Source organism: Vidua macroura, chromosome 1 (genome assembly GCF_024509145.1).
Source record: "Vidua macroura isolate BioBank_ID:100142 chromosome 1, ASM2450914v1, whole genome shotgun sequence".
NCBI lineage: Eukaryota > Metazoa > Chordata > Aves > Passeriformes > Viduidae > Vidua > Vidua macroura.
This window is the reverse complement of record NC_071571.1, coordinates 114,113,475-114,185,563: the sequence shown is the minus strand read 5'-3', so window position 1 is coordinate 114,185,563 and position 72,089 is coordinate 114,113,475. Positions and strand designations below refer to the sequence as shown.

At 36.9% G+C, this 72,089-nt stretch overlaps 1 protein-coding gene across 4 annotated transcripts; it reads left to right on the top strand.

The window, feature by feature from the left end:
• Positions 1 to 18,527: 18,527 nt before the first annotated feature.
• ST18 (ST18 C2H2C-type zinc finger transcription factor) lies at positions 18,528 to 69,489 on the top strand. Of its 4 annotated transcripts, XM_053977720.1 has the most exons (19): positions 18,534 to 18,717; positions 23,045 to 23,407; positions 23,498 to 23,836; positions 26,642 to 26,776; positions 28,516 to 28,606; positions 30,106 to 30,210; positions 31,335 to 31,540; positions 34,705 to 34,916; positions 43,405 to 43,650; positions 49,278 to 49,393; positions 52,582 to 52,644; positions 53,422 to 53,490; positions 58,563 to 58,625; positions 58,721 to 58,801; positions 59,838 to 60,059; positions 62,101 to 62,189; positions 63,692 to 63,795; positions 66,004 to 66,147; positions 66,963 to 69,489. In XM_053977720.1, exons 1-19 carry the CDS (start codon positions 18,543 to 18,545, stop codon positions 67,101 to 67,103), a joined length of 2,964 nt encoding a protein of 987 aa, XP_053833695.1. In that variant the 5' UTR covers positions 18,534 to 18,542; the 3' UTR covers positions 67,104 to 69,489. The 4 variants fall into 4 exon arrangements, with proteins under 4 accessions (XP_053833686.1, XP_053833695.1, XP_053833704.1 ...); XM_053977711.1 differs by having other exon boundaries at positions 18,528 to 18,717; positions 23,045 to 23,836; XM_053977729.1 differs by lacking the exon at positions 43,405 to 43,650 and having other exon boundaries at positions 23,045 to 23,836.
• Positions 69,490 to 72,089: the final 2,600 nt, after the last annotated feature.

Genomic DNA, 72,089 nt, shown 5'->3' with positions numbered 1-72,089 from the left:
AAATTTCTTATGTAAAGTTTGATAAAACTTTCTTATGTAAAAAGTAAGTGCTACTTTTAGAAAGGAGTTTGCCTCCCTGGACATGGTCAAAATTGCACTGTTGTACAATCTGGTATTTGTCACTGCAGTTCTCCACACCACAAGATGAAATCTTAATCCCTTTGAATTTCAGGGGTTTGCAATAAAATCCATGGATTGAAAGCCTGCCCCTATAATTATGTGTCTGGGCCACATCCAAGACCAGAAGGTGCATATTTCCAGTTTGGGTTTAGATGTAGCCAAAAGTGTAGTGAGAACAGCTGATCTTGAAAGGATTCTCTCATTTCAGTTAGAAAACTTATGACATCAGGTGACTTCTGGGGGGATCTGGGCTTTTTGATTGTTTGGATTTGTTTTTTTTTTTAATGTAAAATACAAATCTGGACAATACATTATCCAAAAAAAAAACTCCTATAAATCTATAATTCACTGTCTCTTCAAGAAAATCTTCTTAGAGAAGTAGCTGATTAACACTTAAAGAAGTGTTGAAGAATTTCAAAGCTGTATATGTAAATGCATTGTCAAGCAAGAAGGTTTCATGTTTTAAGGATGAAGTTGTCAGAAATGCAGGCTCCAACATAGCTATAGAGCTATGGCTCAGTTACAATGAAAATGCAGAGTTCCTGTAGTCACAGCAGCTTTCTGGGACCTTTTGTTTCAGGAGGTGGATGCTGAAAGCAGCACTCATGCTGCATTACTCTTTCTAACCTTATGCCTTCAGCTAACACCTGTAGACCTCATCATTAAACCTTACAGAGTCACTCATAACTATCACTTTATTAAACAAATCTGCATCATTAAAGGTATCTCCTAGGTATTTACTAGATATTCACAGATGGCTTTTTATCTCTTTGACAAGATTAATAAGGCATGATTATTCTTTTTTTTCTATTACTGTCTAGCCTTTGGAAATGTGAAAAAAAAGGATTGGAGTGGGTTTTTTTCTCTCAATGGCAAAAGGTATGAATTAAAGACCTTGTGTTAATATTACAGATGGATGCAGATGGGGAAAATAAAAAGCTGCGCACACGCTCCAAAGGAACCAAGGGTGAGTTAGCAAGCACGCTCCACGACCCTGTGCCCAGAACACCATGAAATATCATAGTTCCTGTGCACAGTCCTTAATGTGCACTGAGAGACTCTGCAGCTTCCTTACGGCTGCTTTTTTTAATCAAGGCAGGACACAGACTGCTGGCATTAAGAGGCACAATGTTATTAGCTATGGTATAAAGAAAAGCCAAAAGAACCCACTGATGCTATTTTATTTATTTTTCAAAGAAAATAAGTGTCACCTTTTTACTATGAAAAAAAACCCTAACAACAACAACAACAAAACCCCAAAAAACTCCCAAAAAAAACAACAAAAAAACTCCACAAAACCAAAAACTCCAAAATTATTTTCTCTACAGTGAGTAGAGTTGACAACATTGAATGGATGCTCTAAAACTGTATATCAAAACTTTATCTCAGCCACCTGAATGTTTTTCTGTCTATTGCCATTAATTATCTATAAAATAGTTGTGTAAATGGTCCAGAGGTAAATTTTCTTTCATCAAAAGCTGCAGGTGTATGTGGCGGAAGATAATCTTGTGGGTTTTTTTGAAGTATTGGTGCTCATGTTTCATTTGCAAAGTTATGACATAGTTGTATTTCCCAGATATTACTCTCTTTTTGTAAGGAACAGATGGAAATGCAGTACAGAGAGATAAACAGGCCCTTAATGATCTCAACATCTGGAAAACATGATTGACTAGCAGTACAGCCCTTCCAGGAAAATAACTTTTTATTTTAATTCATAACACTTTTTGTGACTCTTGATAACAAGTGAAAAATGGATATACTTAAAAATAAATGTCAAAGTTTTGCCTACCAAGTGAACACTTTTGCTTATGACTATTTTCAGAGGCACAAAGCACCCATCATTCACTCTAATTGAATGAGAATTGTTGATTGCAAAGATTGTGCAAAACAGACTACTTGTATTTATTGTCACAACTCACTAATTGGAATTGTTGATATTGTGCCTTCAGGTTCAAGTTATGGTCAGAATGAAAGATTAGAGTGGTTTGGCATTACTTCTCTATTTTCAAATGATCAAAGGGGCAAAAAGTGCTAGACTTCACTCAGGGAAAAACAGAAGTAAAGCATTGAAGTACCGCAGACTGACTGCAGATAAGGGGATAAATACAGACAAACCTTTCTAAAAAACATAATCATTGTCACATCGGGACTTTGATGCAACCCTCAGTGGTGATCATTGAAAAGAATACAAAGGTCATGTATATTTCAAAAGTACCAAACAGAGAACTTGTAAAGCCTCTGAATAGGGAAGTTATTCACACCTCAGCATTAGGGCATGTCTTATCTCTTGGTCAGGACTGTGAGTTAAAAGAGTTTGGCTGGCATAGCAAACTTCAGTTTTAGTTAATAGGGGTTTCATACTCTTTCACTCAAAAGGCTAATAACACAATTTTAAAAGTTATGGGATTTTTTTTCCTCCATGTTTTTATGCATGTACGTACACTCTTATAGCAATTAATATATCAAGAACATTTTCCCCAGAAGTGGAAACAACAAAAGTTGCCTCTGCAATATGAGTAATCCTTAGAGACACCTGTTGGCCCTGTCAGTATGCTGTATACTCCTGTGTGGCCAGGAATTTGTAAACACCAGACTTTACAATTCCTAAACTGATTTTAAATTCTGAAAAATAAGAGATTTTGCATTCTATTTTCAGGAAAAATAAGGGTCTTTGCTTTTATTTTTATTTTTATTATTTTCCTTACTGTTTCCCTGAACATCATACTCCAGGTTTCATGCATCCTAAAATAACTGTGACAATTACACATTCGTTCAGCATTTGTCACTAGTAGCTACAGTCCTGTGGTTAGCATGAAATAACCACCTGTGTTTTGATAGCCACTCCTCTGTCATTACAGATAGGCAGGTGCAAGGCTGCAGAAAGCACAAATCTGGAAGTGTAAACTAATTAATTCTTTCCTGCTTTTATTAACAGTTCAAGTGGACTCTATAGCTCAAGAGCTCAGGTAAGAACTTACTTTGTTTATTTTTTCAGTTTTATTTTCTTATCATATTGAAAAATTTATACCACTGCTACTTCTATAAAATAAAGAATCAAGCAAATGTATTTTGTAAAGCTCTAGGATAGATCTGAAAAAGGATAATTTATGTGGGTTCACTTTTTAGATATACAAAAAAATAAAGCAAAATGTTAGCAATAATTATGCAAGCATAATCAAAAGTAATGTGAAGTGGGCAGGACTCTGGTATGTTGTCTTTATCTTCAGCTTGTGTCAGGGCACACAACAAAATAATTTCTGGTGAATCTCCAGCTCTTCAGTCTTCTTTTTCCTGTAATATGTATTATAGTATTTCAATATCTGAACATCATAAGAGATATTAATATATTTTACTAGAGGGCTTTTATAAAACCGATCTGGCTCATTCTTCCTTAAGTATTTGTTGAGGTTTCATAGTTTATGGAAGTAGCAGGGAGTATTTCTCAAACTTGCAAAGGGTCTCCGTCCACTTAACACTACACAAGGATATTTCAGACTGCAAATATTCTAGTAAAATTTCAACATGACTACTTTAATCTACCTATGCATGCACCAAATCCTAATAACTGATCCAAAAGCTTAGATTAAACTCTGGAAAGATTGACAGATTATTCTGTACCAAATCTTCAAGAAAGAAAATATTTAGAGGTACCTACAAATTCCTAGAGTTATTAATCAGAATTACAATTCACTACAGCTTCAGTGTAAATACTGAAAAAAATTTTGCAGAAAGATCTTTAGAGTTTTTTGTAAATTAACTTATATTCCCTACACTCACTTTTCATCACGTTACTGAGCTGCTTGCTTAATCACAGCAGGCATCCAAAATATGTGCTTGTGGGTTCATCCAGCTAGGGAACAGAAACATCATTGTGTGATTTATTTGATCAACCAAAAATGCCCAATCTCTTAAAATAGGACATGAAATATTTATAGGAAGTTATTTACAGTGAAGACATACAATATTTTAAGGTTTTGTTTTATAATAAAACTGAGGAAATTATAAGCTTCTTATAGCTACTCCATGAACAGAAGTGTAGGCTAACTTTTTGGATAAATTATTCATGGTGAGTCACTCATTCAGCTCTTCTGTGAATCTCATTTTTTGTATGGCTTCAGTTTCCTGAGATTTAGTGCTTCTCCTTTTTTCCTCTGTGCATCGCTAATTTATGCACCAGAAGGATGCATTAATCCGAAGAGGCAGCCATCCAAAAAAAGGGATGGTCCATGTGTTCCTAAGAGAAAAATGTTTGAAAAATAGAGGATGTGCAAGTTTCTGCAACATCAGGGAAGCTGTGATTTATGTATTATCGATTGCTATAGTTTTCCCAAGCAACTTTATTTTTCCCTGTGAAATATGTGCTGCCTTAGGAACTACTGTGACTACTGTGTAGCAGATCACTTTGTCAGAGATGTGGACTACCTCCATAAGGAAACATAAATTAGTTTAAACAGCACAGAAAAGCGTTATCCAGCCCTTGGTATTTATAATTTCTGCTGTACCAAATTCCATAGTGGGTATCTTCACAGTCAAATGACTGGTATACAAGTCAGATGATCAACTTCTGTGGATCTACTTGTCCATGAAAAAGCAGAGGGAGAGAGGCAGGGACTGCTCTTTGGAATTGCAGCCATTGGACTGCATTCCTGTTAGTCATACCCATATTATTGTGGAAAAACTATTGAACATTCCTCAAGAATTAAAGACTGAAATAGTCTGTTTTGTTCCCTGGATACAGATATTGGAACCACTGTCTTTTCTGACCAAGGTTCTAAATGCTGTGTTGGCTGAGAAATTTAAATCCAGGCTTAATTAATTTCCCCTTTTCCCCTGGCTTATCCTATCTGACAAAGCACTTTTGCACTCCTTATTGAGTTTCTGTTACAAAGTGCCTTGGGATACTTCTACATGAAAGATGCTACATAAGCTTACATGCTCGTTTTGTATTATTATTAATTTCATAACATTGATTGGTTCTAGAGCATTTGTTAGCCTTTTCTTATTCTGTAACTTGTGTTTCACAAAAGTAGAGAATAAAATAAATGAAAAGCAAAACAAAGAGTTTCAATCCCCAAATAGATTCAATAAAGCATGAAAATTGTTCTCTTCTAAATTTCAGGCATTGAAATCTTGCTTAATAGAATTCAATGTCAAAAAATCTCTTGATTTCAAGAAAGCCAAGATTTCACTAAGAAAACTGGCTAATGTTATCATTTATCTTCTCCTGAAAAATAAGACCACCTTTCTGAATAAAAAAGTTTATTATTAGAAAAATATTATCTTAAGAGACAAGCTGGGTTTTAGAATTTTTTTTTTCTTAGTAAAATAGCTAAAAATTCTCTTGCACTGCACAGACTTTTCAGGGAACAGACTTTTCTTTCAGGTATACACAACGACTTATGTGTCAAACTTTCACTTATTTCATATAACCATATGTCCTTAGGAATCCCAACTTTCAGTAAAATATAAATAATTTTCTTTATACATAAACACTATTAACATTTCTTTGTAATTAGTACAAATTCATTAGGGTTATTTTAACAGTATCTACTGTATGTACTGTAGTATTGAAGCATAGTAAACTAAACTTAATAAGTCTTTCAAAACAGAACTGTTACTCCTTTAAGTGTTGATCATTTATATGTTAACAACAAGATTTAATTTTTTATTTAGGAACGTACTGCTGTGGTGTTTTCATTGGTAGCTATGCTACCTTAAGAAAAGATGAAGCTTTTTATCACAAGCTAAACATAGCAAGAAACAATGTGTGGTAGAAGTGAGTGCTGAAGCCAGGAGATCTCTGTTCCATACATTCAAGTTTGAATCTGACACCTTTTGGGCATAGAAGCTCTGTTGTATCTATCTTCTGTGAGAAGCAGAGTGAGGAGGTCTTCTCTTAGACAATTTTGTCATGGACCACTGAATGGACCAGGACCTTCAGCTGTGTTCAGGATTAGAATGGAAACCAAAGTAAAGTGAGGAATATTGGAGTGATGTATTCTCATTACTGTGTTTTATTTAACAGATGGGATACAGTACAATGAACCATCTGTAGGTTATGGAGTGGCATCTGGGTCAGACCAAGGAAGAGCAAATTGGATTGATCCAAGCACAGAACTGCAAAAGAATAGATCAGTTTGGCTAAATCCATATCTGAATAGAAGGGGTACCTTTTCTGAGTTAGATACAGATGAAACCAAGTGGTTTGGGCTTCTGTCACTGATGATTAATGTAGAATCCACAAGGTGTTTCAAATCATGGAGAATAGCATTACTGTTTGTTGGGAATAGTTACACTTCCCCTTACTTTCTGCACTGTTGCATCACTTCTTCAAAAGTAAGGACAATTACTTTTTTTATCTGGACCTCTTGTTCCAGGGGTTGCAAAACATTTTAGATATTCAGAGAGGTTGAACTGTTCGTGGTGAATGTACAGAGTTATGAGTATCTTGAATACTTTAGCAAAGAGAGGACTATCAGAGCAGAGCTATCTGGATGTCTCCTTGTTAGAAGTAGTGACTGGACTATTCAACCTTTTGTGGCTGCCTATTGATTAGGAGGGTGAGAAACCAGCACAGCAACCCTGAAAGCAATGGAAAGTCTGTGTTACTAAAATGTATTCTTTAACTTTACCTGTGATGTTTGAAGAGGTACATTAATATACTGTTGCATACAAGTATATGACAACATGCTAAAAAGCACTTAACTAACTGAAGTAGTTATTCCTCATTCTACATTGCTGAATATTTTCCTGGTTTCCTTTAAGAACTATTAAATTACATGTATGCAATTATAACTGAGTTCTGTTTCAGACAGTATTAGAATACAGGTAGAGAGTTTGGTAGATAGAAGGTAATTTGGCCAGTCAGGAAAACCTTATGGCATGAAAGAAAAGGCCCGTTCATGCCTAGCTGCATTTAGAAAGGACTGATTGGCAGCTCTTTTTCTGAACTTCATAAAGTAGGCAGTTTTTTAAGAAATATTTGTGGGAAAAAAAATGCAGTAGTATAGCAGATGACTGGAGAAGGAGGTGAAAGTGATACTCAGATGATGGAAGAACTGAGCACATGAAGCAAAATCACATAAAAAGGCTCCAAGGTGTTCCTCAGTAAGAACTGAGATTATGGTTGATTTGTGTAGCTATCACCTTGACAGTGGTGTTATCCCACAGCACTGCTTAAAAATAAGACAGAGACTGAGAAACCTATTTGTTCCTAGCTGGCATCTGGAAAAACTGTCAGGTTTGTCCTTTGGGCTTGGCTTCTGTTTCCACAGGAGCTGGTCAGAGACTGATTTTCTGGAAACTGCTGTGAAAAAGCATGTTTGACATAATCCTGAATAAGCACATTTGAAAAAGAAACTGAGGTGGACTCTCGCATTTCCTGGTGTCTCATCTGTCTCCCACTGGCAGAAAGTGCAGGACCCTCACAGTTCTTAATGTGCTTTGCTGAAACAAATTGTATCTCTGAATTCAAACAGACTCAGTAGTAAATGTTAAATAAAGATGGTCAGTAGCTATAGCTACTGCCAGACATGTCTGAGCTCCACAGAAAGTCTTTTTTTTTTTTTTTGCAATTCAAGATTGGATGTTGACAGCATACCCTTCCAGTTCTCCTCCCCAGTGCTCCCCATGATGTTAACTGGCTGGGGCAGAGCTATGCCACCTTGGCATTTAAGTATTTCTCCATGTCATATTGGATTAAGCATTCCACCTGAGTCAAAGTTCTGTATCATGCTGTTTCTATTGATAACTGATCTTCAATTAAACAATAGGCATTAATCTCAAGAGTAGCTATTCCCAAGGTCTGCTAACAGAATGAGTTAGAGTATCTGCTGCTTGCTCTTTAGCTTGGTAAAGGAACTTCCTCCCTCTCCTAGCCTTTGTAGAAATTGAAATGGTTATGGGGTGCTGAAAATATTAACCTCTGTCTCTTACTCCATGATTTCTGGTACAAGGAAGTCTGTCATATTATTATGAATCATGATTTCTTAAATTCCCATTTTATCTTGTTCATTTACTATTCTTTTCTGACAACATTGTAAGGTTCCTAAGGAACTTTATCTGATGTTCTAGACCTTACTCTCCTCAAAGAATCTGTTGAAATCTGTGTTTTACACTAAGGAAGAATGGTTTTGTAGTTGATGTTTGATAGAAAACATTGAACAGTCAAACATAAACACAGAACAATCACTATGTGGTGCCATTTACTGCAAGGCAAAGTTAAGTGTTTAGTCACAGTATATTGCCACAGTCATAGTAGTGACAAAAAGGTGTTAGAATTCATCAATCCTTACTATATCCTGTATGTCAATGTAGTTGGTAACTAAAAAAATCAAGCATTAATGAAAATTGTAATGGTAATCAAGTTTATAGTCTGTCATGTCTAAGTTCCTCCCTTGTTTCCTCCTTCATCTCCTAGTCGCCCTCTAATTAGCCATCAAATTGTGAAACCTAGAGAGCTGTCATCCCTCCTCTCCCTTCACTCTGCCTCTCCATCTCATTTCTTTTCCTCCTTTCCTTTTCCTAGAGTTTGAATGAGTTGATGGACCTCAGGCTTTTTAATTTTTTTATAGTACCAGGTGCTTTCATAGCTCAGAACCAAGTTATTCTTTCAGTACTGTTAAACCAGTAACCAAGACAAGAGTTAACAACAAAAAACACAGAAAGAAAGTCAAAATTCAAACATTTCCACTTCAAGCTTTCTTCTTTCAACATTAATGTGAGTGGGTTAAGGCTTGCATAAAATATTTGCAATTTATGTATAGAGAATATCAGAAAATTTTCAGTCTTATTAAAATGTCACTGTTTGAATGTAAAGTAATAAGGTAATAAGAGCCACCATTCTGTTTCAGTAAATGATAACATGGTTCTGGGTGACCACAAGTAATAACTTTTAACATTTTGCAGGTAACCTTGGGGTTTACAGTTCTTTGACTTAAATATTCAGTGAACTGTTCTGAATAACTTCTAAGATGGTTGAAATAAGAACTGTATCTCATAATTCTTTTGAGACAACTGTGGTTGGAGCTGTTAATTATGATTAATAATTTGCTTAATTCCTATACATGTTCAAACCTTTTGATCTATGTACTGTGACCTCTACCTTTTCTTCCTGGAATTATTTAGAACTTTTAGGGACAGCATTTCATTATCAGATTTCTATTTTAGCTTGCTTTAGTTGATACTTTATGTGCATTTGCTTTATAGGTGACTTTTATAGCTCTGTTTAACATCAACAGCATTAGATATATTTCTAGCATATTATAGGACTCTTTTGGTGTCTGCTATGTTGATTTCTAGCCAAAATCCACAATCTCAGTGTCTCTTTTCTCTTTGTTATTATATTGATTGTGGTTGTACATTTTTTTTACTTAAAGCCCCCATTAAATATTAAAGTGGATAATTATAATTTAGTTTCAATTTATGTTTTTCTGGAAGAGGTTTTTTATAATATATGTCAAATTCACATCACTTTATTGTGGCTGCTAGATTGAGATGGTTATTTTCAGGTTTTTTCTACCTGAGACCTAGTTGTATCTTAGAATACTCCCTGCCTTGGACTAAGATTTTTATGCTATTTAATATATTACACGAGTTGTTGTCCTCCCCATCTCAACTGCTGTGCTTATCAGCACATAGTAAATGTTATCTTCTCAAACCTGCACAGAAATTTAGGGTTGCATATGCCTTCATGCCTTCTGCTGCATGACAGAATGCATCAGAACATTACAGCCCCAAATGTTCATTTCCTCTTATGGCAGATCTTTTCCCTGTAGATGACCACAAGCCACACAGAGATGGAAACGCCAGCCCGTAACTTCTGCCTCATATATATCAATCATAAGTTAAATATTATGGGTAGCTGAATTGCTGCCTCTGACTGATGTCAAGGGTTGATTCAGCCAAGCAAAAGTGAGCAGAAACAGACTGTGTACAGCCTGGAGATAGCAAGGAAAGGGAAAGAATGAAGCCATGAGACCTCCTGCTACATTAAAGGGAGGTACTGGCTGCTGACAATGAGTTGCTTACAGTCCCATTCTCTGTTGGCAAACAAAGAAACAAACAAACAAACAAACAAAAACCCAAAAAAACCCCACAAACCAAAAAAAAAAAAAACAAACAAAAAAAAACCACCACCCACAAAGCTGATCTTCTTTGCTTCTTTAACCAGACTGTAGTTACCAATATGCTTTTTATTTAAGCATTTACTGGCTCTAGCAGGCTGACCACTTGTGTGTAAGGCTTTCTGGATGCAAAGGTTGTGTGGATGATCTGTAGATTTGCCTAGAAACTTAATCCATTCTAAGCCAAATTCTTGGCCTGGGTCCCACTGGAATTTATTGACCTACTGAACCTGGACAGATTGAGTGAGTAAATGAAAAAGAGGCTAGGGAGGCTGGATTTGGCCCAGATCTTGGGCATTCATTCATATTACTGACTTTAAGAACTTCTTGAGCTCCACAGAATAATAACTAAATTTTCTCTAAACTAGCTCTTACTAAAAATAACTTACCTGTTAGAAAGGTATACAGCCATACAACTTTAACCATGTTGAATTCTTGATTTATGGAATGGCACTCTGAAGAAATCATCCATTTCATTGAGATAGTATTTCAAATTGAGGGTTTATATGTAATATTTTTCATATGATCTGAATATCCTTATGATCCTACAAGCTTGTTAACTGAAAACAAGAAAATTAGAGACATTAAATCCCTATTGTCATTCTCTGAGTTGCCTTTCCTTTTGTGGAGAATCCTGACAAAATAATAAAATAAGTTAAAAATATGTGTATTTGAAAAGAGAAACAAAAAGCCATTTAATTAACCTCTTGCAGCCTGAAATTTTTGTCCACAGAGGCAGGAGCTTGAGGCATGGGTGAATTTAACCATAACTGCATGTCTTTTTCCTCTGTTACTGCTGACTTACCATTGTTCCATTCTTTTTACGTGTGTCTTTCCATTTGCTCAATCATTTCACAGTCCAGTTGTTCTTTTTGGTCAGGTGGCCTGTAACATTCAGTTTACTGCCTGAAACATCTCCAAGCTCAGTACATAATGACTCAACACCATTACCCACTTCTCCCCAGCCTCTTCTTATGGGGTCTAATAAATCCTCTTTTACCAACAAGGCTATGACAGTTTCTTTGCTTTTCTTCTATGTCTTTTTAAAATAAAATACATCTTTTAATATTTTGCTCTAGCCAGCTTTCAGTTATGATACTATATTTTCTCCACATTATTATCTGTCCAGTCCTGCTCCTTTTTTTCTAGATAAACCTTCCATTTGTGTATATAGAAGACATTTAGTACCCCCAAGTTACTGATCTTATTTTTCTCTATATTAGTGTTCATAAATAAAAATTTCCCTTTTATCTTTTTCCCATCTATATCTCATATCCATTCCTTTCATCTTGGTCCAGCCCTGGACTGAACTTTTCACTACTCTGGCATTTTATAAAAAAGAGCATTGCATAAAACTTCCATAGGTGTAGAAGGTTCTTTAACCCTGGAATGGTTGTTACAGGGCACAGGAACAGTCTCTGTCCCTTTCACAGATATAACTTGTAAGCCAAGTGTGTGGGTTACAAAGGGATGACATCATTTTTTTTTGTGTTGTGTGTGCTGTTTAAAAATGAGAATCAGTCAGATTTTCTTTAATCACCATTGGAGTAAGTCCTCCAAGTTCTAAGTTTCATTGCAACCCATTCTCTTTGTCCAAATGAAGAGCAATTTGTTTTCCAGCATATTTTATTGGTTTATGTTCTTACCATTTTAATGCTGTAAAATGTTGATGGAAGAAAATGCCTTTTACCTGATTAACTCTTTCACACATGTATTTTTGAGGAGTTTCCAGCTGGAATACTTTTCCAGATTTTCCTCATCTCCTAGTCTGAATCAGTAAAACACAATACACTCAGTCATGGAGTCCAAATGTTATAAATTATCTGAAATAATCCTGTAGCTTGGTTAATTCTATAAAATAGAAGAAACCATTAAGGCAAATAACTCTGGCTCCAGATGAGCACCTGGAGCAAATACATGTTCAACTTCTTGTCAGTGATGAAAATTCAATGGTCTTTTGAATGACTCTTTCCAAATAGTCAAAATTCAAAATTTCATCTGTAAAATCTCATATCAGAGTTAATGCATGTCCTTCTTTAATATCTTCACATAAAGCCATAAGTTTTTATTTGCATAATGTTTGGATATTTTTAACAATTGTAAAATTATTTAAAATAGCTAGAAAGAAAACTCTTGTTTTCTGATTTAACTTTGTCTTAGACTGCTAATGAATTATAAACCAAAACTTGATGGCAATTTTCTCAGCTGCCAAAGTCTTACTTCTTGAAGTTCTTCAGGTAGTCGGTGTGTGGCTACCTATAACTTGCAAATCAAACAGTTGTTTCTGGACATTTGCAATTTTCCATGACCTGACAGTTCACAAATCTTGCTTTTACGTATTTTTAGTAGGTAGAATGGTGATTTATTTTATTCCCTTGCTCCAGCATATTCCACTATTCAGGGATAAATTCATGGACATACAAAACCTCTGTGAGCATAGTTTCATATCCCATTGAGTAGAAAGATGTTTGGAATAGGAAAACTATTTGCAGGATGGAACATCAGAACACAGTAGCAATCCTAACATAATGATTTAACATTTTTATTAATCCATACAGCATACAAAAGAAGAGGTACTGAAAGACAAATCCCTCTGGGATTGAGAGTTGAAGGGTACACAAATGGGTTGAAGTCATTACAGCCTTTTCTTAACTGGCATTCTCACTTATGAAAAGCATCTCATCAAGTATCTTTCTTAAAAAAAATATAAAAGGAATGGGTCAAGAAATTCTTCTTTATTACACAAGTAATTTTCTTTATATACGCTTTGAGAGAATTTTCTTCATTTTAAATCCAGCAAATATATGGATTTTAGAGTGGGATAGAGTAAGCAGAATTACTGTTTAGCTGTCATTTTTTCCAAGTGTCTATAAGCCTTGTAAATTTTATATTTTAGTATCCATGACCCAATGCTTTCTTTCTTTTAGAAAACATTCAAATATATATAATTCTTTAACATATATATATATATATATATATATATATATATATAATCCATGTTTAATGTATGTGTCTTAAAGTCTCTTGTATCTACTTTTCTGAAATTCTGAAGCTAGGATTTGATTTTTGTAAACAGTTAGAATTTGTGAATTCTTTCATATTCAGTAAGCAATTTCATGGCATTGAAAACACGATCCTAAACCCCAGCTTTGGAAAAATTCTTGCAGACCCAACGGGTGCTGTGAATTTTCAGACTTTCTGTGGCGACTGACTTGAAACTGTTAATACCATCTTTCTGTTTGTTATCCTGTTTAGAGAAACCTGAGCTGACAACACTTTCACTCTCGCTGAGCTACAAGATTTACAGGCACTCTTCACAAACAATGAGAGTTAATTAAGAAAGTGGAATATAAATCTGTTTTAACCTGAAGAAAAACCACTGAGTCATAGTAACACTTCCCCTTCCTTCCCAACCTCTGTTGTCCATCTGAAGTTACTGTAATTAGCAACACCTGTTTGGGTTTTCAATTGCAGTGATGAGACTACCAGTACTCTTTTTTGAACTCTGACATTACAGCTCCTTTTATAAACCTCTGTTATTGATGGTTGCTGCAAATTATATCAGCAACGCGATTTGAACTGACATGTGATCCATCCTAGGAGTAGATCATCCCCTTTCTGTGTCCAGTGATAGTAAATTCTCCTAATCATCATCAGTTTATGAGGAACTCCACATTTTTCTGTGATTGTAGGTGATCAGATATTTTCACTGCTGTAGCCTAAACCCTAGAAAGCTTTCCTAAACCCTAGGAAACCCCACAAGCAAACACTTGTGCTAAAGAATTAGACAGAATCCAGTTCATCTGTGGTTTAGAGAACAAACTGATATAAAAGAGAGACTAAGATGAGGAGATGTTCAAAATTAACTTCCTCTTAGATACTTCTGATTCTTAAAATTCTTAGAAGAAAGGCCAACCACAACAGGAACTTGTATGTTACTGCCTCATTTTTGAGTGGCAAGTGTCCCTGCATTTTCAAATACCAATTCTTCCCTCCTATAAGGAAAATGTAGTATTTGACTACATTGTCTTAGGGCATCTGGAGGTTTGGGGAAAATAAACTAACCAAGGTCTAAAGCATCTGGCAATATCTTTAACTACAATATGATTAAGGAGCAGTTAGATTTACCTTCTCTGTGTAAATCCTAGTGTGAAGTTAAATGTTTCTCTACAGAAGAATGTTTCTTCTACAGAAGATGCTGTCTCCTATAACTGTAATTCAATAGTTAGGCAAACAGTCAAAACCCGATTCATGCTACAAATTTAAAATTGTTTTCTCCACAACTAAAAATTTCCACTCACTTTTCTTGCACAAACTCACATAAGATATGGGATCCTTACATAATAGAAAAAAATGTGCCTTGATATTCAAAGGCATTTATTTTCTCTCTTGAATCTAAGAAGTGTACATGAGATGTGGTGTGTTCTGGTCTCATTATTTTATATGGCATCCATTACAAGCATTATTAAACACCACTTTTCAGGCTGAATGTACCCCTAGTTTTAGCAACTATGGCAATTCTTTGCTCTGTTTTCATGCTTTGCCAATCTGCAGGCTACTGTGAATAAGAAAAAATCCTCAGAGGTCTGGAAGTCTTGCCAGCAGATTAACTACAACAAATCCTTGCTGGCTACAAAGTGGTTAAAGGTCAGGTTAAAGGCTTGACAAACACATCACTTAGATGAACCAATTACAAAACAAAAACAAAAACAAAAATCCCACCAAAACCCAGAACCCCCCCAAAAAAACCCAAAAATCAACAAAACAAACAAACTAAAAACCCCAAAACAAAAACAAACACAAAAAATCCAAACATGGCCAGTTTTTAAGACAAGTTTTATGTGTTTGGGACTGCTTAAAATGTCTCTCTTTCTTCTGAGACAATTTTTTGTGGTGGAGATCCAATAGGCAGTACTGCCTGTATGCTACCTGTGTCTGCAAGATGTGATCTGAAAAGAAATAAAGGAAAGAGAATGACCCATTGAATTCCCCCAAAATATATTTAGTTATGAAATATCTATGAAAGATTTATCTTGGGACTTTTTTCAGTATATGCAGCCAGGTCCTAAATATAATAGATTTTAACCTCTTGGCTCACACTATGATAATTGATACAAGACAGGTTTTGGTAACTGAACCATTGACTAAAAAATATAATAAAAATTTTGCTCATTCTATATAATACAAACTTGATTTTTTTATCCATAAAATTTAAGCACTGTTAAACTGGGAAAAAAAAACCCAACTATGCATTGGCTTCGGGCTCATAACAAAAAGAGCTTCTCCTGTTTTATGAGCCTTGGATTACCAAATAACCTTGACAGCTGAATCAGTGTTCCATGACAACAAGCAGGCCATTGATAAATAGCAACAAAACTATTAGATGCTGAATTTAAGAGATGAGTAATAGAGAAGCTAAATTATAGGTTTACCACTTGACAAAGTACAGCTTGACAAATCAGTGATAACCTACATGTGAGCCTATGTATGAATGCACACAAGGATAAGAGAGAAATAGAAACTTTTAAAGACAAAGGTGAAATCGGCATGACATGAATGTTACAAAGGCATAAATACATTCTTTTCATAGTACTAGAATTCCTGTTTTTCACTATCAAATCCTTAGCAAACCATGTGTACTTGAAAAAGCTGCCACTTGTGAATTTATTTTTCTGGTTTTATTTAAATTTTTCATTTTAAGCACTGTAAGGTAGAAAAGGGGAGGAATTTCTGATATATTATAGAACTTTAAACTGGTTCCTGCAAACGAATAGATTCCAATTAAAGCTCAAAACCAGCAGTTTAAAGGACCATCAGCAAAAGCAAGAGCTGAAAAAATCTCTGCCTGGAGAAAGGAGAGCAATTTGAATTTTCTAGGAAATAAGTGACAACTCTGTTTGTCAACTTCCTGTAATCAGAATGGTGTCAGGAATGATTTTACTAAAGTTGAATCTTATGTATTTTTAAAAAAAAATTATGGGACCTCTAGAGAAAATCTGGATGGGTGACAGCTCATGTACAGAAAAAGATACAACAAGGATGAGCTAATGCATCAGTCTTTCATAGAGGAGAAATTTTCTAACATGACCAGTGTGCTCCCAGGAAGATCTGTGGGCCTCCTGTCCCAGCTTTGATGCAGCAAAGTTGCTTTTTGTTTTGTTTTGTTTTTTGATTTAATGCTGTAAACTGTGGTGGTTCTGTTAGGTGGGTTTCTTGTGCCCTCACTTCCCAGAGTAGATATGCAGGTGGCAGAGGGCAGCAGTATTCCCACACTGGTTTTGACTGTGTTCTGCTGACATCTCAGTTTGATTCTCTTTTCCAGTTGTGCTGAAAAACCAACTTGTTGATAAGTGTTAGGCCAGTCCACAATGTGGGACATGTAATATTATGTTATTAGAAAAAGACAGTGAGCAATGAATTTACCATATTGTCATGTCCTCCCTTAACTTGAGGTTAGTCAAATCTTGACAATATTCAGACAAATTACAGGATTAAGGCTGAAGAAATGCCATTCGCAAATATGAACTAAGTAACTGTATTTCCTTAGAAACAAATTATGCATATTTTTTGACACTGCATCCACCTCTGATATCTGTTAAATGGGCATTATTTCCAGAGGTACACTGATACTACTGTGATTCTGACCTTTATTATGACATTCATGTTATCCTTTATTCATAAATAGAGAAATAACACAGAAGCCATATTTTATTCAACTACAGCATATGCTGTAGTTGAATCCATATTCCTGGATTCTAGATCCCCCTAGCATTTTAGTCTTCAGAAGATCAAGAATATCTAGTGTTTGAGATGTATATGATGAAATTTTAACATTCCCCCTAAAATGCAGATCTTTGTATTTACATGTCCTTTATGTTTGCAATGAGGTGCTTCATGTTTGCCAAAAAGGTGCTTAGCCAAAAATGGGCTTTGTTTTGGTTTTTTTAATAAAAAGCTCAAGTTAGTCATATGCTTTCATCCAAAACAATCAGAACCTGAGCCAATTTAGTGCACATAAGATACCTTGGAAGGATGAATTTATGCTGTTGAGCTTGTTATATGTGTAACCAATAGGAGTTCTCTTCATACATGGCTTTTTTTTTTGCAAATCTTGCAGCTAAGTCAGTGAGCCAAATGCAAAATCCTACACCTGAGGGCATCGTGCAGATTTGTAATGCACCCTGGGGGTACCTAAGGTGCATAATCCATTGAGTGGATTACACAGATCCATATATAGAGTTTTTTCATCTCTGACAGATATAATATGAGCAGTATTATTTGTACTACAAAAAATTTCTTAGTATAATGTGTGAGAGAGAAAAATAAAATCATGTCAAATCACTTACATGAAAAATTATTAAGAAAAGAGTGTTGAAGTTTCCAGCCTCTCTAGGGAAGTGTCATATGTTGTAACACCTGCATGCCATTGAGATTTGTACAGTGACAAAGGTTTGGCTAAATAACTGTAGAACCAAGTGAATATTCAGATCAATATATGAGTCTATTAGGAGCTGAAAAAAAGTGTATTAAACCTGCTAAAGATCTTCCTCTCTAAATTTCTGCTATTCCTACTCCTGTCAGTCATCTGAAAGTTAGGCATCTGAACTGGGTAAGACCTTTCCCAGGGAACAGCATCCCCTTTTACCACATAGAAATAGCTTCAAGAGATGAATAGCCCTTCACAGGAGCCTTTTTTCATTTCCTTTACAGACACCTGAGTAGAACTTAAACCTCAATTAAATCAAACCAATGCTCAGGACTAATATTGATAGAGGGAAGTGTGTTGCAAAATGTTATCAATGTACAGTGTGTTTCTCACAGGTTTTATGCTGATGAACTCAACACGTGTAATTGGATGTTCATACTGATGTAAGGGTTAAGGACCAAAGGCTCAGGGTTTTGTAATACAACACATGGTATAATTTTCCCTATAGCTGTTTTCCTGGCTTATCAACACAGGCTACAATTTTGTTTATCTTTTCCTTAAGGCTGTTGGGTTATGGATTTTTTTTGGTTTTGTCTTACTCCTCATTCCCCTTCCCCCAAGAAGATTTTGGGATCAGTGAAAAGAAATGGGACTTGCCTGGGGCCTGGACTTTCCGTACTTGAGCTAAAATTAAATATCCGCTGGGCACAATTTGCTGAAACTGCAAGTGATTTAACATTTTGTCAATCCTCGCTTTTATACTTATAATTAAACTACAGGGTGGTGCTATTTTTTTAAACAGTTTGCTCCTCACTTCTCCCATTTTTTCTCTGTCCCTGGCAATTGATCATTGCAGTGCCTACAAATGCTCCATGGCAAAGAAGAGAAAAGCTGAAGATCAGATATCAGGTGTTCCCGTCAACAAAAGGAAGTCCCTGTTAATGAAACCCCGCCACTACAGCCCCAGCTTGGAATGCAAAGAAGAAAATGAAGACAGGACAGAGTTACAGGAAGATATCAGTGTCCTTGAAAGCAGCTCAACTCCAGGTAGTTGCTTGAACTCCACTTGAACTTGAATTCCACAGGAAGGGAGATGATAAAAACCAGTATTTTGAAACAGGATGCAAGACAAGTTTGACTTCTAGGCGAGTTGGAATGGTGCCTTTCTGTCCAGATTTAACCGTCATACTTCCATTTATTTTGTTCAATAGGATGTCCTGGGGTCTGGTAAATGCTTTGCAGATCACACAGAGACAACTACTGCAGCAGGTCGGATATGGAGCAGCATCTGCTTCTCCACTACCTCTGTGAAAGAACAAGCTTAAGCCCACCACCATCCCACACATTTCTGAAGAGTAGATTTTCACTGGAATATATAGAGCTCTTAGGAGGGAAAAATAATGCTTAGCAAAACATTGTTGACTTTAACATTTAGCAAAGCAATTTCATGCGTACGACTGCTGTGTGTGTTCTGTTTAACATGATTATTAGACTCAGCACTTTTATACCTGTTATTCCAACACTGGTAAGCCAAACACATCCAACAATTTATAGCAGCTTCTACAATGTGTATACTGGAAAATATGGACAAGGATGGGGGAACAGAAAGATATAGCTATAGTATGTTTTGATTACTTCTCCTTTCTAATATATTTCTATATATATTCAAGTTGAACAAAAAGTCTCAAAATAAAATGTTTTTCACATATTTAAGTAGTCCTGCCAAAAAAGTTAATCAGACAAGTGAGAAAATATTAGTGGAAGATATCAGGAAGACATTGGCAGTCACCTGCACACAGCAAATGTTAACATAAAAGGAATGTGATCTGGCACTGGGAAATTAGTAATCATAGATAATATGTAAACTGAATGAACTTAAATGTCACTCAGTTGCTGGTTGCTATCAGAATTAAAAGATAATTTATTTTCCACTCATTTTCTTCTTATCAAATGTCTTTGAAGGATAGGGTGGTAGATTATATCATCTAGGGTCCCTTTACCCCAAAAGACTGGACCTAGATGGTTCTTTTAAGGTCCATTACAGCCTGGGCTGTCCTATTATTTTATGATGAACTGAGATTCATTATTTATGTATTTATCCACTCTAAACTGAAATCCCTTAAGACAAAACAAAAGAAATTTTATACATATGATTACTATAAAACACACAGAAGAGGAAGAAGAATGTCCTTCACATTAAAGAGTCAAATCCTGATTCTACCAAAATCAGTGGAGGTCTTTGTGGCATTTCTATAACAGCAAAGTTTTCAGTCATCTGTCACTTGTAAATCTTCTAGGACGAGATTTTTCCACAGGTCTGCATCCCATTGCTGTGAAAGCCTAGAAGGTAGCTCCATCTTCAAACAGAACATTAATTAGCAAGGTGATACACAATGTCTCTGTCTTTTGGGTGATATTTTTAAGAAAAAATAATCAAGGAAAAAAATCCCATACCTCTCAGTGCCTGTTCAGGCTGCCAGGAGTGTTTCTAGCTCCGAACACCAAAAGGGAATCTTGGAATAAGAGTTCCTGTATGGCTCTTATCTTAGGGTTTTGTTATTGCTTGTTTTGACTTTTTTTTTTTTTTTTTTTTTTTTTTTTTTTTAGATATTTGGATTTTAGTTAAATTTTTTGTATTGATTCAGCCTAGTTCCTGACCATCCAGAGTTGCACTCAGTAACATATTTTTTCTTCCCCTTTTTCTGTTCTTGGCACATCTTGAAGAACTCAATGAAGGGAAATTGCTATGATGGGTGTAAAGGTAGACTCTGTGGCACAAACCTAAGTTATTTAACTTATTAGGTTCCCTTTTTTAAAAAGGGCAAGTGTTGGGCCAAATCCATTGATTGAAAAGTAAGGAAACCATGCCCTTCAGTCAAAACAAAAAATTCCACTTGATTTCGAAAAGATTTATTTGATACCAACATGATATATTCCAACCTGCTTGTTCAGTGATAATACAACCTACATCTTTTGCATAAATTTTACCAGCTACAAAACAAATTTCAGTGAAAGCATAAATTTGGTCTGGGTATGTATGTACTTGGGATTTCTTAGTGTAATATTGCTCACTCTATTATGAACTCATGATTCTTTTCAGTTTATCAGTTAATGATTCTGTTCCTGGATTGATGCAACTATAAACTAAGCTGAGTTTTGATTATTTTAAAAGTAAATTTACAGCCTGTAGATGTAAAAAGCAAAGCTGGGACAGCTGAACCATTAAGACTGATGCAACAACAAATTTTTAAAGATTGCTTTAAAATTACTGATTATTTAAGGAACAAAAAAAAAATTTATCATGATCTTACATTATTTTTTATCTTTCACACATAATAATTGAAAAAACCTTTTACCATGGAATATTTTTTTTTGGTTTGTTTTCTTTTGATGGGCAGGAGCTTTCTTTAAAGACAGATCTTGTTACTTTTTGAAATTACCAACTGAGGGGATTCTGTTATTTTCCAAATGGCAGAAGAGCAAATAATGGAAACCCATTTGACTAAAGTTAGTTATAGAGCCAAATCATCATTCTTACTTGCTGAGATGTGAAAAGATGGCACACTTTGTTCAGAATACTGCAATTTGTGTGGTACTAGACCAGCTGCTAAAAAGTTACACGAAGGTTTACAGACACTTCTTTAAATACAACTTTATGCACACAGTGCACAAGGCCACCTCTCCCTGCATGAGTCCAATTTTCTGAAGAAGAATAAGAATTAATCAATATTTTCTTTTAACATATAACAAACAGTTGAACCAAACAATTATGTAAACTGGAAATGACCCAAAATGCTAACAGTTTGGCAGCAGTAAAGTGAAATGCATTGTGGTGCACATGTGCATTTTTGTCCCCCTTTTCCCCTCCACAATAATCTGCACTTAATAGGAATATTTTAAACTATGTAGCTAAGCAACAGAGGTAATTGTTGCTTTCTAGAGCTTTTGTTAGGCACTCTAACACAGCCCAAATATGCATAATTAGGTATAATGTCTATAAATCATTATTGTACACATGTGGGTAGTTAAGTGGATTGAGAGAATAGTTCAATGAATTGGACATATTCACTGAAAATGCTTTTTATTTGTTTTCTGTAGTTCATAATACTTTAAAATTATCATAACCCTTTACACTTTCTCTTAATAGCTCGCTGTGTTATTGAGAGAAACTTCATTTGCATTTTAGGCTATGCTTAATTTATTATTTAAACCTGGAGTTCTGATTCAGGAAAGGACAGACACATCTTATGAAATAGTCTATGCTTGTTTATTCATCCTCCTTTCTAGGAAGTAAAATGTTAAATTTTTCAGTTTATGTTGAATAGATCCCAACAAAAGAATGTACCCTATAATCAGCATTATTGAAGGGGCTAGTGTTGTGACTAAATTCTTCCCTTCATCCAAAAATGCTTTTAGTTACTATGGCAATATTTACTTGATCCTGGCAAAACCAGTGTTGATTTTAGAGAGATAATTACCAGAAAGGAAGATGATGGAGATGTATTTTTGAGTGTCCTTGTCAAAGGAAATGTTTATAAAAAATTAAATGAGATACAAAAGGCATATTGTCTTCCACACTGACAACCTCTCCTGCATGCAGCCTTTATTACCTGCTGGCTGCTGCTTTTCTTCTGAAGAAAGATGTTTATAAAGACAGGATGCATTTCAGTGGTGTCTTTAACAAGTCCTTTATGAGTCTGTATATAACAACCACTTCTGTTTGCCTGTGCATGACCTGATCTATCACTTAGTGTGGCAATTTCAATGGTGACCAGGAGCTTGCCCTTTGTGAAGTATTGAGGATTTTTCCATCAAGGTCTTTCATGGGATCTGGGGTGACACGGAAAGTAATTAGGGTTTATTTTGAGAAAATATTTGGGAATCTTAGATGAAATAAAAGTGAAATAGTTCAGAGGTATTTCAAAATGTGTTTGTGTGCTTGTGTGTATATATATGTGTGTGTGTGTGTGTGTGTGTGTGTGTGTGTATAAGTGCATGCATATTATATAGATTATATGTATATATGTAATATCAATGTATTGAACATTATATTTACATACATGTATATGAGTGTGTGTGCATGTGTGTGTGTTCTAAGAAAATACATGTTTTCACCATCAGTGAGAAATGGGGATATAATTTTTTCTCATATAGTGCTGGAACTATAATATAAAGTATATATCATTTTAGAAGGGTTTTTCATCATGATACAAGTAGTCATTTCAAACAGATCCTTGATGTGAATTCAATCATTTCAGAGTACCTTTCTGAATAAAGAAACAGCAATTGATAAGTCAATATCTTCACATCACTTCTACAAGATACAAAAAATAGTTATTCTTACATATTTCTCTTACCTATTTTTCTCATACAGAGGAGAGTACTACAAAATCATCTGAGGAAACCCCTCATTTGGGTGGGCAAGAAAATTCCAGTCAAAGAAAAGACAACTACTCCAGCTATCAAGATGCCGTGGCCAAATCTTTGATGAACATGGGAAAAATAGCAAAAGATGCACCCAGTCAAACAGCGGCAGAAAATCTAAATGATAGTGGCATTCAATCATTAAAAACAGAAAGTGATGACACTGATGAATGTTACCTGATTAGCTCAGCTGAAGGAAAGGAAAAGACTGCTATCTCTGATCCAAAATACTGTTCATCTGAGGAAAATGAAAGTAACTCTGAAAATATGGACAACGAGTGGGATAGCTCTTCAAATTTCTCGGAAGAAACTAGTGTAAAGCCCCATGTAACTCCGAAATATATTGTAGAGTGTAATAAACCCGGCATCCTGGAAGTCCCAGAAATTAAGCAGGAAGAGGTAGAATATGGTCCTTGTGAAACACTCTGCGACTCAGAGCTAAGAGCATCCCAGGAGCCTCATTCTGATCCTTTCGAGAAGAGAATTCAGAATCTCTTCCCTGAAAGCGAAGAAGACGACAACGAGTGCCTGTCAGAAACCACAGACGTGTCAGTTGAGCTGGACAAAACAAAAGGGAACTTGAGTTTGCTAGAGCAAGCAATCGCTCTGCAGGCAGAGCAAGGGCATGTGTTTCACAGCACCTACAAGGAACTGGATAGGTTTCTTCTGGAGCATCTAGCAGGGGAAAGGAGACAAACCAAAGTTATTGACATTGGTGGGAGACAGATATTTAGCAGCAAACGTAAGGAAGTATTTTTGGCTCTTCTTGCTGGCTTAAGCATTTGTCCCGTGACTGATAGAGGATTCTGAGCTGGGTTTTATAGCAACAGTAAAGAATCTGGAATTTAGCTGGTAATTTTGTTAATTATGTACCTTCACACTAGTGCCTCACATCTAACCAGGTTAAATGCTAGGTACTTGGCTTCCTGCCAAACTGCTATGTGAAATCATCAGTAATGGGTACTAAAAGGCCTATGTAGCTGGCACTGACATTCCTTCTCCTCCTTTTCCTCCTCCTCTGCTTCCTCCTCTGTAGGGTGCTAATACAAACCTCCAAAGTTTCAGCAGCCAAAAGGCAAGGCATTAAAACAGTACTCATGGGCAAGTTTAGGGTGAAAAATTTGCCTCTCCCAAGGATACTACTTAATTCCTAAGCCACGTGTTTTCTGAGTTCAGTCTACTTCATTAGTATCAAGTATGGTATAGTATAGTCAAGTATAAATATAGTATTAGCATATTAGTATCAATCATTATTACATCAATCAACATTACATTTTTCTATATCCAACACTTCTGAGCCAGGAAAGTACAAGCTATGCTCTTCTGCCTCATTCACCATCAGCAAAAACACCAGTAAATTCCAAAATCTTTATTGTTTCTGAGGGTTTGTGATATCCTACAAACCCATAGGAACATCACTCAATTTTCGTCACTTAATCAGGCTTCCAGAAGTGGAGACTTAAAAGATTTGGGTTTGATTTATAAACTGGGCTGCCTTGTATGAAACTCCTCAATTGAGGATAATTACAGAACAAGAAATGTCATTTTATAAGCACACTCATTCTGTAGTAAGTATCAATACATTCATCTGTCCTTTGACTTTTCCTTTTGGCCTTGCAAACATCCTGAGGTCATCCTAGCATTGATGCTATTTCTGCTTTTGCTAAATGATTTGCTTTAGTATTTCTAATGTAACTTTAGAGTAGTCCCTGTGGACATTGAAAATATTATAGTAATTTACTTATCTAAAGCATTTAGTGTGAAAGAGAATTGACAGGCATTTTTAGGAGCTGTAACTATAAAATATTTCCTCCAATACTGGAGAGGAAAATGCAGACATCTCATTTTTGTGTCTCAAGCAGTGTTTTCATTAGTATGTCTTAAGCTGTGCATGCATGGTATTAATCTACCTTTTTATTAAACTATGTGAACCTTTATTTGCTCAGATGACTTTGGCATATGCAGGAACTTCATAGATATCTTTTCCTACCCTGAGAGCAGCTGTATTCACCAGGCTCACATTGGTGTCAATGTGACTTTCTCACAGCACACATAAGAAAGAGCTGTGATGTAAGAATGGCAGAGTCTGTCCCTTCCAGATTTGCCTCATATTATAATTAGCTGTGGTTTCCAGGTGAGTTCAGAGGTAATACCTATGGAGAAATATACCAGGCTTTTTTCGGGTTCTATAAACATCATGATTGTAGTCAGTGTTGTATCGGCCACTTTATTTAATTAACTGGGTTTTATTTCTAAAAAATCTACCACCAAATCCATCAGCTCTTAATTTTCACTCTTGAATGCTAGGTCAGAAAAAAAACTATTCATGATAAAACTATCCAATTACCAGAGGAAACACTAAATCATATTTCTGGGTCCCTCTTTATTTTCTGTTCACTATTGCATCACTTTCCATTTGCAGTGATTCTAAAAAGCATGTGGTCTCCGGACGACGCCGAGTCTATTTGCTTTCCTCTCTATTTATTTATTTTATTTTTTTTGATCTAAAAACTTGCCAGGAAGTTTAACCCTCAAGTTGTCCCTGGTGATTCTGTCCCTAAGCACACCCTACCTCATAGACCAGAAAAAATGAGCTTGAAGGAGGCAGCTCCCTGTGCTGGCTGCAGCTGTTTTCTCCCCCAGCACCAAATGCTGTTGGCAGCCAATCACAGATGGAGCTAAAACCATCCTCAGCAATTTATGCCGCCACTTCCTCCAGATTTCTCACAAGAGAATTTCTGGACCAGAAATCATTCCTTTCTCGCCCAGACTTTTGATCCTGCATTGGAAATCTAATAAAGGTTTTCTGACCAGTGCTTCTTGCACAATTCTAGGTGCTTGAAACAGAAATTGGGAGGCCGTTACAGAGTGGTAGCAGTGGGGCTGGGCTGAGACCTCGCCTTTGAAAGGGTATCGGCTGCTCCATGTTTTCAGTGTCTTTGTGGGCTGCTCCACAAAGCAGCATTGCCATGTGTACCAGAGGGAGCTGCTTGCCTTGCCTCTCAAATGTAAAGTGGCATGTATTCAGTTTCCTAACAAAGAACCTACAGCCTAGAGATCTGTGATATTTAAGGAATGGCTTCTGGTTGAAATGCTTTTTGTTTGTTTGTTTATTTGTTTCACACCTCAGCTTTTATTTGGTTGTCCCAGCTTCCTGGAGTCTGACATTAACAGAGCAAAAGATTGTTTCTCCTTTTTTTTTATTTATTCCTTTATAGATCTTGCTGTTGGCTCATGCTGCCAGTTTTCTGGCTTATTGGATTGTGGCTTCTGTCCTGTTTGAGGCTCTGAATGGAATAAATGGCACTGCAATCCTAAAGCTATATAATTTAGCACAAAAATGGCATATTGGGAGAGGGAAATAATTGTTTAAAGGACACAGTGTGAAAACCTGAAGTGATATGTCAGTTGCATACATCCCTGTTAAAACTTTGGACAAGAATTAAATCTGAAATATAAAATAGAGAATAACGTACTGCTAGGATCACTCAGCTGACCACAGTCAAGGGTTAAACCCAAATAAAATCTTTATCTGATTTCTCTGCAGATTCACCCAGGCCTGAAAAGAGAGAAACCAAATGCCCCATCCCAGGATGTGATGGCACAGGGCACGTGACTGGGCTGTACCCTCACCACCGCAGTCTCTCAGGCTGTCCACATAAAGTTAGAGTGCCACTAGAAAGTGAGTATCATCACCCTGCAGCCTAGAATAACAACTGGCTCTGTCTCAGTATTGTGTGTGCTTATGCTGGAGAAGAATCCTCTTTTTTCTGCATGAGATAGCAGGATGAGACTGGGAAGGAAGCCATCGCACCTTTGCTCATAGTCACAGTCCTGCTTCCCACACTTGTGTAGCTCAAGTGCTCCTCAGCAGCATTTTTACAAACAACTGCAGGCTCCTTAGTTAGCCTGGGAAGAACAAGGTCAGACAAACTATCCCCACACTGCCAGCAGACCTGCATGCTGTAGTGCCATGAATCTTCAAGAAGTTGCTCGCTCACACCTTTGCTAAGGCACAGGCATCACCTGCTTGTTCCGGAGCCGAGGCCTCATTTGCCGCAGTCACACACAGAGGCTGCTGGTTCTCATTGCCAACAGATGAGAGGCCTGGGCATGCTTATGCAGAGATGTTTTTAGCATCCCCCTTACTGCTGAGCTCAAAAAGGTTATTTCCATCAGTACATCCCATCACTGGTCCGCAGCAGGTCTCTGTCTTGTGACAGTATCACACTAACCCTTTTATGCCCAGTCTAGCCTGAATTTCCCTGCTTATTTCTAACTGTGCTGCTCTGATTCTGATTACATTGGGGGTGTGTGTGTGTGTGGGTGTGTGTGGGGGTGTGTGTGTGTGTGTGTAATCCTGCAACATGATGCAATGAAATGCTGCATAATAAGCCAAAACTTAATGTGAAACTATCTGCTTAAACAACCTAGTTGGTCAGATTGTTCTTTGTGGTGGTATGCATAACAACAAATTAAAAGGATATTTGCATTTTACCAAAATCCTCTTCCTAACTGTAGTTCTCCCCTTTTTTAAATCTGGTACTAAACTGTATTCATGGAAACATCTGCTGAATTAAGCAGGCTGCATTTGGAAGCCCTTAGTAACATTAACTTCCTAAAAACTTAAATTAACAACTCCTTGTTAATTATCACACTTCCAATTAGATGTGCTCTGCCCTGATGAAAAAAAAAAAAAAAGTTAGAATTTGGCTCCTGGCAGAACAAACCCACATGGAATGAACACTTAGCTTTTGTGAAATACTGTGCCCCAAAGATGTATAATGTTTAACATGGATATATTTGTCAGTTTTAGTGAAGGTGATACGCATCCAAGGGCATAAGAAATGTACAGGCAAGAGGTTGTAATTGCTATTAAGAGTGTAAGCTGATGTTTGGGACTATTACTGATTGGTCCAAAGCAGTTTCAGCACAGCTCAGATGACCAGAAGGTGTAATGTTCAAAGGGACATACTCAAAATATCTGATAGAATGTATAAACAGCCTTCCTGTACTTGAGAGCTTTCCTTCCCTGGGAAAGAGAAGGACTGCAGCTCCATGGAACATGGACTGTGTGGCTCAGGGCTCCTCTATCACCTGCCTTTTCCAGCGTTAGTGGTGTATAAGGGCTTCATGATTTAACATCTTTACTGACTTCAACTTATGTTCCTTTGAAGTCTGTATTAAGAATTTTGTGCATGTGGGAAGCCACACCACAGTAATATAGAAATAAACTGGTTTATGCTGGAGGCACCATGGTCAGTGTGCTGTAGGTCCTTTGCCTCCCCTATTCTTTTGTGATAAAAATGTGAAAGAATTGAGAATCTGAGTTTAAAGAGGATATGTTCATTTTTTTAAAGATATGTGTTTTTAACTGATGGACTTAATTATCAACTTTCTGTTTTTTAAATTTCTGTTTAGTTCTGGCCATGCATGAAAATGTTTTAAAGTGCCCCACCCCAGGATGCACTGGAAGAGGACATGTCAACAGCAATCGCAACACACACCGAAGGTAGATCAGAAAAATTCCTGTCCACTTAAAACCTAACACGTACTGGGGAGTAAATTGATAGGCACATCTTGGAATTAGATGCTATGTACTACACTGAAGAGTGTCTATGAACTGCAAGGGCAACCTGTATTATTTATAACCAAATAATTGTGTCTAATTCCATTACATAAAAAATGGCTGCAGCACAGAGGATGGCAAATTCCACTAGTATTTTTATAGACAAGATTTAAAGCTATAATTTCATCACAGTCCTTGCATTGAAAAATCATCATGTACAAGGGGAAGGAATGAAAAAATACATTATTATTGCTACAACTGGAAAACCCAATGGAAACCAAAACCAATTTATTTTGCACCACTACATGCTAGCTGTTGGCAGGAACTTCCAATCAGGGCACACTCCCTTTTAGCAAAACAGAAAATTTTAAGTGAACTATTTTAAAATCTGTTTAAAAGCTCCACTTTTTACCCTCAAGAATACCATCTTCCTGCCTGGAACATGCCTATCTGTTTAACATGCTGCCTGTGGGGAGAAAGTAAAATTGAGAAAAGGCTTCCAGATGGGCAGCTGGGGAATCACAGCTGGACTGCAGGTGAGGCAGAGAAGCACTCCCTGTCTCCAGCAAGCCATTGCTGTCAGCACAGCTCTAGTACAGAAAGCACAGTACTGCTTTCTGCTGGAAGCAGTATATTCCATCATATTGTTTCTGGGAAAATATAATGCCAATCAAACCTGGGATATAAGAATTTCAAAACCAACTCTCTTTGTTGATCTGAATTTCTGTGAGATTTTGGGGTTTCTTGTTTTTTGATTGATTTGTTACTGCACCAAAATTAAGGTTTACCATACTCTTTTAATACTAAAATTAGTAAGCCAGTCTTTATCAGACATATGAAAATCTTGTCTACAAGAATATATAAAGCACAAGCAGATATTTTTCCTTTGTTTTTTCTGTTTTAAATCCCTAGTCATTGTTGCAGCACATCAGCTGTATCATGAGCAACTCATGAATAGGATAAGAAAACATGTTCTAATCTAATAAAACAAACAGGAAGGTATAAGCTAGCACAACTCGAAATGATAAAATGTGTCCTTTAGTAACAGTCTCTCATATATCCTTGCATTTTTGTCCCAAATTCACTTTCCTTTTAATCAGCAGGAGGCTTATATGCATGGTTTAGCTGATAAAGTAAATGTCATTTGTCAAAAAATTTACTAGTGACTTGCCAGACACAAAACATCAAAGCTGAACTGTGGAAAACTCCTACATGATTCAGTTTCCAGATATATCACCTAAAATACACAGATTTCACAGTTTTGCATTAAGGATAGAAAAACAGATGAATGTGGGCTATAGCAGCAGCAGTTCTCTTAAATGCACAGACCATCAAAGTCACTGGTTTCCACAGAAAAACAGCATGCATCTCCTTTGCGCAATAATTAATTTCAATGGTTTTTTTTCTTGTTGTTTCTGTCCTTCACCTTTGCTTTTCAACAGCCTTTCTGGTTGTCCAATTGCTGCAGCTGAAAAGCTGGCAATGTCCCAGGAAAAGAACCAGCTCGAGTCTCCAAAAGCTGGACAGTGCCATGATCAGACTCACAGGTAGGAGCCCTCACAAACCAGTTTCTCCAAACAAACTCTTATTTATGCACAAACTCTGTTGACTGGTCCTCAGATATTTCACCCACTTCAGATTTCAGCTTCAGTGGTAACCGAGTTTTCCAAGACAAACCTCTGCAAAACTATCTATTCTCAAAATAAACCAACATCTTTCTGTTGGTTCTTGTGTACGTGGCTGACATTAAAGACGAGAGGTGTATCTTTGGATAAGTAATCAAATAGATCCTGTTAAATCTTACTTCCAAACAAGTAACCTGATCAGAACAATTCATAGAATTTCTTTATTTTTAGTTTATTAGTTTAATTACTTTAATTTATATTTTATACAATGACATCAAAAAGGAGAAACACTTTTTAGGGCAATTGTATTTTGTCTGAGTTATATGGACCCTACAGACACGCATAATTTGCACATCATTGGCACCACGACCATTACAACCTATTATATTCAGGTCTATTTGGGGACACTTTAATTTGTGGATTATTGACATGATCAGCTCTAATGGTTCCTTCAGAGCCATTACAGAATATTATGTCCATGTGTCTGCCAACTGCCCGTGCCTTAACTCTACATATGAAAAGTCCTAAGGAAATTACTAAAGACAAGTAGTTACTGAACATTAACTAAATGGAATAACACATCATAAATCATTCGTTCCTCCCAAACAGCACAAGCAATTCTTTCAGATCATCTTATATTATATTTATACCATACTCATTCACAGTGAAGTGAGAACAATACTGATCCAAAAAAGCTAAAAGCTAGAAAAAAATCCAGACAAATTTTTAGCACTAAAGGAAGTGGCAATCTCGCAGTAAGTCAGTAACTTCCTTGTAAGTAGCCCAAACTGCTATTAAAGAATACTGCATTTTTTAATGTCTTCATCTTTTAGTTTGTGAAGTAGTCAAAGTACTTTTTGACTACTAGTCAGCCGCCATGCTTATGTTGTTTATTTCTTGCATACACCCACCAGTAAATTTTGCATATGATAATAGCACATTTTTGGAATATGGAATAAAATATGCAATCATATCCTATTTTTCAACACAAGGTTATATAAAGACATTCTTGTCTTTCTCCTTCATTCTTTTCCTCTTCTCTGCAGGACAAATTTAGCAAAGCAGCCTGAGCTATCTCAGTTCAGTTACAGAACTTCACAGCCAGTCACTTCCTCCAGAGGAACCCTGGGGAAAGAACAGGAGAAGTTTGGGAAAGTCCCATTTGATTATGCCAGTTTTGATGCACAAGTCTTTGGCAAACGCACAACAGCACCTGTGTCACAAGGTCGAAAAACACCTCAGTTTCTTGAATGTAAGCTCGAAATTCAATTTTCTCTTGAAAAAGGGGCAAAATGTCAATGATTTTTTTTCCTTTTTGCTTGTTCTGCTTTCAAACTTCTAGAATTCTAAAAAGGTCTGTAGAAACCATCTTTAATCACTTGTGTCAAAAATGCTAAATAGAATCACTAATTTGCAAAATATCGAATTTTGAAACAATAAATGTCATCACTACAAAGTTTACTTTTTTGATGCTTCTTTTAAAAGTAGTTATCAGTGGAAAAGAGGAGTAAAGAGGAATTCTTCATGTTTTACCTGTTGCCTTCTTCCTTGATTAAATGGTGATATCTTTATGGGATAGATGACAAGTCCCACGGAATGTGTCTCCACAAGGTGCAATGAACTGTTGTACAAAGAAATCCAAGTTAGGTTCCAAAAACACTTCAGGTACCATTTAGGTGAATCTATGCAGGTATTATTCCTGCTAGATGAGCATGTGCCTCAGCTACATTAATTCCAGGCCTGGGCTGAATTTGCTTTGGTACCTCATATTTCTGTACTAAATCATATGTGTAGTGCAGTCATATCCAATGCATCAAACTGTTATCAACATTCTGCTTCTTGCATCATTTACAGATTTACTGAGGTACTATGTACAAATGAGATACCACAGTGCAAACACTGAGAGTTTATTGCAGATGCTCTTCAGAATCTGCATGGGAAACATCAGCAAGGTTCTGCCATTGAATTGACCATTATAAAATATTCTTTAGTTTAAAGAAACAAATTATTCTGTTCCCATGAGGGAAATGGAAAAGAAATGTTTAATTCCACCAAGACTGGGTTCAGAAGAAAATAGATCCAGAACAATGTGAAAAAATTTTAAATTTTTAAATTTAATTTTAAAATTAAATTTTTAATGGACTTTTCTTTTGTTAATGACAAAAAGGAAAATAAAATAGGAAAACAAATTTTGTCCCACTTACTCCAACAAAGAAGAACATTCATAGTAAGGTGAACAGAAAAGCAAAAAATTTTGTTAATGAATAAATTCATATATAAGTTAATTATAATATAATATGCATCTAATACTATAAAATGTTATAAATGTTTTATATATTTATAAAATTTTGTATATTTTTCTATTTATTTGTGTACACGTCTGAGTACACAAAAAACACACATATATGTTTGTAGGTTTTTGTGTGAATATATACAAATACTCGATTTAAAATTGCAAATGAAAAGTAGATATTTATCTGACCTGGAAAATAGGCTTGCTTAAATGAGAGCAAATATATGCATTGCCAGCTTCTTGGGTGGCAGATTTTCCAATTTTGTTTGTAAAATTGAATATTCCCTATTAGCTGTCTCTTTGCAGAGATGTATGTCTATTTCACAGGTTCATTTCAAGGAAAAAAATGATTGAAATGTTTTTATACAAATGCAAATGCATATATATGCAATTTATGTATGAAGTATATGAGAGCTGAAGTTTGCAGCCTGTTGTTCTTGCAAAGATTGCAATGTGCAGCTATTATTTTAATGGAAAGGTGAAAGTAAAAGAGCGGGTGAGTGATTTAACTCTTCAGGTATACAAAAGTTGGCAATAAGAAGCTGATGATGTAGTGATGGGTTCAGAGTCCTATGTAAATATGTAGCCAGACAAAAGCCCATCATTAGCCTTCTGTGGATTCTGCACTTGTAAGCTTTTTTTTTTTTAACAAAACATACACCTGCTATAGCCTTGGGTGGTTTTTTTGTTGGTCGGTTGGTTGCTTGTTTTCTTTTTTTTTTTCTTTTAGGATAGGTAATGAAAAATGCACTTTCTGGTCTTTAAACACAATTTAAATTTCATTGTAGTAACTGTTAAAAATGCAGACTGTCTTGTTTGTGCTACAGTGCTGTGCTTACAGCAGGGTAGATAAATCCTTTTTAATTTTCACTAGAGAAAGGGAGGACTGAATCATGAGGCTTTCATGTATTGCTCTACTGAGATGCCTCTAGTGCTTAGAGAAATGGAATACAGCATTCAGCTACAGTCAAAGCACATAAACAAGCATTTCTTTCAGAGCATCCCAAGTTTGAGGGAGGATGAGTCCTCCTATGTCTTGTGTAGCTCTTAGCATTAGAAAGTACTCAGCCAAAGCTCTACATCCAAAGGGATCCAGAGCCTTGGGGCTCAGATCTTTAGGGAATGAGCAGATGGCCATATGCAGAAATGTTCTTGATGTATCTGGGTGTAGGCTGAGAAATTGGATTTTGCTTAGTTTATCTTTGTAGGACACTGTGAGGGCTGCAGACAAAAGAAGTGATTATTGCTTCTTTAGAGCTGAAATCATGGTGCTGTGTTCTCCCTGCAATAGTTTATGCCATCTCAAGCTCCAAAATCCAGAAGAGAGAGCAGAGTTCTCTCTAGCTGTTTTAGAGTAAATGCTGCTGATGAAGAAAAACAAAGAACTACTCACACCACTTTTGTCTGTGAAAGTGCTTTTCTGTTCACCTGTTAGTTCTTAATTTTCATCTGACCTCCCTGTAAACCAAGATCATATGTATGCTCATTGTTTTTTTAATTGATTAAAGGATAGACTTAAATTTCTAAATATTTCCACAAAATACTTAGTGCTGAGTGTTCCTTACAGGTAATGTTTTTATCTGATTTCTCTGGTTCATTCAAGAGCCTGGTTTTGTTCTCCTTAGTCACATAAACAAAGCTATTTGAGTAACAGACTTATTCATCTAAGTAGAGTAAGCAGTGTTGTTTTAGCTAAGACTGGACAAGTCACTGTTGATTTTTTTTTTTTGCACAATAGAGTTCCAAGAGGAAGCCTTTGTAAGAGTACATTTACAATTGCATTTTTCCATTGGGGTGGTCAAATCATGAAGGATACCACACTAATGCTTGCTTAGTCTTTCCTTGGACATCATGGTTTTTAATGCCTGAGTTAAGGATAAGTAAAATATGAGTAAAAAATCTCAGAAGGTTTGTTGACAGATGTGTATTTCTCAAGGAAAAATTAAATTACTGTGTATCTGAAGCCATTTTTACTGTAAACCCTTACTGGCAATAGCAAATTTATTGTTTTAAATGTAATCTTTGAATATTTTTTTATGTATGAAATTGTAGTCTGAGAAGCGAAACTATTTAACGGGAAAAATTTCATACATGCAATTGCTAATCAAATCTCTCTTCAACAGCAAAGCATTTTTCAAATCCAGTGAAATTTTCTAATCGACTGCCTAGTGCTAGCGCCCACACACAGAGCCCTTGCCATGCCAACTCTTATAGCTACGGTCAATGTAGTGAAGACACCCACATAGCAGCAGCTGCTGCTATCCTGAACCTTTCCACCCGCTGCAGGGAAGCAGCAGAGATCCTCTCCAACAAACCACAGAGTCTGTCTGCCAAGGTAGGGTAGTCCAAGAACCTGGAGGGTGTGCTAGCTACTGAACTGTGCGAATAAACTGTCTTTCATGTTAGTGACTGCATTAAATCCCCCAAAAGGAGGCTTCTGTTTGCATGCTCTTTTGAAGAGAGGCAGAGACAAAAAAAAAGCCAGTAACGCAGTGACCAGTTCTGATAAAACTAAATAAATAGCAGGAATTATGTTGTTAATTCTTTTCATAATTGAGCCCTAATTACAAGGGGGGAGTTTTCTGGGAGGAAAAAAGAAAAAGGTTATTTGAAATCTAACAACAATCTGTGGTGGATAATGAGTAAGATCTGTTTTAAAAGGGAACTTTTCTCCCTCTGAAACCTGCCATTAATGATCATTTTGGAGACTGACTTAAAAAAAATTATAAAAATCATATGATTAATCAAGGAAATATTTTGCTAGCAATGGAACAGAACTACCTATGGAATCTGTTGTGTTTGGAGCCCCTAACAGTTTGGCAAGGTGGAGAGGGGGGAATAACAACTGACTTTGGTAACATTCCCCTTTCTGCTGGCAAGAGTGGAGAATCAGGCCCACTGCGTTTGGAGATAGATAATTTGGGCAAGTCTGTCATAATGGAAAGCTGCCTAATTTTGTAGATGTTTGTGTGGCTTTCGTGTTTTGTTTTCTGCTCTGCATTTCCTCACAGATCTTTATGATTTACAAATGGTGCTGTGTGAGCTGTGAGCCTTATTTTCTGTGCCATTACATAGTATTATAATGCTGACGAAAATAAGCAAGATTTTCTTCTGATGACAGTGGCATGGGAGCACTGTTGTTTATTATTTACATTTAAATCACACATGTTCCACTGCAATGAAACTTTTGAAAGCTCTTTGTAGATAAGAGGGAGTCATTACAAGAATTTAAGGAGAAGTCATTGGGGAGTGAAAAGAGGTGCATTTGTCAAAACACAGCACAGCAGGTGTGCTTCTGCTGTGGGACTCTGACTCATGATGTTTGCTCTGAAAGACAGATGATCTGTTTTTCTGCAAGCAGGTGTCACTCCACCTTATCCCTCCGTTATCTGAACCTCACAAGACTCATTCTGGCTAGGTGTGTCTTCTACAGCTGTTGATCTACATTTTGGTTGAGGGTTTATTCACCACTGCTAGGAGGTTAGCCATTATTTTTTGAGTGGAACCATTACTTTTGCCACCAGCATAACACCTTGTTAGGTATTCTGAGCCTTGTGTCTTTGCAGAGTGGTATCCCCTACTTTGCTGCTTTTGATTTCTACTTGTGTGTGAAGTTTAGGACATTAAAATCAATGCTGGGAGCTGCCACAGGGTAAATTTTTTAAAGTGTCCACATGCATTCCCTGTAACTCATTATCTGTTCCAAAGACTGCTCATAGTACCTCTCCTAATGACAGATCTATCCTTGATATCTGCTGCAAAAAACCTTCTTCCATCAGTCTTTAATAGAGACTTCTTCTAGTAGGGAAATGGAAACTGATGCCAACGGTTGGATTAAATTGCTGCAGCAGCCTTTGGCTGACCTCAGCAATAGACCTTTGTTGCCAGAGAAGAGCAGTAAAGGGACCAGGCATAACCCAAAGATTTTCTCCTATGTACCTGCTTCACAGTTGCCAAATCATGGAGAAGGACTGAATGGAAGTGAACATAACAGTAATGATACAGAGGGGCACTTGGGGCACATAGCTTACTCCTTTTTCACAGCCAGGAATCCAGCCTGAAAGAAAATCACCTGCCTACCTTGCTATTTGCCTGTTTCCACTTTTGCCAGACTTTCTGGAGGGCATACTGCTACAAAACATCTGACAGAAGAATCAGAATTAAATTCTGGCCAAAATACAGACAAGTAAGCCCCAAACAGATTTGGTATCCAAAAGTACACAAAACACATTTTTATTTGGTTTTGGATATTTATTACCTTGATCATTCAGGATTCAAACCAAAAATTTGTGAATTAAGTTGCCAGAGTCTCCTCAATAAAGACACTTTCTAATTTTAAAATCTGAAACAATAAAATACTATTTATCAGACTTTCTGAATTATTTTGTGGCTAGTGGTGGCCACAAATGTAAATTAATTGCTAGAATATCTTACAAATTTTTAGATTATTAAAAAACCCCTCTTGAGACTTTATCTGTATTTGAACTCAAATAATGCAATGCATTACTACAGAGTTAAATATTTCCTTTTTCTACTTGACAGCACACACACTCAACATGTTTGAAAATAACTGTGTGGAGTGGCTGTGTTCAAAGCCCTACAGTATCAAGTGTCTCAGCCCTGCCCCTTGAAAAACCCTTTTATTCCTTTTTCTAAGAAAACTTGATTTGCATTGTCCATATTCTAGCAGATCAAAGCTCCTGACTTGTAGAGGTGTTTCAGCATCAGGCAGCCTCGCAGCAATCCAGTCCTTGGTTCTTTACAGATCGGAGGCTATGTGGTGGTAGAACAAGGATATGTGAGAGTGCAGAAGACCTCCCAGGCTTGCTGGAAATATTTTGCCAGTAACACAATTGTCAGAAATGTAAAAATATTGTGCTTCTAAGTTTTAAAAGCAGAATTTAAAGTTCAAACATTTCAAGTAAGTGGCATTTTCTTGTATCTTCTCAAGGCATGCATATGTTGCCTTGCTTAAGCGGGGAAAACAACAAAATGCTTTTTAGCACAGATGTGTTCCCAAGTATCTCTTTTTCTTTTTGCCTCTTAAATTTTATTTCTTGACCCCCAAAGCATTGTCCCTCTCCTAGAAAGTCGGATGGTTTACCCTGAATATTCGTCACTTTCCTATATATACAGATAACATTTAAATGAAAAAAGTAAATGTATTTTATAACATAGTTCCAAATTTCGGTAATTTAATGGATATTCAAATATGTATTTCTCATTGTCTACATATCAGTTCAAAAGGGAGAGTCCAAGACAACAAAATAGAAAGAGAAGTGTAGCAAGGATAGAGCAGTCACATTCTGCATTAACAGTACCACTGGTGAGAAAAACTTCCAAAGAGACCTTATGTTCAAGGTGATCTGACAAGTATCCCAAGTTTAAAAATAATAATTAAAAAATAAGCCATTAAAATAATACATTTATTCTGAAATGAGCAGTAAAATGAATCTTAAACCTTGTCTATGAATTATGTATCAGTTGCATACAAAATAGTAAGATCATCAGATACCTTGATGATACAGCTTTCAAAATAATTAATAGTACATTAATGTTGCACTGTCTGAGCCATTCAGCCTGGGACTGCAGTAAACTTTTCCCCTGAATATAACCCCAACCAGGCAATTCTCATGCAGCCTGTATCCCAAGCCAGTCTCCTGGTTGTATTTGATTTGCAGTTTATGTAGCTTCATTCAGCTCCCATAGAAGTCAGCAGAAAGGTTCCCCTAGGAGGCTTAGCCTGTAGTTTCTAGCTCTGTGTAAGAATCCACATCATCATAACTTCCAGGGATGTCCCCTGTTTACAGCTCTTACTACACATGTCTCAGTGAGGTAGCTGCAAGCAATAGTTTATCTGTATCCTCATCACTACGGCTTGCCAAACATTTTGTTGACTGTTTTGGTGTTTTTCCCACCTGTTTAGACAAAATGGCATATGCACACTATGCCTTTAAATAAAACAACACAAAAAATATAAAAATAAAATCACACTTGCTAAAAATGTTTAAAGTTTAAATTCCAGTTGTTGAACAAAATTGTGTCATCTCTCCATTCTTGGATACTGATGATGGTGAAAATTGCATCAATTATTTAAAAACTGTACTTAGCACTCAGCATGTTTGTCAGGCAGTACTTTAATTCAAATACCTTAAAGCCTAAATACAAGATGAAAAGTCATCCAAGAGTATCACTAGGTACCATCCTGTAATACTGCTGCGCATATTGCTCTCTAAGTACATTCTTGGCTAGCTTTTTTTAATTTGTGAAATTCTCTGGGCTTAAATTGTGACTCCATTTTTGTCTCAGATGTTGTTGGGCTGTTACAAGTATTCTCATTTTGACACAAATAAATATTTTAATTTTCTGCAAAAGTTCTCAATTGCTTAAATTTAGGTGTGAAGAATTGAGGACCTGGTGCATGTGTTTTTGTTGGCTGGGAGTAGAAAATATTTTACTCTTTCGAATGGACTTGTATTAAGAATATTATTCAGACACACACAAGATACGAGTCTCATTTACTCCCAGTACCAGAACTTAAGAGCTCTTTTGAGCTTTCCAAACCAGACTGAACTGCTGGGGGAATGCAAAATCATTGATCATGTTGTTCCTTTGGACTTGCTTAGCATTAAGTTCCGTGGTTGATGCCAACCAAAGAATACATGAATTCTCTTATATGTCATGACACAATGTCCCTGATGTCACAGGTTTGAAATAAGACACATGCAGACACATTAATTTACTCTTTCTGATCCAGCTGAGATAAAGCTTAACTTGTAATCATTACTGGAGACACACTTGAGAGTATTAAATGTTATGAGTGATCAGATGGACCAAAAGCATATGAAAAAATGGAGGAGAAATTTGACACAAAAAACTAGCATCCTTTATTGTCCTAGCTGTTGTAATTCAGTTCTAAGGACAGGACCTAATTAAGTACTAGAAAATATTCCCTAATATTTTTGTCATAAGATAAGGCTGAAAAAAATTTGACTTTATTGTACAAAGCAGTTGGAGAGTATACCAACCATTTTTTTGGTTTTGGTTTACATATTTATATTAGTCTTCATTTTTGGTAATAAATTACTGTTTGTACCTTATCTTTTCACTGAATAGCTACCGGAATAAAGAAAATGTGCTCCCGCCATTTTTCTTTCATTTTTTTCTGGAATCCCTTTACCACCTGCTTGTAAAACATGAGGTGGGGGGATTAGACTGTCACTTATAAGGTAGTAGGTAAGAAGTAACCTGAATTTAATTACAGTGTGTATCCTATCATGCTCATTGATTTTTCTTCATTGTTTCAGTGGATATTTTCCTGGTTTACACCAGTGTAAATACAGATGTGAGTAAGATCAAAATCAGGCTGCAAAGATTTACACAGCTTAAAACAAACAGAAGTTAGGAAGTTAAAAGATACATTTTCATCTTTGTTTTGCTTACAGTTTTAAGGAATAATCAGAGCAGTTTACATTGTTTAGTAGCTGTATTTTAAATATGTCATGATAAATGGATAAATATAGGCCTGTTCACACATGCACTAGAGTCAACAGTAATAAGATCTTGCCTTCAGTGAGGAGAACATAGCCTTTACAAGCTTGAGCTAAGCATAGTAAGTGCCATTTTCTGTCAGCATGTCAGAGTACTGCTCTAACATTTTTTCCCATTTGCCATTTTTGTCTTTTTAGTTCCATTTAAAAATTGATGTAAAAATAAATGTGGTAAAGCAAGCAAAGGAGACATATTGAGAGGAGGGTGGGATCAGAGTAGGAATGTAAACTGGAGCAATAACTCTGACTTCCCTCTTTTTGCTCTGCCATTTGGAGTTTGCTAGGAAGGCATCAAAGCAATAGCTCTTTTATACCGTTCTGAGTAAAAAGCCATGCTGTAAACCTGTGATCAGTTCTGCAGTGGGCAAAGGGGGGTATTTTTCCCATGACTTTATTTAATTGTTGTGTGCATCTGTGAACTCATTTAAATCCCATCTGCACACTACTTCACAAACACACTACCCAGCCTTTCCTGGGAATTAGGTACGTGTTGGACAACCCAACTTCTACATGAATTTCAGGCAAGTGTTGAGAAAGCTTTAAACATCCATGTTAGTAAATGTCCTGCTTACCAGTAAGAGCTCCTTTTGGAGTCTGTTGGTATCTGCTTCTCAGAGAGAATGATTTTCTGATATTATTCTATGTCAAGTTGCGTTAAGAAGGGAGCCTCGATTGTTTTTGGTCTTTCTTGTTGTTGCTGCTGCCTTCTGAGTAGTTGATATTTTGTCAGTAGAGAGAATCTGCACTATTTATGGGTTTTGCACTATAAAACTACTGCAGCCCAATCACATGGCTTCCTTTCCTAAGCCATCTGTCACAGAGGTCTGGAATTTTATGTGAATGTCGGTCGTGCAGACTTAACCCAAGTTTTTTTATTATGAAAAATTGTCAGCAACTACAATATTTAGCATTTTACTTTACATTGGTCATTAAACTTGATTACTGTAGCTCTGTTTCATTGCTATAGTTACATACCAATGACGAAGCCAAAAAACACTGGGGCAATCATGGCAGAGCTCTATTATCAGATCTTGGAGTGTGTGCTTGGCACTGATATAGTTAATATCTTAGATTTTTGTAACTAAGGTTTATTAATGCTGGTATAAAAATGTATTTGATATTATACAGATGGCATAAGATGTTGTGGTTACTAAGTTATTATCCAGGATAAGCTGCACTGTCAAATTCAGGGCTTAAAACTATCACAGGAGATTAAACTATTTACTAAAAAGGGGCAGAAAGATATAACAAAAGCGTCTTAGTATGAACATATTAGAAGTGTATTTACTTCCCATAAATATAATAAAACATCTCTCTCTTTAAGCTGTATGATTGAAAATGTGAACTTGGCTATGTGGGAGAAGCAAACATAGGAGCTGCCTGAGTTTCTGAACCAGGGGCAAGCAGATGGCTTGGTGGTGCTTCAGTCTAGGTGGGCATCTGCATCAGGCTCATGGATGCAAAAGGGAGCCATGCTGGCTGAGTGAAGAGAGGTTGTCAAGCCTTAAATCGTCATCTACCACCAATATTTTCCTTCTGATTCAGAAGATTTAATTAATCACATTTTACCTTTGAATTAGTCATCACTGGCAGTGGTAGAAGGCAAGGCTGCAATAAGGAAGCTTGCACCCCCAGTCCAGCCAGTGTGGCCATGTCACACTTCCAGCACAGGGGAAGAGCTCCCTGTTTCACCGCAACTCTTAAGATCCTCAAGCAAGGACAGGTTTCACTGCCCTATCTTTAGCAGTTGGATGGTCGACTAACCATCACGCCCCAGCAAAATTTAATGTTCATAAAAAGAAAGGGGCTCCCCCTGCCAGTGTCTTTCTGAGGAAGAGGTCTAAGAAAGACAGACAAACTTACTTCTGGGCATACCTGACTCTTTTCTATTTACAACACAACACCTGGGTGATTCACTTAGACTATGAGTTTCCTATTATATTACTCAAGGTAGGAAATTCAGGTTTATACAGCAGTCTCCTACAGCTACACAGCACAGAACACATCTACCCCAAATTCCCAAGTGTTATCCAAGGTTTGTGGTGACACAAATTAAAAATAGGAGTGATGACAATGAGCAGTGTTAATTACAGAATTCTATGTATAGGTCTCTGACATTGCTATTTATCTCCATAGTCTTTAAATATTTTCCACCTTATTCAGGAAAACACTGAACTAGACTACTGAGTAGTCCTCCAGAAGCCACGTTTCATCTTTTCCCTTACTTGCCCTCAGTAAATCTTGGCAATAGCAAGGACTAGTCTTATATTCATCCCTACACAGAAAATATGTCAATATGCAGCATAGCATATTAAGCATGAGGGCAAATTTGTTGTTGCTTACATTAGTAAATTGCACTTTTCAGCAGCTTTTTACCATTGCAAGAAGATGAGATTGTCCTCTTTTTCTGTGATCAAACAGATAAGGCAGGACAGTGACGTTTCCTTCCTTTGTTCTTGTACAGCCAAGCAGTGTTTGCCCCTTTTTGTGAGCAGGAAAGCTTCTCCCAGACTGGAAATCGAGGCTGGGTCTCTCCCCAACCTGCACATACCTCTGCAATTAGAGGCCACTCTTTGCTGTACTCCCCAGGAAGAAAAGGGTTTGTTAATTCAGGCAGAATATCTCCATGAGGGAGAACCTCCTCAAAATCCTCCTGTACCTCCCAGTTTAGTGGTCTCAGTGCACACCTGTGCCTTTGTGGCCTAGTCAAATGATGATAAAGGCAGTATGTTGTTTCAAGTGATGTAGAAAATCCCAGTGAAAATTTCTCCTACTGTGCTACTTTTAGATGTATTTCTTTCCCCCTCCTTCTCCCCCACCATGATGCAGATGTTGTAATGTTTCCAGGGTGTGGGGGGAAGGGAGGATATGTAATAGTAATGCTGTTGATGACCTAAACAATGCATTAATGCTTTTAACTGTGAATTGGGGTCATAGTTCTCTGTAAGAGTGAAAAGATCAAGAAGATTTAAAGCTAAACTTTTTTTAAATAAAACTAGATTTAGGGTGTATAGGTTATGGTTTAGTGGCATCTTATTTAAATTCTACTTACTATGTTTAAGCTGAGATGCAGGGATACCATTACTGAAGCTACTCTTAAGTCTGCCTAAGAGTTGGACATTAACTGACATAAATCGAAAAGCTGGGTTTAGATTCAGATAATTTTAAATAAAAGCGTGCATTTATATTTATCCTTTAAAAGCACCACATGGTAATTTTACAGCCTTACCACGTCCATATCTAAACATGTCTTTATTTCCTGTTGCATGTCAGGGAGCTGAGATAGAAGTGGATGAAAATGGCACACTGGATTTGAGCATGAAAAAGAATCGAAGCCAAGACAAAGTTATGCCTCTCACTTCTTCCAGCACAGCACTTCCCACTCCTTCCTCTTCTCCTTTCAAAGCAAGTAGCATCCTCGTAAATGCAGCCTTCTACCAGGCACTTTGTGAACAGGAAGGCTGGGATACACCAATCAACTACAGCAAGACTCATGGCAGGAAAGAAGAAGAAAAAGAGGTATTTTTTCAATTTCTGAGTGACTTTTTCCCTTGCATGAGAGACCATATGATAGTCTTTAGGACCATCTAGTACAGTTTAAAGGGAATCATTTCCCACAGGTAGAGTCTTGTGAACATTGATCTAGCTTTAATGGTCTCTTGGATGGGATATTTCAAAACCCCATTACTCACTTTGGAAAATCTTCCTTCCAGAGCCTATTTGTTAATGTCTGTAAGTCTCTAAGGTAAGGGAAACAAAGCTTACCATCATTAGAGTCTGATTTTTAAATTTTGTTCCTAATGGCTCAGTCCTGTAACACAGACACCCGAATGGACTAGCAATCACCAGGGAAAAAAGGAAAAACAAAACAAAAATTACCCCAACAAATAAAATCAAACCAAGGCAGTTCTATCATGCTGAAAAAAAGACAATTTTTCTATACCAATTCTTTAGAGTTCTAGATAACTTGCTACCTAAGCATTTAAACTAATAGTTAAAACCTTGGCTGTAATTTTCTTTCACTGGAAAACTTTTTATTTTACATACTGCAAGAAATTTCTGCCACTGAGTCTTTGATCTCCAACTTGCAACTTATGTGATCAATCTTCTAGAGTGCCACTTCCAAGTCAATAATTGTCTTTATTTTGGTTTTGTTTCTGTTTTCCATATCTGTTTATCCTTTCTTGAAAACAAGGCAGCATAGTCTACTATGGCCTTTCTTTCTTATTCTACTTTGCTGGCAAGCTCAATTTAATATTTTTGCTCTTGAACCTGACTTTCAGGATATGGACTGCTTTCATTTTTCTTGAATCAGGAAGGGACCACCAGCTCTTTAAAAGCCTAATTTACAGCTTTTAGAAACAAAATAAAGGTGTCCTGGTTGGAAGGTTTTATACTACTTACTCCTTGTTTAGTTTTATATATCTAATAATAGAATTTGATCATTATAATAATATGAAATTATCTTTTGTTCAAATATCAAATCTGACACTTCAAGAAGACACAGATGGAGTAAAGCTATTTACAATTGAGGTTAGACGATCCAGGCATCCAATTTAGAAACCACCTGGAATTAAAGGATAATTCAATTGCATGAGGAAAACAATCTATCAGCACTGAGTAGAGGGTTGCAATGTGTCCACTGAAGAAGCTTGCAGTTGGAGGCTGGGTTATCTTGAACAATTTGCAGTCTCCTCTTTGGGGATAATAATGGTCTTTATCTCATCAATGACAGAACAATCCATGTCCCAGGGTTTTGGAGTGGGTTTGACCTGAAGCAGGAGGCTGAGGGCTCAGGCCCTTCCCCATTCATGCTGCATGATGAGCATGCACATCCAGCTTTGAGAGGACTGCCTGGCTGCTGGGATCAAGAGCTGTCACAGACTTGGCAAGGGACCTGTCGTGTCACTCCTCCTCCCTGCTGCCATCACAGCTCAGCAAAAGAGCCAGGACAGGAGCACCTCCACATCCCCCCTAATCCATGCCTAACTTTCACAAGGCTAGGATGTGTGTCTGGGTGTTTTCCTGTCCCTTTCCAGCACAGGGAATTGGAGGCAAATAAACTACTCAACAGGACATAATGGTCCAATGCACTCAGACACTGGTGCCCCTTGCACTTGGTGCTTTGACACTACTCATTTTGTCCCTAATTGAGGATCTGGCCCCAGATCTCTGCTGTGAGATTTTGCTGTCCCAGGGAGCCTTGATACATCCAGTGATGACAGGGCCAGAGGCTCTGTTTTCAAAATCAAAGACTGGCAGTTATCCTTATGCAAAGAAAATGACTGATTATATCTATTTCTAATTCATTGTTATCTGGTTCATATGCACAACAGTTGCTTAATTTTGGTGGTAATTTCCAGAAAATATTGTCTCTCTCTCTCTTAGCAAAATAGCCTGTCCAGATGCCCCCTTAAAAGAAAAAAAATCCAAATTTGGAAAAAGCTCAAAATCTCTCCAAAAGGAAAGCACTGAGAAATAACTAGAGCTGTCAGTTAGTTCAACTGTCAGTTCTCCAAAGATTTCAGGGCTTAAAAATGTTAAAAGTGCCAGATGCTATTATCTGTTATTCATGTTACCATTATGTTCTGGTCTTTGCTGAAATCAATATAAACTTCCATCTGTACATTAATGGAGTATCATTGCTTGCTTTCTTTCAGTAGTGTGCATGCATGAATACACACATGCTCTTTGCAGGAAATAGTAGTGCTTGGACCAATTGGGCTGGTTCTGATTTTTCTTTTAGTCTGAAATTCTTTAGATTTTAATGGCATTTAACTATAAATCTATTCAAATGGAAAAGGAAAAATTATACATACAGTTGGGCTTGAAAAGCTATGACAACCATCAACCAACATACCAGAAAGAGAGAAGTGCTAAAGGTGTTTTCCCAAAGGATTATCTCTCCCTCTAAAGATAAATAGCTGGAGAAGCACACAAGCCAAGATATGATGCTCTGCTTTTAGTCTTAAGTGCAGAGGATCAAAAAGTGATTGTTCTTTATTTCTGACCTTCTGTGTTTTGGACAGATGTAATCCCTTTTGGGCCACATGTAGTGATGTAAGGTTCTAGAAAAGCAGAGTTTCAGTATTCCTTTGCCTACATGTCCTTTGCACTATCCTGATTTTGCAGCTTCTACACATATGAAGATTTTATGTTCCTTGAATAACACCGAGTGTCCCTCAAGGAACTAAGAAAATTACTAAAGGTGACTAAAGAAGTCGCCTATTTAAATGTCTATATATCTCCCTTACTCCTGTAAAATATCCTAGGGGGAAAAAACTGTATAAAATTGTTGTTGTTTCTGTATGTATGTGTGTGTATAGCTTTAGTTTAAAAAAATTAGAAATCTTAATAGCTCAATTCAGGAAATTCACCATTAAGATTTGAAAACAATCTACTTATTTAAAGATAGAAAATGAAAATACTGCAATTCTAAACCCTCTAATATCAGTTATACTGGTGGCTATAGGTGTACTCCTGTCAGTCTTCACCATGAAATTTCTTTTTATTAAATTACTCAGTGAAACGAAGCTGTGAACGGCAATACCGTAGCATTTTGTCAAACCTTGGATATACATAATTCTCCATCAGTCTGCTCTGTGCAGCAGGTATCAGACAATGACATGATGAATAACTCACACACACACACACACACAAAGTTTCTGGTCCATCACCAGCAAAAGATCAGGATATCTTTCATTTAAAGAACACAAGTTACACAAATGAAAATATTAACTGAGCCTGCAGCACAAACAGTTATGGCAATACTGGTGTGCTGCAGGTGCATCCTGAGGTACATGACCCAAATCAGGATAACAGTGGAGTGCTAGAAGGTCCTTTTCACCACCCCATACTCCAGGCTGCTCTCAGAAGAAGTGGAAGAGGCTGATGTATGCCTGGTTTAGATGCATAGGATCCAGGCAAGGCATGCTTTTAATTTTTAGGAACACACATCAGTTCAGTGGTGCAGATGTAGCCCGGCAGAGTTAGTTGTTAGACAGGAAACTGATAAACCACCCTTCTTTAACCTCAATTAAATTAAATGGAAACCATTTTACCTGTGTTTTTCAAAGTTATTTTGACATCTGATACCTTCTAGATGGCAATAGGGGTTAGCATTTTTTATGTTTTTTTATGTTTTTATCAAAAGCTCCTTGGGGAGCTTTTAATTTTACAGTAACTTGTACCAGTGATCCCTGTTTGTGTTTGAAAGAAAGGTAGGTCAGAACTTGTGGATAGAAGTAGTCAGGAATTCAGATACCCATGGCAAAATCACCCCTATATGCCACTGCAAAATTACCCCTATATGCCACTGGGAACAAATTTTAACCCAGTATTTTCTTAATACTTTTTAAAATGTATCTTTGATGTTTCTTGGATCTTGAACAAAGCTGACATTCATTTTTCCTCTTTTGCATTTTAGTGTTTTAGCTTCCATGTTTGGAAGCCTTTCAATCATTTATTATTTCTGCACTAACTCCAAGACCTTCGGTAGTTGCTAATTTTTTCTGTTGCTTCCTTATCTGATGTTCTCCTTCAGAAATATAATTCCCCAAGCCTGAAATATATGAGGGTTTTTCTATTTATTTAAAATAATTACTCATTAATTACTGTGAAAGAGTGTTTAGTAAAGCTGAATATATGTATTTTTGCTTTCTATATTTGTATCAGATTAGATTATTCTCAAACAAATTAACCCCACAAATGTGGTTGAAATAATCAGTAGTAATTGATACAGCAATAATATGCATAATTTCTATATGCATGTGAAGTGTGAGTTACAGTAGGCAGTAGGTAGCCAGCAGCAGAACGCAGAAGAAAGTCATGTTGAGGATCCAGCCTCCAAACAGGCAAAGATGAACTGCCAGAATTGAGGACCATATGGAAGCTTTATCAGAAGAAACACCCCTGCAGAGCTTACAAGACCCAGGAGGCAGAAACTCCATTTTCAGTCCAGATTCGACTCAGTCCTGCACTCTGTGTTAACAGCTCTGCAGACAAGCCTGCTCCTCTGTCCTGGCACATTTGTCAGCTGCACAAGCCCAGAGCGTCCATGGCACCAGCACTGTGAGTTTAGCAGAGGCTGGGACCTTCCCCTCTCAACCACGGGCAGCAGTTTCTGCTTCTACAGATGGTAATCTCTGGGAAACACCTGAGTGTTGGAATGGAATCACAAAACCAACGTGAAGTCCAAGAAGGGATTAATAGAGGTCTGATAATTGATGCTATAAGCTTTGGAGAATTCTCGAATGATAAAATAGCTACAGAGCATCCCTCCAAAAAGAAAATACCTGTCTTTCATAAAGATAATAATAATTGGAGGCATTAAGTCTCAAAACAGTAAAGACCAAGTTATTTTGAAGTTATCAAAGAAGACATTTCAGAAAACAAAAATGCAATTTCATTCCAGGACTCCAAGTTTCCAAAATGCCTTCCCAATAGAGTGAATGCTCATGATTCATTCCATCCACCAAACAGCATGGTAGCAGTAATGATTTAGATTTACAAGTAGTAGAAGTCAAGAACTACCCTTAGCAGCCTGCTAAAGCTAAAAAGCTTCAAAGCTGTTTTGTTCTTTATGGTTTTTATTTTAACAAGAATCTGCTCTTTCAGTAAGATAACAGGACATTCCATTCAACAGACCTAAAAACCTTTGGATTAACATTTGCTTATGTAAATAACACTTCTTAAAATTTATTATTGCAATTTTGTAATTTTTGGTGCAATGGCCACCACTTCAACTGTATTCAAAAGTCAGCAATGTAGTTACACAGCAAATAAAAAGAACATAACTGCCAAAGTCTAGTTTGGCTCTACCAACAACCACTTCTCTTTTCTCTGTGTACTTTTCTTTGGCCTTTATCACCATCTTATAAAACAAACACAAATTTCTCCTATATATGGCTTAAATTAGTATCTGCTTTCAGAAATATTTACACAACATTCTTAAAAGTCTGCCTGTAGGAACCTGAAACTATGATATACTAAACTTTCCTAATTTCTCTCCATCATTTCTTTTTAATTTCTTTTTTTTTTTTTTTAAGTTTACAAGAGGTTCCCTTCTTGCCATGGCAAGTTGTTTCTTGAATGTGTGGGAGGACTTGAAGAGAAACTGTTTGTTACATTCTCATCTAATATTTCAGAAAGATCCAGTGAGCTCTCCAGAAAACATGGAGGAAAAGAAGTACCCAGGAGATGTCTCCATACCCAGTCCTAAACCCAAGCTCCATTCAAGAGATCTCAAAAAGGAACTCATCACGTGAGTCACAAAAAATGCCACATTTTCCTTTGCCCTGGTAAAGACTGGCTATGCTGCTGTTCTGACTTCTGTTTTGAAGTAGATTTGCAGGAGCTGAGCAGGGAGACTTGCACAATTCCCTGCTAGTTAGTTCCACATCGTGGGTACGCAGACATGAGGTTTGGAGCTGCGACAAGCCAGAGGTCTGTGCCTGGAGGTCTGGATAGATTAATGACTAAATTTATACTGGGTGCCACTCCTTATTCCTCAGATAGATAGGTAACAAGTGGGCAACAGCTCCTTCTACAAAATACAAAGTTTCATAACATGCTATAGATTGCCTCTGCTAATGCTTATATAATTAAATAAGCTTTAATTGAACAATCGTTATTTTAGATCCATTTCTTAGAACTTGTGTAAAAGCAGTTAGGATTTCTCAGACAGAAAACATGCAGAGTTCATAAAGAGACAAAATACAAGACAAAATGGGGTTTTCCAACCTGTAGGAAATAGGTTTAAGTCCTACATCTGCTTCCTTCCAAGCAGAATTAGTTATTCAGTCCCACTGAAAATCCAGTGGCTGTAGAAATTCACAGCCTGGGACTATAGGCTAATACTCTCTTCTCCCAGTTACTGAGATGCACTTGCTCTGTGTTAAGTTCCAAAACTTTACTATCTAGAACAGCAAACAGATTCTATTAAATCAGTCTGCAAACAACAGCTTGGTTCAATTTAGAATTTTTCACTAAAATTGTCCCAAGCAGCTCATAACACAAGTCACTTTTAAAAAATACTATCTAGGCTCTTCACAAAATCCCTTTGGGTTCACATCAATATAATTTTGATATTAACATAGAGTTTTCACTATAATAGTTAGCCAGGACTCATCAATCATTTATGGCACATTTCTTTTTTGTCCCAAAGCGGAGCAGGTCTCTCTGAACAAGTGTGGTCTGTATCACTTAGTGATGATAGCCCATAACTGCAGGTTCACCCGTAAATAAACAAGTCACATCACACCAACTTGTGTCCTGCTCTCCAGACTCCGTGGCACTGAAGCTGTTAGAGCTGCCTGTGTCTAGAATTTATATTTCCCTGGGGCAAGCAGCTGTGAAGAGTGATTCTTTCCCCTCATGTCATGCAGCCTGCATGTTGTCTACTCACCACATTATATCTGCAGTCATAGTTCATGACCTAAATTGCTACATGTCAGGTTGTCTTGCCTCTTCTTCTAAAACAAATGCATACAAAAATCACAAAATTATTTGCTGAAGGCTGATGGCTTTTCTTTTGTAGTATTTATTCCTTTGTGATACTGACCTGTTTTGAGATACCTGTAATATACTTTTCTACTCTCCTAAACAAAGTATTTACTAGAACAATGATGAGCTTACAGTGGTTCAAAAAGTATCTAAAAACAGGTATCTAAAATGTAATTGTGCCAAAAATTAAATAAAGAATAGTTTTAATTCATCAGAAGAATCTGTAGGCAATATAGAGATCAGACTACATTCCTATGATCCCACTGAGCTCAGATATTTTACTGAAAAATTCAGTACAGTTGGCTCCATCATGAGGAAGCTTTTAAAATGACATAAGCACTTGCAGAGAAAAATTTTGAACGTGGTTAGCACAGTTGGAGCAAACTACTGTATGCATCCCGCCATCTAGCATGTGCTTTCTATTTTTCCATGTAAATTCTATTGGCCATAATGACATCACTCAGGTTGAAATGGGCTATGAAAATGAGGCTGATTTCTTCCTAAGGCTTTTTTACAGATTTGAAAAAACTTCCTAGCATTCTGCCAGCGCAGAGAAAATAGCCAGGTGAGCATCTCAGGCACCCCTCTTTCATTAGCATGGAGCACTAGCTAGCAGTTTTTGTGTAGCAGCTGCTTGCCCTTTTTATCCATATTCCCAGTGAAAGAAAAATAGGTAACTCTCCAGAGTTGGTGTTAGAGTGTTTTAAATATTATATTTAATTCACCTCCTCCTCCATGCACAAGTTGTATTTCTTGGTATCTTTCCTCTTCTGCAGAGGACTGTGTCCCAGCTTGACTTCAGTGCTACAACTGAAGAAGGGCTGAGGAAAAAGAGAAGCTATACAATCTTCTCCAGCATACCTCCATCTCTTGGTTTAAATGAGTGTATCTGTTCTGTTAAACGTACACCATTGTCTTGGTTCCAGCCAGGACAGGGTTAAATTTTGCAGTAGCCAGGAGATGAGCTGGCTGAGGGTTATTCTATAACCTCACCCAGGGAGAAGGTTGTCCTCCCAGTCAAGTAAGCTTGGCAAAGGGAGTGGTTGGGTAACGCCAGTTCTGTTCTGAGCAGTCATTTGCCTATCTTGTGCACTTTCTTATGGATATTTTTGCTGTTACTATTAATTTTGAATGAATTTTCATTCATTCATTTTGTTATCTCATTGCTGTTTCCGGTGATTTGCTCTTATCTTGAGATGTGGCTTTCACCTTTTGTGCCTCCAATTCTACTCTCCAACCTGCCACACGGGAAGGAGGAAGGGGGGGGGCAAGTAGCAGCCTATGGGTTAGAGAGTCTTGGTGGGATCACTAATTTGGAGAGTACCATTCCCAAACCACAACAACCACCTTTGTATCACTCCTCAGTTCAACTGAGAAACAGCTTGAGAAAGTTTTGTTCTCTTTCAGAACTTCAGATGTGTGATATTGACGTGCTTTCTCTTCTGCAAGCAATCCTAACACTTTTCTAACTTGTATCAGTGAATAAATATTGGATATGTTTCTAAAGAAGGTGCCTTCTTTAGAAGTGAAAGGAATTATTTTAAATATTACTGTTCTCTGGCCTCCAGTATTTTATACTGGAGGTCAGATCAGAAACTTCAGCTCCAACATTTATGAATTGCTGTGAAAATTTTGTGCAAATAATAAAACAGTCTTTTTAAGAACCCACTTTATAAGCAAAATACCTATGCAAAGGTAACTCTACACAGATAAAATAAGGGTTTTAATTATTTGCATTGTAGAAATAGGAAAAATTCTTTCCCTCTGTGTGTCAATTAATAATTAAAAAATAGAAGTGAAGTTTTTCTAGATGACTGCAGTGTCGTGACAGTGTGTAATGATGAACGTGATTGCCCTAAGGATCATTACATAATTCACTGCAGAGTGTGGTGAGCTATGTGGTGTATTATATATACTCTAATTTCTCATTCCTTCTTCTCTGCATAGCTGTCCAACCCCAGGATGTGATGGTAGCGGTCATGTAACAGGAAACTATGCCTCACACCGCAGGTAAGAAACAACAGGAAGCCTAAAACAGGAAATAGAGCTATTAGCTCTTGTCATCTTTGAACCTTTTTGCACTAACCATGGATAAGTATTCAAAACCAATTTGCAGAAAACAATCCACAGAGAAACGTGGCTGTTTTTCCTGATTTTTTTATATTTGTGAAGGTGTGGACTTAATACACTGAGGCAGTTAAGCAGCTTGTTACCGTAGCTGCATTTCTCAGCTGAGACCTGCAGATGAGTCATTTAGTGAAGTTTGCATTTCCCTGAGTGTACAAGCAGTCTCTATACAGATGCTGTTGCATCTGACTACAGGTTTCTGCATACCTCTCTATGAATGGCTTTGAAACTCATAATCTACTACTATAACCTGAGGATATTAAATATTTTCCTCAAAATAGCCTACTGTCAACCTAGGCGTTGAAACAACAATTTCCTGCTTTTCCCTTGGGAGCAGAATGGACGTGTTTTATGCCTTCTACCAACCATGTGGGCCAGTTCCTCTAGCTGTCCTTCATATAGGAAACATAAAGGATAGATTCTGTGTACCACTGTCCCCTCATAGCAAAGCAAAGGGGCTAGAAACTTTTGTCCCAAACTACATACATTTTTTAGTGATTTAAGAACCACAGCCTTATGCTGGTCCTTCTTTGCTGAGAATAAATATTTGATAGTATAACTTTAACTAATATAAATCATATATTGTCTGGATGTTGGTGTTTTAGATAAAAATAAATGCTTTGGTTTAGTAAAATATTTCACATCAGGTTTTCTTTTCAGTGTTTCTGGGTGCCCATTAGCTGACAAGACATTAAAATCCCTTATGGCTGCTAACTCTCAGGAGCTCAAGTAAGTATTGACAATAGCACAAATGTTATTGTTCTTTATCTTCGACAAACATGTTCCTTGTGTTATTGAAGTTGTAAATTTTAATTGCTCTAAGTGGTATCAAACCTTTTTCTGAAAAGTGTAGTGAATTGGTTTGAAAGCTTTTGAGTTAAATAAAGTTTACTTTCCTCCATTTGTCTTTCTTTATTCTTGTACCCCTTCATTTTCATTAATTAATCAGGACCTGGGGGACAAAAATTGTGAACACTAGGGAAGATGCACTAGGGAAGATACAGTTTCCTCAGTATTTTTGAATCAGAGAGGAATAGAAAATATCTAGTATGTAAGACAGATCTGGCAACTGATCCACATAGAATTAATTGGAATTATTTAGTTAGAAGTAAATCTAGTTAGAATAAATCTAAAAATGAGACCAGGATACCTGCAAATCCTTTTTTTATTTGTCACTACCCAATACCATGGGTTTAATGCCACTGAAGCGGGAATCAAGTCATATGATTTTGTGCTGGCATAATTCTCACCATGAAATGTCACTTACAAAAGGACTGTGGAGGCTTTGCTATATAGACAGATGTATAGGGACATATGAATATTTCAAAAATCTGTAGTCAAGAGAGGCACTGGCAACCAGTCATCTAGTTATTGAATTGGCTTTGTCAATAAGGATGTGGGGAAAAGGGAAGGATAATTAGAGTTCTTTCATAGCTTTCCCTCTGCAACTTGTAAATTGGATCCCATAATAGATGGCTTGGAAAAATTCATGAATGCACGTAAAAAGGGGAGAACCCCGTGACTGTCCTTTCTGTCCTTTAGGCTCATCCCTAGTCCAGATAGAAGAAAATAAAGTCTGATCATGGCACTATTTTCCTTTTCTAATTGTATTAGTAGCAGAAGGGAATATGTTTAGGCTTGGAGCAGTGTTTGGCTTCCCCAGATCAAATGTTAGTGGTCTTATTCTCTAGCCTTACAACTTCAGTTATAATTGAAATGCTGAACTGATGGTATCTATGAAGCTGAATGTACAGGCGATGCAGTAAAATAGCAAAAAAAGACCGTTTATATAGGCAGCTGTCCAAAGCAGTTCACAAAGCCAGTAGGTAAACTGGCACACTGGCACAATGCTGCATTTTTTGACATTTCTGATCCTCAAAGGTATAAAATTTAGGTTTTGTTTGTTTTAAAAGAGCAGAACGGTTTGCAAGGAACCGGCTTGCAAAAATGCTGACAAATTTGAAGTCATTTGCTGAGTCATATATATTTGTCCCTGCTTTTATTGGCTTTCTGCCACACAAAGACACTCACACAAATATTTTGAATAGTTGCTCCTCATGCATCACCCCCCCCGCCCCATTCATGTGTGAATAAGTAAATTTGCATACCAATATGGTTATTTTTCCACTAAAGCTTCTAGAGTTTTGGTCATGCCATAAGGAAAGAGGAGCAACAGCATATGACTTAAATGACAAACTGCACACTGTACGCCATGTATAATAAGTGAGTTGTGAAAGACAAAGTCAAAGTTCATGGACATTTCACAGACAGAAATATGTTGCATAACGCAGTTAGCATTTAATTTCAATTAACTAGAAAAAGAGCAAAAATCAAAATCTGTTCGCAGACAATTTGCAAAAGGAAAAAAGGCTAAATAAAATTATTTTCCATAAATGTACCACCTTAATTTAGGTTTTTGCAAACGTAGTTCAGGTGGTATTTTGAACAAAACTTTGCTTCTGTCTAAATTAAATGTTTTTCCACAATGCTGCAATCGTACTTGTGCTGGTATAGTGATATCAATAGTTAATTGTAGAATTGCTATGTGAGCAGAGGGCATAAATGCTCATAGAATCCGGCCAGGAAAGTACCCTCATGTAGTTAGGCATGAATATGAAAAAGCTGTGTATTTTTTCCAAGTGTTATTCATGTTTAATTTGCCAGAATCAAGATAAGATTTTGGCTTTAATTATGAAACTCTATGCCAGCAAAGATACAAGGCTTCCATGTGATCCACAGTTTGGAAATAAGGAAGATCTGCTCAGAAAGTGGGCCTGTGATTCAGATTCAAGAAAATATCTATATGAGGATTCTTGCTGCTCAGAACAATCGGAGGTGGTCAATTTAAAACATAATAAGTTTGGTGATGACTCAGATTTTAAAGCTAAAAGGGATAATTGTGGCTGATATCCTATTTAATCAAAGAGCTTGCTTATCAAGCCTTAAATAATTTTCAATGTGTACTTTAGAGAGGTATTTACTTACTATTCAGAAACTTTTAGGAATAGGTGGTCAGTCCTACCCTTAGACTCATTTTTGCAGTGGTTAAATGTCAATTTTTAGGAGAGATTTGAGCTGGTTTTTTTTTTTTTTTTTACATGGCTTCCACATAAAACATTAATACTGAGTTATACTGCCTTCCTTAGGCAGTATAACAATTTCAGAAAATGGTTTTCTCAGCTGACCTCTATGGGTTTGCCTTGACTATAGTTCATATCCAACACCAATGGTGAGCTTTGGAGGGAGAAAATGTACCAGAAGTGCTCCTAAAGCTGCATCTCAGTGTTTAAATTTTACATGTAGTTGTAGTTCATCTTCCTAAAGAAAAAGCAATCCTCTTGTTGGAGAAAGGGACAAAATAGGAGGTAGTCAATGCCCATTTGCAAGAATTTATATATAAAATCATTGAGAGATTTATTTTTGAATAACTAATTTGGAAGAATTGTAGAACTTGTAGCTGAGGGTTGACATCTCTTTAATTTGATGTCCTGAGACCTCTGGCCTTTCGATGTAAATCTTATTTTCTTGGCTCTGCACAGGAATTCATTATAGAGGATGAGTCCCTAAGCTGGGGGTACCAGTCCAAACACCACTTAAAAGCTGATGAACTTTCACAGCATTACTGATGGAAAGGCAATAGGGTTTTGGTGTATTTTTTGTTCTGGAATTTCACAGTCCATACAAAGATATAACCAATATTTAGAAAACCCAGCCCAATGATCAAGATTAGGAGTCTTGCTGATGAAGCTTTTTACTTATTTGTCAGTAGCCCACCTGAAATATCTTTTTACAGTTTCATTAGTCCTGATAATATCTCAGCCTCAAATCTTCAGTGGCCTCCAGAACAGGTTTGACTCCAATCCGGTTGGAAATCTGACTGCTGCCACAAGTGGTAACTACAGATGGGGTGATATAAAATTTAGTTCAGTGTCCTTTTTAAGTATATTCACAACTCCCAGACTTTCAGATCTGAATGTCTCACACAAAGAGCTTTTCTTGAATTAAAGTCCACCTCTATTCTATGCAGGGAGGCCTTCCATCTGTGATCATCTGATAAAACAAGTAGCCAAAATTAATTTCCTCAGTTTTTGGCAGGTGTTCTGGATTTACTTGTGAGCATTCACACTCTCCAGACATCTGCCCTTGCTGCCTGCTCCACATGACATTGTGCCCAGTCCTTGTCCCACACTTAAACAGGTCAACATTTAGTTCTACACGGTAAAGCATGCCCTGGCACTCTGCAAACCCCCACCTTTACCTTTGCAAGTCATTACACCAAAAATATTTTGTTCACTAAGTGTTGTCATGAAATGTTTTGATATTATCTTTAAAAAAAAAGTCACCCCTTCCTTCATTTGAAAGAATTTGCTGAATTCTACTTCAATTAATGCATAAATTTGCTCATGTCCAAAAGAAGTCAGATTTTTTGACAAATTAATTGTTCACAGAAAGCTAGTTTTAAATATTCTATGAAGAGATGCACCTGCACACTCAGATTCTATACTCAGTGCTATTACAATTATATTTGTAGGTGTTTTCCATGGCAGCCTACCAATGATTAGATGAAATCATGAATCTCTAACTCAGGAAAGATTCAGTAACAACTGAGACCCTTAAGAGCATATTGAACCCTGCAAGTTTCCTTAATGCCTTATGTAATTCTGATACTCTGTAAAAATAATAGCATTTCAAAGTCCCTTAGGGTTGCTTAGTATAAAAACTTTGTGTTGTATAATACAGAAACATAGAAAAGCCTGGCATAGCTTCTAAGGCAAATGTTTTTGGTGCTGCTTTGTTTGCAGAGGTATGCTAATATTCTCTAAAAAATCCTCAAACCAAACCACTCCACAAATATACAACAGCCTTAAATTTAAAAAAAAAAAAAAAAAAAAAAAAAAAAAAAAAAAAAAAAAAAAAAAAAAAAAAAAAAAAAAAATATTTCTCTACTTCTGAGATGGAAGGTGTTACCAGTGAAGTCCTGCTCCAAACCCCACAGAAGTCAGTGGAAGGACCTACTGACCCAAGCTGGCTTTTGGGGTATAGCAAGCAAGAAGCCCACCCTGCCAGACTGCTGGCAAAAGCATAGTAACCAGCAGGCTTTTTTTCTTTTTATTGTATGGATGTTTCAGTATTAAACATTCATACTTGAAAAGGCTTGTTTGTCACACATACACAGAGAAACCCCTTAACTATGAGAAATAGGCATAATCCAATTGCTCAGCTGAACACCCAACTGAATCTCAAGTGAGAAAGTGATGGTCCTGTGGTATGCTTACAATGCTAGAATACACATATTATTAAATTCAAATTCTGGATACCATCTACTGATGCCCAAAAGTAAAACTGCTTCTCTGTTTTAATTTCCCTTTCTGTAAATACTGGCAAAGTGCTTATTTATATCTCTACCTGAAAACATCATACCAATAACAAACAAACACAAAATAGCAAATTTACAGATAGATCTATATCAAACTGCTTTTTTCTTCTCTTTGTAATGTTGATTCTGCACAAGGAAAAATGTTTGATGCAAATATTGATATAAACTAACTAAATCAACACATCATATACAATGTATTTCACATTCCTTATTAAAATTCTGCTATTAAAAAAAATCCCTCCCCAATAAAAGGGTGTCTCCTTATTTAAGAAAATTTAAAAAAAAGCACCAAGAGTTATGTTTAGTTATTCAACAAAAGCTCTGATGTTCTTTTTTTCCACTCTAGACAAAATAGAGATTGTACACATTATTTACTCTGTATCTTTGTGACTGTATTTTGTAAGCTTCCTGTATTATTCCATAGGTGCCCAACACCTGGCTGTGATGGCTCTGGCCACGTGACAGGGAACTATGCATCCCACAGAAGGTAACAACCATCCCATCACATGGGGCTGCAGTGCTCAGGGCTCTCGGCTGGCAGCAGCAGAAAGAGGTGGCTCTTACTCTGTGTGCTTCTTTCAGCTTGTCTGGCTGCCCTCGTGCCAGGAAAGGAGGTATCAAAGTCACTCCTACCAAGGATGAAAAAGAAGACCCTGAACTTAAGTGAGTACAGAAGCAGGGGTCCACCACCAGTGCAGGGAGGGAAATGGCCTGTGAGAGTTCAGGGCTTGAGGGAGATGCCCCAGTTAATCTGAACCATGTGAGAATAGTGCCCAGAGCTGGTACCAAACCAAGTGTTTCTGCTTCTTGTGGAGTTGGTGGAGTCCATCACCTAGGAGACTGAACACTGAGGAAGGATTGCTGTATCTGCTTGTATTGCTCCAATTATTTTAAAGAGTGCTATGCAAGTGCCAATTGGTTGAAAAATTTGGCAAAATGAAGGAAAATTATTACTGACTGAGGTGAAACACGTCACCTAATTAAATCAGAGTGATACTTTAAAAATATGTTCCAGAGAACTTAAATATCTGTGAGTCTCATGTATTTTCTATATCTATGAATGAAAATTTCACTTAAAGTGAAAACTGGAAACTCAGTAGAGATTCACTACAGTCCTGGCTTGAATGCACATTCCATTAAAATTTGTAAATGGTAACTTCCAGAATATAAAAGTGAAGACTTAGTTGTATGGAATGTTGTCTTAATATTTGCTAATGATATATGCAAAACTGCATAACACTGACAGAGCAGCACAAAAAATCCCCCTCTCCTTTCTTTGCAAGAATTTGCATGGATTTCCATGCAAGTTTTCCAGTCACAGGAACCCACCCTCTGCTTCATACCAGAAACCAAGATAGAAAGGAGACAATGTTGACTTTCCATACACTTGAAGAAGTATGATTTATTGCCTGTGATAGAATTTCAATTTTCTTTTCAGGTAAAATACTATCTAAATTAACGTCTTATTTTCTTAGTCTCTACAACTTTATTTTAAAATGCCTTATTTTAAGATCAGCTGAACCCTCATAATGCAGCTTGACAAGAGTTGAATGCCCTGGTATAGTGTGCCACCAAGGACCAAGTATTACTCCATTAAAGCAAAGTAGCAAAGGCAGCCAGAATGATTTTCTTGGGAATTTTTGTGACTGTCTTTGCTCTCTCCAGTGAAAATGAGTCTTCTTTTGCTGTGTTTCTGTAGATGTCCAGTGATAGGCTGTGATGGCCAAGGTCACATATCAGGTAAATACACTTCTCATCGCACTGCTTCTGGTTGTCCTTTGGCTGCCAAGAGACAGAAGGAGAGTCCTGTCAATGGGTCTTCGCTATCCTGGAAACTGAACAAACAAGAGCTGCCACACTGTCCTTTGCCAGGCTGCAACGGGCTGGGTCATGTTAATAATGTTTTTGTCACCCACAGAAGGTATAACTTTGTGTTTTCTCTTTTCATTTTTCCTTAACATTCCACTCTGAATTGGCAACGTGTGAGTTTAGAGTCAGAATAAATTGTGCTAAAGTATTTTGAGTAATAACATTGCAGCTAAAGTAATACAAAATATTACTTTGAGAGGCTTAAACTTTTATGTCTCTTTCTATGTTCCCATTAAAGCATGACATTCCAAAGTGTTCAGATTAGCACAGTGCCTATGCATTTTAAAATTAAGTAGAGTCCTTTCCTAGGGAAATACAGAGTTGTATCTGCATATCTTCCAAAGAAAAGAGAAATATCATTGAAATGTCACCAGAAAAGTTTTAGCCAAGAGTCATTAATTTAATCTTTCTACCAGTGGAAAAGTTATTTTCATAAACTTTGTATTTGAACAGTGAAAGTCAGACAAAGGAAAAACAATAAGCATGCAGCACTTCTATGGATCAAAGAAGTTCGAAGTTATAACAATCTTACAAAGAAAATTACCATTGCAGAGAAGGAGTCACACATATAACTAACAACAATAAGCACCATCTATCACTGTGAAAAATAATAATCTGACTGTATTGAATAAAAAATAATCAAAGACTCTGATTGGCAAGTTTGGTTTTCTGTCTTTAATAATAATTAAGTCTACATTCTCTATCTCCTTTGCTTTCTTCCTAACACTTTGAGCCAACTTTTCTGAAACAAGAAATGACCAAGGTCATTTGAATAAATTCAGTTAGAGACCAGTGTTATCCTAATTTTATTTCCTACATCCCATCTAAAAGTCTTTTCTTTAGGACACTACTGCAAATTGTGGCTAATTAAGCAAGTAGCAAAAACTGTATTTTAGCTGGTAGCAATTCATAGTACAGATGATTCCTGTCCCACATAAGACTGGATCACTCTCAAGATCATCTTAGTTAAAATGACATAGCAAATTTAACTTTGTTTGATATTCTTTCCTAGGACATTTGAAACCTAACACGTAACTCATGGCTTTCAAACAATCTCACACTTAGTTATCTGCTCTGGGCAGAGATAATAAGCAGAAATTTAGAACTGAAGAACTAGCATCTTTCCCATATAGCTTTTAGCTAAGCTAATGAAAGCTTAGGTTTTGTTGCTTTGTTGTTTTTTTTTTTTTTTTTTCCCTAAGTGGAAATGCCATGTCTGTTAGGATTCTCTTTTTAAAAAAATTTTTACACACACACACACACACACACACACACACACACACACACGTCCACACACATCAACCATTTTCCTGTGGAACAAAATTTTCTCTCTCTTCTTACTCAGCTACACCTAAAACCAAATCCTTCTGAGAGTTCTTCAGCATATGGGTATTTCTTCTTTGTTATTTATAAAGACAGTATTAAGACAGTGCAATTCCTCTTAGCCCTTTAGTGGGCTATAAAAATTGCCTCAGATAATTACCAGCTGATGAAATTGTAAGCTTTGAAATAGCAAAATGTAATTTAATGTGAACAGTGGTTAAAACGCAAACTGACTATATAATAGAACCATTCAAAAAAGCTATTACAGCCTATAGGGTATATCCAGAGTTATTATTGTATTGATCATTATTATGTATCAAGAAAGTGATACAATAATTGTGCACTGTGGGCATCAGCCCATTAATTAATTTTTTTTAGGATAGTAAACTTGACATTTTAAATACCATACTCTCTTCTCCTTTGGAGCACAATCCCTTGATAAAAACAGTTTATAAGTGTTTGAATTTAAAGAATTCCGTAAATGCATCTTCATATAGCTTAACAATAGTTGCTACTGCAATTTTGATTATTTTGAAATATGCTTAAGAGTTGTTTACTCATAGATTGAGATTTCTGTGCCAATTTTCAAGCTGGAATATACAGCTAAATGACTCTTTATGAGTTATGTCATTCCCCGAAGCCATGCTATAATGGAGATACTGATGTGACCTTAGGTACAGAGGTCTATCCAAGTGCATGATAATATTGCCTGAAAGGATTGTTGCCATTTTCAAGTGGGTGCTAATGTTTTTTTTTCCTATCTGTTTCAGCCTGTCTGGTTGTCCTCTGAATGCACAAACCATAAAAAAGGGCAAAATTTCAGAAGAATTAATGACTATCAAGCTTAAAGCAAGTGGCGGTAAGGAGATCTGTAAAAAATGATGACATTTATTTAGATAGAAGGGCCCTGACTCCCATTTATACTTGTGCCCCTTTATGCCATTCTGGCATTAATTCTCACTACTTTGTCTCTAGCAATAACAAATCTCTACTAACAATAATATTTGCATGAGAGATTATAAAATTATTCTCATTTACATCTTGATAACTGAACATTGAGGATATGCTCTTGTTCAAGAGCATTATTTTTTTATTTAGGTATTCTTTCAGTATCATTTTTATTAATAAACAATTAGTTACAGATCAGGAGGACTTAGCTATCTGATGAATAAGGTAAGAAGGGAGAAATATTGTGGGCAGAAATTGACTCATCTCTCTAATTTCATTCCTACGTGGTTTAGCATCTATGCAGTGTGTGTGCAATTTAGCTAACCTAAGTGCAAAGCAATAATTACCAAAGAGTTGCAGGGGGAAATGTGTAGGAGTCTCCCTTCTTATACAATGTGCTTTAGCAAGCTGGGCATTGAGCCAGGATTCAGGAAATTTAGTCTTTAGCCTCCAACTGCTGAGGAAAACGGTTGCATTACTGCTTACAGATTTCTCATGCTAGCTCCCCAGTAGACTCAGTTCTAGGCTTTAAAGCAGTAACAGCAATGGCACAAATCTCCAGGCAGAGTTGGGCTCAGAGTGATACTAAGCAGAAACAGGCACATGTACTTGCCAGCAGCTGCTACAGCTCGGTGTTTTTCAGGACAAGGCTTTCATTAAATAACTGAAGTTTTTTTTCTTTGCTATCTAACTTGTTGGGATGAAAAAGACTGGCTTCCTTTTTTTTTTTTTTTTTTTTTTCTCCTGTAATACTTGTTGGCTTTCTGAAAATTTCACCCTTTCCTCTTATTTAAACTTCCCTCTTTATCAGATATAACTAAGGCTGTGCTTACTGAAGTTACTCTGCACAGGAACTTGCCCTCACAGAGATTCTTGCAAGATCAGAAATGGGTACAGATGAGTGAACAATTATAATACTAGTGAAGATGTTGCCCTGGTGTGTTTCCTGAAAAAAGAAGGGTTGCTGTTGTATTCTTTTTAAAACCAAACCAAACCAACCAACCAACCAACCAACCAACCAAAGAAACAAACAAAAACCCCACACCCAAGCACCATAAAAATCTCCGCACGTTTTATGATAAACTTTTATCTTTCTGGGATTTTTTTTCCTTTCTGTACCCTCCAGCTTGTAGTTGCATGATGCAATGAAAAAAAAAAAAGAAATTTTGAAAAAATTAGGACTAAGATAGCCCCATCTATGTTTCAGCTCATATAGATGTTTAACGGGTAGGAAAGAATTTTGACAGTAAAATCAAAGTAAAAGGCAAGTTAAGGATCAATAATTTGTTAAAAAGCTTATTTTCCTGTGGTTAAGTAACAGGTAAATAAGCTTGTTACTCATTACATTACTACTTACATCCATTTACATGTGGACATTTTAAATCTGATATTGTTATTTTCAACTATTTACAGGTATTGAGAGTGATGAAGAAATAAGACACTTGGATGAGGAAATAAAAGAACTGAATGAATCCAATCTTAAAATTGAAGCTGACATGATGAAGCTTCAAACTCAGGTATGCCATAAATGTGAAATCTTTTCCTAGGCTATGTTTAAGCACGATAAATAAATTAAATGCTATGTAAATGTTTAAAATGTTTAAAAATAGCTAGTCTCCTCTGCACTCCTTTTTCCAAGATGTTGCTTTTTGTTGTTTTCTGTAAATGAGCAGCAGATATTGTCTCAAAGATCTGGTGAATGAGAAATTCAGGGAAGGTTGTAGCTAATTTTAGCAAGCAGACATGAAACATACTTACTAAACAAAACATTTGTTTTCCTTTGTTGACCAAACATCTGCTTACCAAACCATGGAAGTCCTATGACTTGAGTTTTTAGGGATAATAATTCCTCTTACAAACCCTCTCCAAGTCTTAATGAGAGCTGACTTTAATGAGTTCTTATGTGTACCTAAGAAAATACTCCTAGTTTAGCTCACCCACTGTCAATTATTCAAATAGTTTGAATTTTGCCTCCAGGCAACAGCTGGTTAAAAATGTATAACTTTTGCTAGTTTGTGTAGCAAACTGTTTTAATAGGAGTTATGGAAAAGAGTAATTTTCTTTCATTATTTTGTATACTGGAGAGATTAAGTTGGCTTTAATATGCTGATAGTGGTTCTATGGAGTGAGCTGTATAGCTTCATCCCTTCGGACTCTCATACGCACCTGGAATTTAACCTGGGCAGACTGGGTAAAAGCATGGGCAGAACCTTCAGAATTTTCAGAATAAGAAGGAAATAAAATTAAATCTGTGAACTATAAACCCATGCTGATCTAAACCAAACTGAGTGTAACCATACCTGCCTGTATTTGCACCACATTGGAATGAGCAGTGTTGACTCATGTTGTTTTTGCAATAACCACTGCATGTACAGTCTAAACAAGATAGAAGCCTGTGCCACCTGTGCTGGATCTAAACAATCTGGCTTCACACTACAGCAGTTGTGGGGATATCCAGCCCAAACTGCACTGCAGGGAGGCTGTGCTCACTGTCTCAGGACACTTGGTTCTCTCTGGTGGTCACTGTGCTATTTTCATGGAGATTGCCCAGTTTATGCAGTCAGATTTCTTCTCCCTGGACTTTCTCCCTGGTGAAAGCACCTTGACCAGCAAAGCCTGAACTGAACTACAGGAGAAACCATAAATCTCCTACCTCCTTTTACTCTACCCCAGCCAGGTGCCAGACTGCTACAAACACCCTCCAGAGGAGGGGTTGTAGTGGATGACAGGCACACAAAAAGAGGTTTCTCAGACTGGGGAGTTTTGCAGTGCGACTGTGTGTGAGCAAAGGAAGTAAAGTGGCCACAAGCAGGAGGCAATTGAGTAGTGCAAAGAGGTGCATACTAATATGGAAGGGAGGGTATGGCAATTGTGGATAGGACTGCACTAGTCAGTGCCTTGTGGAGCTGTGGCAGGGCACAGAGATGGCAGCCCTTGGTTCTGACCTGCTGAGCTGTCTGCTCCCGAGACAAGGAGCAGGGCAGGAGGGAACCAGACCCTGCCATTGCTGGTTTTGTTTTTTCAGCACTGCTTTTGACATCTAAGCTTTCAGATCTGAGTATATCCCAAAGCTCTCACTTTAAAAAGATACCACTTTTTTCTGTCTTGGCTGCTTTTTCCTGCTCTTTCCAATACTCTCCATTCTGTTGGTCAGAGATCATCTTTGTGATACGTGCTCAGCCTCTCAGTTTCCTTTCCACTCTATTTTTTTCTCATTGTTCCCAGCACCAGGCCTGTTTCTAATCCCAGCCAGCCCAGAGCTCACCCAGGAGCAGGGCAGGAAAGTAGCACAACAGCTAATACCCGTGCCCTTGCTATTGTGGCTGAGCAGCAGGGATGCTGTAAGAGCAGGATAGCAATGTAAACATCAACCTCCTTTCTCCTTCCCTCTGCCAGCCCTGAGGCCACACTCCATCCCAGCTCCACACTGACCCTCCTCTCCAATCTCAATTCCCTCCTCCCACTCTGAGGCACTCTAGTGCCTTGCTGCCACAAGGTTTCTCCATGAACAGCAGCAAAGTCCGTCATTTCAGAGCAAGTACAACCTGTTCTTTGCTCTGAATGATCTGTGGAGAAGTTATGTCTCTCCTACAAAAGCATAGCTGAGTTTCAGATTCATCATGGCCTCTCTTGCAATCACCCACCTGATATTTTGGGTTCAAACTTCAGTAACAATGCTGCCAAGGGTTTGTCTGTCTGTGTTTGTGCCTGCCTGTCTCTTTTAGATCACATCTATGGAGAGCAATTTGAAAACAATAGAAGAGGAGAACAAACTCATAGAGCAGAACAACGAGAGCCTGTTGAAGGAGTTAGCTGGCTTAAGCCAAGCCCTTATCTCCAGTCTCGCTGACATTCAGCTGCCACAGATGGTAAGCCCACAGCCAGCAAGTTAACACCTTCTTTTGAGACAGTCTTGCCAGCACTCGAAGCAGATGAGCAAGCTCAGGGACTAGCAGGAGCACTGGAGCTGCATTAGCAGAGAGCATTTTTAGGCTGATTTGCTTTGCAGAGATGCAGGATCATGATGTCTGCATGGTAGTAGGTGCAGTTACTTTCAGGAATACCAGCCCTGGTATCTCTGCCCTGTACCAGGGCAAGGCAGGCTTTTCCCTCAGACCTCCCTGTCTGAACACCCACCCTGCACAAAGAGTGAAAACTTCACTTCAATGAGAATCCTTATTTACTCAGCTCCCAGATCAAAACTATAACCTGTTTCATACAGATGATTTTTCTGGAGACAACCAAGCTCCATCTTCTCAAGAATTTCACTTCTTACTTTCAAAGAAAGGCCAAATCCACAGAGGTACTCCTGTTTCCAGTCCCCTTTCCAAATGTCAAGAATGCCACTGGAAGATTAAGAAAGGACAGTTAGGGAGAATGTCAGTCATAATCCCAGAGACAAATTGGCCACAAAAAAAAAAAAAAAAAAAAAAAAAAAAGTTACACTAACCATAATACCATAATATCTCCAGCTCTTTTTCTTGCTTGGAGAGAGTGTGGATTCCCCAGGACATGCAACTCCTTTAATTTCCACAACCCTTCCATTAATTTGGATGGCTGCCCTGCTTATGACTTCTCCCCATTTGACATATCACTCCTTTGACATGCTTTGGGGTTGGGTGTTTGGGTTTTTTCAGCCTTAATTTTACCTCTTACAATTATAATCTGTTTTGTCTCCATTTAGGGGCCAATCAGTGAGCAGAATTTCGAAGCATATGTAAATACACTCACAGACATGTACAGCAATCTGGAACGGGACTATTCCCCCGAATGCAAAGCTCTGCTGGAAAGTATCAAACAGGCAGTGAAGGGCATCCATGTGTAGGATGTGAAAGCTGCTGGGCAACAGAAATTACTTAACAGCAGTAAACTCCAGATGGATCTGTTAGGAGTTCATGTACTGCTAAGGGGTGTAGGTTGCCATGCTGCATTTACAATTGCAACATTGCACTAATTTTTTCCCAGCTGACATAAAAAAAAGAATAAAACCACAACAGACTATTTGTATTAACAGCAATGCACTCTGTTAGTATATTGTATTTATTTCAGTACAATTTCTTTTTTTTTCTTCTTTTGCACTCAGTTTTTGTAAAGTGAATGTAAAAAGTGTGTGCGACTATTTTTTATATTTTTTATTTATTTCTAATCAAAGAGTTGGTTTTTTTATCTTTTAACAGCATTTTTGCGGCCTGCCATATTTTTACAAATGTGTTTATTAATTTATTTTCCAATGGGATTTTAAATAGACTGAAAGCTATACTGTAAATTAAATAACTTGCTGGGTTTGTACAGGAAGAAAAAAAAAAACCTATGAAAGTAACAAATGACTGAACCGTGGTTCTAGTTTTATTTTCCTCACATCCTGCTTTTTTATAATGGCTTTGTATCAGAAATGGGTTTGCAGTAACATGAGATGTGAAGATGCATGAAATGAGAAGATAAATGGTGCCCACTAGTGGGGAACTTGGGCTCGTAAAAGCACAGTATGCTGGAAAACAGTGTGTTAAAGAATATGTTAGCAATAATGAAATATAGCAATCAGCAAAGCACTTGACTTGGCTGTGTGATTTAGCCTATGAGAATGATTATTTAAAATGTTTCAAGAGAACTTCAGATTTATTTTACCACTGCAGCTTTTGTTCAGAGTTAGCTCATGGAGGGAAATGACAATTATTTCTAAACAAGAAGGGTAATTAGGTAGGTACTGGTACTTTTTTAGTATGAGATGTTGAGATTTTAAGCAAGTGACCAGTATTGCAATGGATTTGGATTTAAAAATCGCAAACACATCCCAAGCTAAAGGCTTTGTACATAATGAGTCGAACACATCTCCCCTGAAATGGCATTTAATACTGGTTTGAAGGTAATGGCAGCTGAGAAGGCAGCGGTCTGGAGGGCAACAACACCCCTCTGGCACCACGGTGGTCGCTTGTCCCTTTGAATGACCGGTAGCAACACCGTGACTGGTTTCTCCCATCCTTCTTCACTAAGACTAGGCTGATACTGAATTTGTCACCAGTCTTCTGGTAGGGTCCCAAGTGCTACAGAGCAGACAGACGGGCGGAGGTGTGGACAGACGAGCACTTGCGCAGAGGTGCGGGCGTGCGCCTCGGTATCTGGTTAGCCTGGGTGTGGAACTTCTGAATCCGTCAGAAACTAGCGGTTGCTATAACAGAGGCAATGTCTATTTCAGGGATTGTAAGTAATTAAGCATTGTTTCAGAAGTTTTTTTTATATTTATTTTTTTTAAGAAAAAGGTATAAACAACCAGCTAAACTGCCTTTTTTGTATGCACACACACCTCATGTGCATATGTGCCTCAGTGTAAATGTATACATGGATCTAGCGTGTGTTTAATTTTTCCGTGCTATAATGAAAGTGTTTATTTTTATTAGCCGCATTTATATTTAGATTGAATATGATGGCATTCACAGGCTTGACATATACAATTATATTATTACTGTTCCTGCACAAAAGTACTATTCAGAAGTGATTCAACTCTCATGCACTGTGGTCACTGTTCTGCATTAGGTGGGGCTTGCTTTTTGTTGGGGGGTTGATTCAACTCTCCGATCTTAGTTTAGACAGGGGAAAATGTGTGTTCTTAGGAGCTGTGTTTATTTTTAAATTGATTTTTCAAAAGCTACCATATGTGCTGTCTAATATAAATAGGAGAACACCAAACAAAAATTTGCTATTATTGTTCTTGCTAAAAACTCAAAAAGCAAACATTTGTTATACTTGTTAAATGCATACAAAATGAGTTCACTCATTACAAAGACTAAAGTTTAATTTACTAAATATTTTAAGAAATTTGTTATATATTTTATTTAAGTAAAAAAAAAATCTCTTACTGACCTATGTATTTATTATTATGATTTACTATGGCTTCAGGTTAATTTATCTGTGTTTGGTTGTTTGCTCAGGATGTTCTGTGAAGTATGTTTGTATTTATTTGCCTCCCTTGTACTTGATGTGTTTTGTAATGTGCACTGTTTTTTTTCTTTCTGTTTTTCTTTTTTTTTTTTTTTGGTGTTTAAATGCATTGATGAGCTATACTGTAAATTAGACCTTTTGTAAAGAGCAATGATGTATGCATTTTTTAATTTGGAGTAGTTTGTATACTGTTTCTTCATACAATTAATATTTCTTACATCAAAACAACAAAATTGTGTTCTGTGCTGTACATTTGGTGTATGGTAGGAAATAAAATTGATAATGAAATATTGCAGCAAGTTTGTTGGGTTTTTTAACCTCTGGATGCCGACTTATATTACACTTTCTTAACTGCACCTGTCACTATACAATGTGTCAGATGTTTCACTGGCTTTGTGTACAAAATGTGTCATCCTCTTAAGTAAATTTCTGATATAAATAATTTAATTAGTGTTTTACTTTTGTCAATTTGAAATAAGGAAGAGAAAAATAGAACCGCTTAAGAGGGCCTTTTCACTTCTCAAGGGAAAAGAAATTCAAAATGATACTCACTGCATTATTTAATGCATTCTTTTCTTGGCAGTTGTAGACTTCATTTATACTGATAAAGTACAGGATTTGTGCTGACCTTTAACAGCTGCTAAATGATGTTTAAGCATAAAAGCCATTGTAAACTTTCCAGCAATTCAGAACCGCCCACTGTTCCAACGTAATTTTCTGCTGAGAATTACAGTGCTTAGACATTGCAGAAATAAAAATCTGCTGGTTTTAGAAAGACAATATTTCCATCTAATGGACTTTCTTTTTTCAGTGCTCATTGTAGCAAAAACAGGAAACAGTTTTATGTAGAATGTGTGCTAATGGCTTCAGGAGCATTTCTTGTTGCAGATTCCAACTTTCCACAGATAGAGAATAATGTTCATTTGGAAAGTAAGTCAAATTTAAATGCCATAAAGCAGCTGATAATTATTTGCTTGAATTGACATATTTAGATAAACCAAAATGGACTGACACATAAAAAAATTACATGTCCTGCATTTAGCTAGAAGGGAATTTAAAATTTGTATCACATGAATCTGGGATGCTCACAAATCTTGCCAGGTTTGAAGCTGTAGAGTCACAAAGGGCTGGAATGAAGACAGATCTGTCCTAGGAAGCTCTGCTCCAGTGGAGTTTGGAGTTTGCTTTCTTCTAGGACATTTATACAAGGGCACCATGAACTGGTGCTTTTTATTAAGCCAGTTATTAGTTATCTATGTAATACGACAATTAATATAAAATAGTATTTTTAAGGGTTCTTAAAATTTACTATTAAACTTATGCTGTGGATCTTCATATCATGAGACACTACTGGGACAGTCTCTTCTCACACATCACAGATGAAGCAGAAACAGGTCTGTCTTAGCAATGTGCCTTAATGCTAAACAGACAAAGACTGAGGCCAACATTTTCATTTTGTCTGGCTGCTTAAATTCAAATCACAAATTTAGAGAGCCTTATTGTCAGACAGACAACTCTTCTGTCATTTTCAAAGTTCCATAATAAATATGATTATCTGCTGTTTATAAGATTTGGGAAAGGCAGTGATATGTGTATGTTGGGCTCTGCATACACCTAAGAAAACTATGCTCTAATCTCAAATATTTCCAGCAATCTAAGACAAGGATTGTGAGCAGAAAAACACTTTTCCTAGTGGTTTTGGATAGGAATATGATATCCACAGTTAAGTGATTAGATTATTATTATCAAGAGACAATCTACATTCATCTTTAAACAACTTGCTCTGATAATGTTTTGGTGCTGAAATTACGGCCTTTTTCCATTTAAAAAAAAAAAAAAAAAACACAAATCACTTAACCTATATTCATTATTAAACTAATATAAGCTGGGGATTTGGAGATATCCCAAAACAACAAAACCCATTGTGCTTGAACAACCTTTCAAACCATTTTCATCTTTTAAGTTTCAATTTTTAACAACTGTTCTATAACTGTGCCTATATAACGGGGAAAAGTACTTAATTCAGTAAAAATGCATAAATTCCAATTTTTGAATTAACTTGAATTGAAGCTTTAAATATTAAAGAGAATGAAGGGGAGCAAGAACAGTCAACATCTGCTGTCCTGACAGCTCAGAATGCCTATTTTCTCTCTTAACTAACCATGATGAAGAATTTTGCGTCTATGATGTAGAAAATAGATTCTGTAGAAAACAGATTCTGTTTTCTACTGCAATTTTATCTCTATTTACTAATTAAGCATCTCTTCTATCTTGCTGACTTAGTGTATATATCTAACTGTGTCATGGCTTTTCTACTCAATGCCCCTTTGGGCATTTGGATTCCTCCTGTGTTCATTCAGTGCAATACATTCTACCTGTCTTGGAAATTCTGCTACGCCTAAACTTTTTTTATGATTTATGCAGCTGTGTAACTTGGATGCTGCCAGGAGATCTGTACCAGGCAAAGTCCTCTGTTCAGCTTGCTCAGGATACTGTGGGATGATAGAGCTCCATTTAGCTTTTGTGTAATGTAGGACAGCGACCTACTTTCAGTACCTTTCAATATCTCGTTCTGGCTTGGTTTTCTTCTGTCTCTTTTGCTCTAGTAAGTCTTAGACAGCCAAGCTTACACATAATTGCATCGGGGATTAGTCTGATTTCCTGTCTGACTTCATGGTACAAATTGCTTCAACTGCATTTCATTCTTAACAAATGTTCCCAGGGACATTGTCTAAGTAAATCTCAGGACTTTTCAGTTATGTGATAGCAATTACTATTTAGGTTGTTGCTGTCTGCTCCTGAAACTGTTACTGCACAAGATTTTTTCCAACCAGCTTTTGGTGCCCAGCTCCAGCTTTTGGTGCCCTGCTTCACA

Excerpts from the sequence above, each read along its gene's own strand:
- ST18 (XM_053977711.1), top strand. The coding sequence starts at position 18,543 with ATGGCAAAGAAGAGAAAAGCTGAAGATCAGATATCAGGTGTTCCCGTC. Across the intron at positions 58,802-59,837 it reads AAAGAAGACCCTGAACTTAA|ATGTCCAGTGATAGGCTGTG; the intron begins GTGAGTACAGAA and ends GTGTTTCTGTAG. Across the intron at positions 60,060-62,100 it reads GTTTTTGTCACCCACAGAAG|CCTGTCTGGTTGTCCTCTGA; the intron begins GTATAACTTTGT and ends TATCTGTTTCAG.